At 39.8% G+C, this 72,089-nt stretch overlaps 3 protein-coding genes across 5 annotated transcripts in view; 1 reads left to right on the top strand and 2 right to left on the bottom strand.

Moving 5' to 3' along the window:
• LOC149029358 (uncharacterized) overlaps window positions 1-5,688 on the bottom strand; it is a 5,845-nt gene extending 157 nt beyond the window's left edge. The window contains exons 1-4 of the mRNA XM_089143153.1: window positions 4,818-5,688; window positions 2,433-4,724; window positions 2,257-2,345; window positions 1-74 (exon numbers count right to left, since the gene is read on the bottom strand). The exon at window positions 1-74 is cut by the window's left edge and continues 157 nt beyond it. Of these exons, the coding sequence (XP_088999279.1) occupies window positions 1-74; window positions 2,257-2,345; window positions 2,433-4,724; window positions 4,818-5,688 (3,326 nt within the window). The remainder of the gene's footprint in view (window positions 75-2,256; window positions 2,346-2,432; window positions 4,725-4,817) is intronic.
• Window positions 5,689-20,603: 14,915 nt separating this feature from the next.
• Window positions 20,604-30,847, bottom strand: LOC149029359 (uncharacterized). 3 transcript variants are annotated; one of them, XM_089141592.1, is made up of 9 exons: window positions 30,322-30,847; window positions 30,020-30,066; window positions 26,811-27,181; window positions 26,597-26,689; window positions 25,880-25,978; window positions 25,480-25,786; window positions 25,343-25,406; window positions 21,232-21,330; window positions 20,604-20,909 (listed from the first exon to the last, which is right to left on the bottom strand). In XM_089141592.1, exons 3-7 carry the CDS (start codon window positions 27,150-27,152, stop codon window positions 25,396-25,398), a joined length of 852 nt encoding a protein of 283 aa, XP_088997718.1. In that variant the 5' UTR covers window positions 27,153-27,181; window positions 30,020-30,066; window positions 30,322-30,847; the 3' UTR covers window positions 20,604-20,909; window positions 21,232-21,330; window positions 25,343-25,395. The 3 variants fall into 3 exon arrangements, with proteins under 3 accessions (XP_088997718.1, XP_088997727.1, XP_088997722.1); XM_089141601.1 differs by lacking the exon at window positions 26,597-26,689; XM_089141596.1 differs by lacking the exons at window positions 30,020-30,066; window positions 30,322-30,847 and having other exon boundaries at window positions 26,811-29,519.
• On the top strand, window positions 28,921-29,630 carry LOC149029360 (uncharacterized). Its single transcript, XM_089143163.1, has 2 exons — window positions 28,921-29,100; window positions 29,184-29,630. Exons 1-2 carry the CDS (start codon window positions 28,921-28,923, stop codon window positions 29,628-29,630), a joined length of 627 nt encoding a protein of 208 aa, XP_088999289.1.
• Window positions 30,848-72,089: the final 41,242 nt, after the last annotated feature.

The following is a 72,089-nucleotide window of genomic DNA, read 5'->3' on the forward strand; positions in this document are numbered from 1 at the left end:
CTATTCCCTTTCTTACCCACATATGCAATTGCTAAAGCTGCTGAAATGCTTGAGCTTTGCAACATTGCCATGATCTATAAAAACCCATAAAAGAGCAATCATTAAATCTATCCATTTTTTATATTCGCAAACTCAAACCAAGAACAGATGAGTTTGTTATTCCCAGATTGACACTGAGAGGGGGGGGGGTGAATCAGTGTCTTCAAAAATTCACTTCAATGTGAAGCTTCTTTAATCTCGAAACAAGATTAATTAGAACATTCTCGTAGCTATCAACTGTACAAGGACACGTCCACCACACACCACAATGTGGTTGGGTTTACCAGACAGTGTACCACTCGAAGCTATCAACTGCACAAGGACACGTCCACCACACACCACAATGTGGTTGGGTCTACCAGACAGTGTACCACCACTCTGCAATCAAGGCACTCCAATATGTGCAACAAAGAAAAATAAACAAAAAACGCAATGCACCAGAGTTTACGTGGTTCGGCCAAATTGCCTACATCCACGGAGTAATACCCTACCTAGGGTTTCGTATATTACTCAATACACTCCTAGATATTTTGACTGCTACAACAGTCCAGGAACACCAATCCCTGCTATAATCTAAAATGCAATTCAGACAAGGGCACCAACCCCAACCCCCTAGACAAGCTCCAACTTGCTAGGTCACAATGTAAACCAATAATTCAAGTTCCCTAAATTACATTCATGATCTAGGTTCTTCATCATTAAACATAACCTAGAAAATAATAGACAATAACTTGTGAATACGGATTACCTCAACTTGTGTAAGATGCATGGTAACAATACTTGTTTCTCTTTTTCTCCAACTCTTTTTTTCTCTTTTCTATCTTTTTTAGTTTTCTCTCTTTAAAAAAACCATACAACCATGTTCCCTTCTTTTCTTCTACTGATTCTTCTTCCTTCTCTTTCACTTTCTTTCTTGTTCAGCAAAACAAAAGACTTCCTTCAACAGCAATTATTCCCAAGCTTCAGATCTCCAAAGCCAACCAACGTCTTCTGGTTAGACCTCCACGCTCTTCCCAAGCTCCTCAAAACGTCCTTATCTTCTGCTGGAGTTTGCTCTCCTTTTATAGATTAATTAAACTCAGAGTTTGAATCAAACTCAGAGTTCCTATCTGACTTAAACAAGGAGTGTTTTGACGTACAAATTGGACTAACTTAGAGATCTCCAATGAACAATCCCACCGTTGGATTTGAAGATCAAGAAGTCGTGAAGCTCTCCTCCAAAAATCGGCTCAATCGGACACTAGATGACCATCCGATGAAGAGGTTGATCAAAACTGGAGAGAAACCCTCAAAAACGGGATTCTTGAGTTTTCTTTATTTGAATTGGATTCTTTCTCTCGGAACCTTTTTGTGTGTTGCTGTACCATATCAAAGCCCACTTAAGTTGCCAACAATGACAACACCTTCATTTTAGGCCAATGGAACAACAGAGTTGAATTACCACATCAAGTGCCACAACCAAGCACCAAAGGAGACTCTCTTTGGGAAGGAAAATAACCAGCAACCCATAAACACTAACCATCAGTGACTCTTGTCCTCTGATTCTTCGAAGTGAAGCGTGAGTCTTTGAGATAAGTTTAGGGTTTAAACTTTAAAGGGTTAATGACTTTACAGTATATGGTATAAAATACGGTACGGTAAATGGTAATCGGTAATCGGTTTAAAGGTACGGTAAACGGTATTTACCGACGGTATGACATTGTATACAGTAACCGTACAGTACCGAATTACTAAATTCCGTTACGGTAAAAACCATACCGAATTTGGAAACGGTACGGTATGGTACGGTACGGTTTAACAATTTTTTAACCAAATTGACACCCTTAGTTTTTAGTCTCTAGCATTCGTTATCCTTTTTATTATTTCTAAAATAAAGTTGACTTTTTATTAAAAACACTTGGTGAGTCTTATGTTGGTATGAAAGGTGAGATCTATAATTAGGTAATCTTTTTTTTTTTGGTAATCAAGCCTTCATTAAGAAACAGGGGCAGGATTGGAATCTGAACAAAGACTCAGAATCCAATCAGAGGAACATGACCAATAGCTTGGACCCTGAACCAAGTAGGCCTTCCTAGCTAGGTGATCCGCAACACAGTTGGATCTCCTAGAAACATAACTGGACCTAAAGCCCAAGAACTTACTTATGATGAATTTGATATCTTCTATCACAGGTAAAATAAATGTGGGGGGTAGGGCTGACTCGGATAAATAACTCACAAGTAGTTGGGAATCTGTTTCTACCTCCACGAACTCAAAGCCATTCGCAATAGCCTCTAACATCCCTACACGCATTGCCTCAGCTTCCCCTTCAATCACCGAGGAGAATGACTAGGGAATGGATGATGCCACAAGTGGTTTTCCTTCCCAATTTCTAATGATGATCCCGATACCACCTTTTCTTGTTTTCTGTTGCCATGATGCATCTGTATTCACTTTGATGAAAGGTTGATTTGGTGCCTTCCATTCCAACCTTTCCTCCATTTCGGTTCCAGTTACAGCCCTAGGATTGTGATTTTCCTTTTTGATTGCTAACCAAAAATCAGAATGAGCTTTTAATGCCATATGCATTACCTCAGTTGGTGTCATCAAATTTTCTCCAACTGCCCTTGAATTCCGAGCTTTCCACAAGGACCAAAGGATAAAGGATATCATACTTTTCACTTTTTCCCCATCCTTCTTCTCTCTGGTCTGTATATCTGCCCAAGTCTTCATCCAGTCGGCCATGGTATAAAATTCCTTATGCAAACTTCTCCAAGTTAATGGACTCCCAAACCACACTGCTTTAGCAAATTCACAATGGAAGAGAGCGTGCATGATAGTTTCCTCCTCCTTTCCACAAGCCTCACAAAGCTGATCTACTTTCATGCCTCTCTTATTTAGCTCCATTGAGGTGGCCAAACTATCATTACATGCTCTCCACAAAAAGTTTTTCACTTTGGGAAGTGTTTTACATTGCCATATATCCATCCAATTTGTTGAGTTCATGGCGTCCCAAGTATGCCCTTTAGATGTCGAAGGGTTGCTCTCTTCTTCTTTTTCTTGTCTTCTTTCAAGTAATCTGTAGGCCGATTTGACTGAGAACCTACCATCAATGCTTGCCCCCCAAACTTGAGAATATTGAGTAGGAAAGAGAGCAAGAGGTATTCTTAATATTGCTTCAGCCTCATGTGGTAAGAACAACCTCTTTATCTTCTCTACTAACCATGTTCGGCTTTGGGAGTTGATTATGTCTGCTACCACCTCAACGTCACAGTCCTCCGGTTTAGAAGAAGTAACTCTGAAATTTTCCAATCCCGGAACCCATTGTGCCTTCCATATGTTTATTTGTAATCCGGTGCCCACCTTCCAAAGTAGTCCTTGTTCTAAGACCTTCCTTCCTTCCAATATACTTCTCCATGCCCATGAGGGGTTGTTTCTTGAGTTTGCTTCAAGAAAGGAACAGTGGGGAAAGTAGATGTCCTTAAGAAACTTGGCCCATTCCGCTTCCGGTTGTGAGAATAACCTCCACGCGACTTTGCATAGTAAAGCCCGATTATGTAAAAGAGTATCTTTCAAACCAATACCTCCATTCTCTTTTCTCCTACTCAACCTTTTCCAAGACATCCAAGAAATGGGATTTTTATCTTCATTGCCTCCCCAAAAGAATCTTGATGCTTTTGCTTTCACTTTGTCATGGATGCTTTTTGGTATCTTGAAGTGAGAGGTGACATAGTTGATGGAGGGAAGTGCCACAGCTGTGAGTAGGACTTCCCTGCTAGCTTGATTCATCAATTTCTTAGCCCAACCATTAAATTTCCTTTCCATCTTGTCACTCAATGAATGAAATAACTCCACTTTTGAGACTCCAAAATCCGTAGGCAAACCAAGATATTTTTGCGGGCCATCACCATATTTGACTTTAAGGATTTTTGAAAACCATCTTTTTATCCTTGATGGAGTGTTGGGGCTGAAACAAAGAGAAGATTTTGTGGAATTGATGGCTTGTCCTGATGCTTTGCAAAACAGCTCCATACATTCCTTCAAGGAATGAATGCTTTCCAATTTCACTTCCGAGAACAGGATACAATCATCCGCAAACATTAGATTGGTAAGAGGTGATGTTCTTCCCCTGATTTTAATTCCTGTGACTTCTTTTGTAATCTCCTTCTGATTAATGAGGTTGATAAGACATTGGGAGCATATCACAAAAAGAGCTGGGGATAGTGGATCACCTTGTCTTAAGCCTCTTTCTGGAGTGATTTCAAATCTTTCCCCTCCATTCACCAAGAAAGAATACTTCACCGATGACAATGTATTCAACACCATGTCTCTGAACTTTACTCCAAAATTCAGTTTTGTTAGAATAGCATCCAGAAATTTCCATTCCACTCTGTCATATGCTCTTTTCATATCTAGCTTTAATGCCATCAAAGATTTCTTCCCTTTCTTTCGTCCTTTGATGTAATGGAAGGCCTCATGAGCTTTATAGATATTATCAGAAATCACTCTCCCTTGTACAAAGGTAGCCTGTGATGATGGAATGATTGCTGGAAGCACTTGATGCAGTCTTGTCGCTAACACTTTGGTTGCAACTTTAACTACTACTGAACAAAGATTGATTGGCCGGAAATCTTCCACCCCTTCTGGGATATCTTTCTTTGGAATCAGACACACAAGTGTATCATTGCTTCCTTGTGGAAGAAAACCTGTAGAAAAGAATTTGAATACAAAGTTGCACAATTCCTCATGTGTTAGCTCCCAAAATTTTTGAATAAATAAGGGGGGGAAACCATCCACACCTGGACTTTTAAGAGGTTCCATGCTAAAAAGTGCCTTCTGTATTTCCTCCTCCGATGGTGGTGAAATGAGATGTAGGTTTTGTTCCTCAGTGACTATTGTTGTAATGTCCTTAAGAGCCTCTTGAATGTGATGATCCTCCACCTCCACCGATGTAAAGAGCTCGGAGTAATAATCTTCAAACATTTCATAGACCTCTTCCTCTGTAGAACTCCACTTTCCACTTCCTTGCTTAAGTTTAAGAACTCGATTGAATCTTCTTCTTGTCACAGTCTTGGCATGAAAGAAAGATGTATTAGATTCCCCATCCTTGAGCCATTCTATTCTAGATTTTTGTTTCCAGAATACTTCTTCACACTTCAAGAGCTCTTCAAGTTCTTTTGTCAACCTATTCTCAATAACTTGTGTTTCATTTTCAGCCTTTTGATTTTGAAGTTGTGCCAATTGTTTCTCCAATTTTTTGATTTGAGTTTGTAAATGCCCGAAGCTCTCTTTGTTCCATTTTTGTAGGTCTTCTTGACACCAGCTTAGTTTTTTGAAAATAATTGATGGCTCATTCTCTTTCCCTTCTCTACTCCAAGCTTGTTGGATAACTGTTTCACATGATGGATTTCTAAGCCACATTGCTTCAAATCTGAAAGGTCTCTTACCTCTCGATACTCTTCCCTCTGTATCAATTGTAAGTGGAGCATGGTCAGATGCTATAGCCACTTCCACATACACAGCCGCTTCAGGGAATTTTAATAGCCACTTTGGATTAGCCATAGCTCTATCAAGCTTGATTCTTATATTCTCCTTGCCTAATCTCTTGTTACTCCATGTGAATTGTGCTCCATGAGACCCCAAATCAATCATGTTATAGCCATCTACCATGTCCCTAAATTGTTGGACATCTCTGAATCCTCTACACGTACCCCCACTCTTTTCATGCCAAGCTAGGAAAGAGTTAAAGTCACCTTGTCAGAGCCAACTTTCTGATATGTTTTTACTAAGATCAAGTAGAAGGTTCCATACCTCTTGTCTAAGCTTTTTAGAAGGATCTCCATAAACACAAGTGAGACAGAAGCTTTTACCTTTTGGTATTGATACCCAGCAATCGATCATCCTCATTGATGCTTCCTTAACAGTTAGAGAAATGCTTTTTTTTTCCAAAAAATGGCCAACCCTCCAGCTTTTCCTATTGCTTCTACTACAAAACAGAAGTCCATATCTGACTGTTGCCTTACTTTTTCAATTCTTTTGCTTCTGGCTTTTGTTTCCATCAGAAATAAGATATCTGGACTCCTTTGTTTGGTGAGTTTTAGGAGAACACGAACTGTCGAGGAACCCATCAGACCTCTGCAGTTCCAGCTCTGGATGATCATTGGGAACCGTGGTGATGGTCTCCACCATACACCACGGCTGTTTGAAGGTTCAATTGCTTCTCACCAAGTTCATCTGTATCTGCCTGTATCTCTTCTTCATCTTCTCTTGTTCGTTTCTTTTTTGAGCAGGTTGGGGAGAAGGTGGGTGAGTGGGAGGTAGAAGAATATGGTGAATTGTGTGGGCTAGGTATGTGGGGGTATGTAGAAATAACTAGATCCATATGTGATATGGGTAGTGGATCATTAGAGAATTGGGTGGGAGGTGGGTTAGGTAGTGTATTACATGATGCGGGTGGGCTAGAAATATTTGAAGTTGGGTGTTGGGCTGAAGGGATTTGAAGTTGAGTTATGGGCCTTTGATGTGGGCTGGAGTGAGGGATGTGGGTGGTGGGTTGGTCGGTGATTAGAGAGTGAGTGGTTAATGGGTTATTTGGGTTTATTTGGAAAGCTTCTAGATTACGGAGGAGAGAGAGTAAGAGTTGTTGTAATTCCATGGGATGTGGATTAGGGTTCGGGTGGTGGGAGAGAGAGGCGGTGGAGGGGATATTTTGAAGAAAAGCATAAAGATGTTGTTGCAGAGCTGCTGTGGGAGATTCGGCCAGATCGTGGCTCAGTTGGTGAGAAGGAAGGTTTTGAGGCGTGATCTGAAGCACCGGAGGTGTGTTCGTCCTCTGGCAGACTTTCGACATCTGATCGTGTGGTCCCGAACCGATCGCGTGTTGTAAATTTTCAAAAACCCTAACAGTTGGAACCGACAAGTTGTCGTTTCCTCTCTGCGTTGATTGGGTGTTCGGCGATGAATCCGCATGCTGCCGGTGTTCTTCTTGTACTCTGCGTCGGAAAACTTGCGATTCGCCGTAATGAATTTTCTCGGCGTTTTCAACCAATCGCCGATCCGGTGGAGAGCCTCTGAGGTTCGGTCCAAAGCTTGGTCTGCAACTGCTTCTTCCTCCTTCTCCAAATAACAAAGGGCAACGACGATCCTCATGACCAAGCACTCCGCACAAGTAGCAGAACAATGGGAGTTTTTCCCATTTTATATTCACTATATCCTGCTTTCCATTTCGCCTTCGAAGAGGGATTATTTTTTTCAACGGCTTCCTGCGGTCAACAGTGATTCGGCACCTGAAATAGTTTATCTTGGTCCCAAATTGAATGCCATCGATAAGCATCCCTTGTCCAGGTGAGCCTGCTTTTTCAGCGATTTGAAACCCCAATTCGGTATCGAGTATGTCCACCGGAATATTATGAAATTGACACCATAGGTCTATGTGGTTGAAAGTCCAGTTCTTCTCTTCTTTCCAAAGTTCGAGTATGAGTGGGTTACCTGCAACTGACCATGGCGATTCTTCGATGACATTCAGCATGTCCTGAGTATGTTCAAATTGGAAGGAATACAGGTCAGTATCTAGTTGAACAATATTAACTGGTTTCACTGTATTCCATGCCATAGGCAGTGCTTCATAGACGGCTTGCCTTCTATAATTTTTCCCTGCAATGATCAATCCCACCAGTGTATTTTCCTTCCTCACCCCTGCTCTTTGCTCTCTTACTTCATCTATTTCCAACTCCTCATCATCAGAGAGAATGAGATCAGTATAAGCAGCTTGTCTTTCTTCATGCTGTCTTGCCGTAGTATTTCGCCCTCTTCCTCTGCCTCTGGCAGTTCTTGGTATTTCCATGCTAATACTTCCTTGCTCAGATCTAGAGAATGTAGATAGATGCTTCTGATATTGAAAACTTCTTTGGACTCTGCTAATACAACACTTTTTTAGGAGGAAATCACTCAATATCGGAGGAAAGTATCACTCACTACCGGAGGAAAATATCACTCACTATCGGAGGAAAAGAAAAAAAAAACGGAGGAGGGATGGATTTAGATACCTTTGATACTATCTATAATTAGGTAATCATGACCCATAGATGCGTATTGCTCAGAGTTTATAATATGTTTTTGTTTGGGAATTCATAATAGTTGAATAGGAACAAAATTTTACTGCAACCATGGTTCTATGAGTCCCAATGATATTTTTTGACTTTACATTTAATAGATGTTTAACGTTATTATTGAATTTGACAATATAAGATTTTAATATATATCTTGAATGGTGACTATATTCTTTTTGCAAGTTTGTGTAATTTGTGTCAAAATATCTCACATTTGGCATCATAGATGATATCATGAATCTTTGTTTTTGTTTGCATTGGAGGAAAATAATCTGGTTAAGTCTCTCATTATCTCGGTCTACTTCTCATATTTAATATTTTTTTATAAAATCTTTTCATTTTTCTTTCTTTCTTTCTCTCCCAATCTATTGTGTATGGGAGTCGTATATTTATTTTTTAACCCTGAGGATGAGTCAAGGTAGATAAATGTAAACCCTGTGTTAGGGTTGGGTTAGGTTAGAGTTGAGGCCTTGGTTCAACCTAATTCTAATATAATTAATGGTTTATGGTGAATCTCCAACTTTAGTCCTTAGGACAACTTTAAAATTTATGATTTTTTTAATCTGTAAACATAAGTAGAGTAATTCTCATTGAAATAAATTTATTTTTGCACAATCATTAAAATAAATTGATTTAAATACAAACTCATAACTAGATCAATGGTGTTTATGATTTATGATTACAAATCATTATTTTTTGTTTATATAGGTATTATTAATGAACATGTATAGAATTACTTAGGAGAAAACTAGTAAAATTAATTACCAAAAATTAAAACACGACTTTCTCTTCTTTCTTTTTCTTTCTCTCCAGCCTCCACATTATTCTCATCTGCACTTTAACAATATTTAGAGATATCAGAACTAGCCTAAAACAATAAAAATGAGGCAGTACTAAAACTAAAACCAATATATATTTTACAAAAGAGATTTTTACATGTGAGTCTCTTTAGTGGACCATAAACTAATACTGGGTCCCCTTACTGTAATATATTACGAGTGGGTCCTAAACAGACTAACATCGTTAGTCGTTGTTAAGTATATTCAAATTTCAAACGTGGATCGAGGGACTAAAATGTCCCTCAAGTTATTTAATACATTGTGTTAATATATGGTTTTAAAAAGAGATAATTGGTTATTAAGTGTTAATTGTATGGTTAAAAAAAAAAAAAAAAAAAAAAAAAAAAAAAAAATATATATATATATATATATATATATATATATATATATATATATATATATATATATATATATATATATATATATATATATATATATATATATATATATATAATAACACAATGTATTAAATACTTGAGAGCCATTTTGGTCCCTCCACATTTGAATTTTGAATATACTTAATAGCGACTCTGGTTAGGACCTACACGTAATATATTGCACTAAAGGTACCCAACATTAGTTTGTGGTCCACTAAGGAGACCAACACGTAAAAAAATCTTTACAAAATAAATCAAAATCAACCCAAAATCAAATTAATGACACGTAATATATTATTCCCTCAATTGTACCAAACCTATTTCTTGTTATATAATATATCATGTCCAGTAGTAACCAAAAAAAGATTCATCATCACTCATAGCCTATTATCATAATTGATTCTTCATAAATTGATAGTAAGCATGATAGCAAATTACATATAGACCCCCTAAATTTGTAATCACTTACATCTACTAGCTATGTAGCTACCTGTAAAAAGAATCAATTACAAACACACTCCTACTCTTAGGATTAAAGTTAAATGGTAATGTCAACACTACTCATATATTCGAAATATCAATTTTACCCTTCCTTATATAAGTGTCTTTTATAGTACCAATTTTATTCTCATTCCTTCCAATTCAAGTGTCTTTTATTCTTGTTCTTTGGCCTTCTTCCTCGGCTTCGGTAACATCGATGCAAATTTAGCTGTATATTAGCATTAATGTTAGCAATCATGATAACAAGTTCCATAACCGAAAGTAAAATAAGAAGGTGATTGGGATGAAATGCCCACCAAGGTGACTTTTAGGTAACTAATAGCACCACCAATGACAGGAATATCGATGGAGAACTCGATGTAACAAAAATTAGAAAGGAGGGCATAGAGGCCAGCAATGGCATAGGATAAGATGACCATTGTAACCATAGGAATGATGGTAGTGACAAAGATGCCGGCACCAACCATACCACTGATGCCCATACCAATAAGGTCGAGCCATCTCTGGCTCTTCTACATGTTTGAACCAGACCAGTCCGAATCCAGCTCATCTCCTCAAAAGTTGTCAATGCATCGTGCTGGTGCAGAATTTGCCGGAGCTATGAACCATAAACCACACCAAACTAACCAAATCTAGCTCGATCTAGACTTGAATCCACTCTCACCTGCAAGGTTGACTAAGAACAATTAGAAACAGGGTCAATAAGCTAGATCGGGGCTCTGTTTCCGACGATTAAGTCAATGAATGTAGAAAGATTAGGGTTGCAGAGCTCTAGAGAGCTCAGGAATGTTTGAACGCTTAAAGGCTGGAAAATGCATGTAATTTTTGAGTGAATCAGAGTGTGTTACCTTCTGTTTAAGCTTTAGCCCTATTTATAAATTCCCTTTTTTGACTTAATCTTCTTTGAGTTGTTGATTGAGTGTCGTAGAATCGATGGTTAGGATTAGATCCTTGTGTGGCTTTTGGGTTGACCCCGTATTTGGTTCAAACCATTGGTTAAGAACGGTCGACTCAGCGCGAACCGGGTCTTGGGTAATTTATTCACAACACGAGCCCCCAAGCCTGTTGACTAGGTTGAAACTTTGGTCAAGAGGTTTAAGTCTTTTCTGTAGCCATTTTAGTTGCCTTTGTCTGATCATCTTTAATTTATTTCTTCACCTGATATGGGCTGTGAGAATTCTTCAGTATTTGAGCTCATCTCCAATCAAGAGAATTTATTCAAATGCTGAGTTCATCATTCAATTGGAAAAGTTCATCAGAAATTCCGAGCTCTTTTGTCAATCTATAGAGCTCACCAGAAAATCCGAGCTCATCCTTTGACCAGCTAAGTTCATTAAGAATCCTGAGTTCATCTATTGATTCATAGATCATCAGGAATCCTAAGCTCATCATTTGATCAATGGAGCTCATCGGGTATTGTCAAATCCTTCTCTAAGCTGGAGAGTTCATCAATGAATACTGGATTCATCAGAGCCATCTTCTGCTTTGGAGTTAATCATTCAATCTTGAATACTTATTTTAGAACTTGTTATCCACATGACGAGGTCTAGATTCATCAACTTTTGAGTTTTCGAAACCACCAGAATTAATTTTCAAAACCAGAATTTTGGCTTTTGGCTTATGGCTTGAACTCATCTGGAAATGGATTTCCTTGCCTTAGGAAAATGCTTATAATCATTTCAAAAATAAAGATCAGCCCCCAGAATCATCTTGAATATCTGACGAAGACTTCAGCTTGGCAGCCTTTTACCATCTCCTCATAAATACTAACCTTATTTTCAGCAAATATGGTTGATCTTCTAGCATATGGTTTCAATATCTTTTTCTTGACTTATCCATATTCTCCATGTGTTCAATTATGTTGTTCCAAAACTTAAGTGATTCGGCTCAAACGTCGATTCAGATCAGTTTCAACCATTGATTTGAATCATCATATATTTTCCCTCCAAATTTTAAGAGTTTCCAATCACGTCGTTCTACCTCCTATATTTACTCCTTTTTTGCCTCTTTTCTTCTTCATCTTCTTCTTAGCTTTGCCTTTACCTTTCCTTGTTTGCCTGCAACTTGCTTCATTATTTTGTCAAATACTTTTACGAACCTCCCTTTTCCATCTTCCTTCCTTCCATTCCCTCATGGATCATCTTGATAAACATACTGATTCCAGTCCTGTTCCTGAGGCTGAGACCCCTTCGAAATCTAGTCCAGAAGAAGACTCTATTGACCCTTCCCCTAGTAAAGTCCTCAACTCGAATTGGGACCCCATTCCATATGCTCATGATGAACTAATAGTTCCTTACAAAACTATTGATACTAAGAAAGAGAGAAAGAATCCAAAAACTGCTGGTCCTGAGCGGTACCCTGCCAGGATAGAAAAAAAAAAAAAGCCAAGCTATCCTCCTATTTGCGAGTGTTGGAATTTATTAATTTGATTAATAAATTAAATGCCCAATGGCAATATTGGAAACTCACTATTAGGGCGGTTACAAAATAGGGTTATATATTTTGGTAACCACCGCATTAGTGAGTAAGTAACTGAGTGATTCATTCGCACGAGCGAATCTCTGAGAAACGGCGGCTCCATCTCTCTCTCCCTCTCTCTTAGAATCGCAGGCTTGGAAATTTTTTCCTTTCCTCGTTTTTTATCTTCATTCCATTAATCCATGGCATTTGGGTTGTGGATATTATTCCCTTTCCCTGTAATTGTGGAATCCTGCCGGTAAATCTTTGGTGGTGGAACGAGAATGTGGATCTAGACTTCCGCTGCGAATACTTCAAGTAAGGGAAAGCGAATCCAGGTAAGGAATTTTTTCCCCATCAATTAATTGAATTGAATTACTTTTGATATATTACCAACATTGGCATCAGAGCCATTGGTTCCCACGTTTTTTTGTTCCTCCCCATTGTTTAATTTTATTGTATGGATCCAATGGGAGGATCAAGGGTTTAATACGAAACCCATGGGAGAATTGATAGGGTTTTTGGAAACCCTTATGTTTTGGGTTCGGATCCAAGTGGGAGGATCTTTGTGAATTTTCCTATTACAGATTTGCATGAATTGATAATCCATGATGATAATTATTTTTGTTTAATAATTAATGCTGGATTTTTTCATGTATTTTTTGGATGATTTTTTGGGTGAAAAAACGTGTTTTCCGTTTTTTTGAAAAAAATTTCGCTCAAAAAAAAAATTGAAAAATTGCCGTTTTTTGGTCACTGTGGACCAGACAGTCGTCCGTCTATTATCAGACTGGTCACAGTGACCAAGACGGAATTTCCGTCTGGGAGACGGTCATCCGTCTGGGCCAGACTGTCGTCCGTCTGGGCTAGACGGTCGTCCGTCCGTCCTGTCAAGAATGCAGACGGTCATCCGTGCTGGGCATAAAAAGGCGACGACGGAATTCCGTGCGGGCAGACGGCGATCCGTGCGGGAGATGGATTTTTTTTTGATATTGGTCTGTCCGATTCGAGAATGTGTTTCTAACTCCTTGGACACCAATGGCCTGACAATCTGTGTGGTGTTTGGGCATTGAGGGCCTAATGGGGCCTAGTGGGAGCTAATGAGGTAGAAGTGTTCTGTGTGAACCACCTCATAGCTTTAACATGATTGCATGTTTTTTAATAAAACTATTTTTTATATATGGGTCTATCAATCATGTTTCTTGCACAGAATGAAGCTAGTGTATAAGTCTATGTGGATTTGCATGAGAATTTGATTGAATGTTTTTTAAGCATCTCTTTTGGTTTAAATGCTTATCCCATAGGTTGACTATGCTAGTGCGACTTGCTGTTGCTTGAGTTGTGTTTTATGCTAGAATAGTTGAACTCATCCTAGTATGTAATGTCTCTAGAATAAATGGCTGCTACCAAGAGCATTGTTGCTAACTTCACGAAAGGAAATAAACTAAATGAGAGGTATTATGACCTTTGGCACCGAAAGGTGCAGTATCTCCTAGAAGAATAGAACATGCTGGAAACCGTAAACTAGACCATGTCCCCACCTGAGAAAGGTACCACTGCACAGTATAGCAGGAACCTTGAGCTTTACAATGCCTGGAAGAGGAAAGACCGGGTAGCCAGGATTACAATCCTGAGCTCCATGAGGGATGACCTGATGCTTCGTTATGAGAAGCATATGACTGCAAAGTCTTTGTGGGAGGCTGTGAAGTTCCAGTATGGAGGGACTTCCACCACAAGAGGCCGCCAACTCGGACTCACCTTTGACGGTTATAAGATGCGCCAGGGTCACACAATGAGGCAGCATATAACCATCATGTCTAACATGATTAGTGAGTTGAGCGCATGTGGGCGCCAGAAGACTGATGAGGAGCAAGTCTCGCAGTCATCAGGTCATTGCCAAAGACTTGGGAGCATATGAAGATCTTCTTGACTCATGTTGATGAGGTCAAGACATTTGATCAAGCTGCCAAGCACCTTAAGCTAGAGGAGGATCGGATGTTGGCCGATGTCCCTCACATTGAAGTAGTTCTTCTGTGAAGCAAGCACTAGTAAGGGTGCGGGCTTCAAGCGCAAGAAGGAGAGAGCTCAACCTCAGTGGTCTAGGCAAAGTAACAGAGGTGGGAACAGAAACAAGAGTAGTTTATGAGACATGGTTTTAGAGTTGTATTTGAAAACAATTCTTTGGTTTTGTATATGGGTGATACAGCTTATGGTTATGGTTTTCTTCTGAATGGTTTCATTGTATTGGATACAATTGATTATTCATTTAATTCTAGTAGTGCTTTTGTTTGCCAAGATACTGTGTGTATTGATTATAATTTGTGGCATGCTAGACTAAGACATATTGGCTTAGATAGGATGAACAGGTTGGCAAGAGAAGGTCTCTTAGGCCAAGGTTCACTATCTGATTTGCCAATCTGTGAGTCATGTCTAGCAGGAAAAGCAACTAGAAAACCATTTAAAAAGGCTTTGAGAGCCTCTCTTCCTTTAGAACTTATCCATTCAAATGTGTGTGGACCCATGAATGTGCATACTAGAAAAGGACAGTCATATTTCATCACATTCATAGATGACTATACAATGTATGGTCACATTTATCTAATTTCTCATAAGTCAGAAGCTCTGGAATGTTTTAAGAAATTCATGAGCTTGGTTGAGAATCGATTAGATAAAAGGATTAAAACTCTTAGAACGGATAGAGGTAGAGAGTATCTCTCCGATATGTTCAAAGGGTTATGTGATGAAAAGGGGATATCTAGACAACTTACTATTCCGGGGACTCCATGACAAAATGGGGTTCTTTGAGAGGAGGAATAGAACCTTGCTAGACATGGTGAGATCCATGATGGCGCAGGAAAATCTACCCATCTCTTATTGGGGAGATGCTTTCTTGACTGCGGCCTATATCCTCAACGAGTTCCAACCAAATCGGTTCCTTCCACACCATATGAGTTGTGGACCGGAAGGAAGCAGATTTGAGTTACTTGCGTGCATGGGGATGTGCAGCATATGTTCACTCTACTTCTCACCAATATGGAAAGCTTGGACCCGAGAGGAAGAAAGTGTATCTTTGTGAGATATTCCGAACCCTCAAAGGGCCATGTCTTCATTGGACTAGATGAGAGTGAGAGGAGAACGGAACTTGAGTCTAGGGATGCAACATTCTTGGAGAATGACTTTCCATCTCTTTCAGGAGTTAACAAAAAATCATCGGAATTCTTTGAGATACAAGATAGTGGTCTTGTCACTCCAGGGATTCAGATTCTGGATAATGAACCTAGGGTTCATCCAGAAGATCCTAGTGGGAGTGGGAGTGCAGATGTGATAGCTACCTTAGACGGTGAGCAATCTGACATGCACTTGCGCCGTAGTGGGCGCGGGCTAGTTCCTCGTCGACGTTTCGACATAGAGGATGAAGCCTACATGGTAACTCCTGAAGAGATCGACTGTGAGATGATTTCAGTCGATGAGCATGAACCAAAGAGCGTGCAGGAAGCTCTTGCGGGGTCAAGCTCAAAGGAATGGTTAAAAGCAATAAAGGAAGAGTTGGAGTCGATGAAAGTTAATCATGTGCTGGGACTTGGTTGACTTGCCGCCAGGCCGAAAGGCAATTGGGAACAAGTGGGTTCTCAAGATCAAAAGAAAGGCGGATGGATCTATTGAGAGATTCAAGGCTCGTTTAGTGGCTAAGGGCTACACCCAACGAGAGGGCGTTGATTATGAGGAAACTTTTTCCCCTGTGGTTAGGTTTGCCTCAATTCGCCTCATACTAGCCATTGTTGCTCAGTTGGACTTGGAGCTTTATCAGATGGATGTAAAAACTGCTTTTCTCAATGGAGAACTTGTGGAAGAGATCTATATGGATCAACCTCAAGGCTTTGAAGCACATGGACTTGAGCGCAAAGTGTGCAAGCTTAAGAAGTCCATATATGGCTTAAAGCAAGCATCTAGACAGTGGAATGTGCGCTTCCACCAAGCTATGATGGAAAATGGTTTTTCCATGCTTGAGGAAGACCATTGTGTTTACACCAAGAGATCGATAATAATTATGTCATTTCGACACCTTTGTACGTAGATGACATACTTATGGCTAGTAATAGCAAGGAGCTATTGGAAACCATTAAGAAATGGTTGTCCTCCGTATTTGATATGAAGGACATGGGTGAAGCAAGCTATGTGCTTGGTGTCAAGATTGTCGGAAATAGGCAAAAGAGATTACTTTGGGTTTATCTCAAGAGACCTATATTGACAATGTCTTGACGAGATACCACATGCACTGCTGCAAACCAATTGATACTCCGGTGGAGAAGGGTTTGCATTTGAGCCTTGATATGGGTCCTAAGACTCCAGAGGAGAAAACCAAGATGGAAAGAGTTCCATATTCCGGTGCGGTGGGTAGCCTTATGTATGCTATGATGTGTACTAGGCCGGATATTTGTTATGCGGTGGGTTTGGTTAGTCAATACCAATCAAACCCGGGCATAGAGCACTGGAAACGATCAAGAGGATATTGAGATATCTCGGAGGAACGAGTAACTACATGTTGTGTTACCAAGGATCGGATTTGCGGTTAGTTGGCTATAGTGATGCCGACTAGGCTGGAGACATCGATGAGCGCAAATCAACCTCTGGATATGCTTTCTTGCTGAATGGCGGGGGCCATTTCGTGGTGTAGCAAGAAGCAGGCTTGTATATCCCTCTCGACCATGGAAGCGAGTATGTGGCATGCTCGGCTGCGGTTCAAGAGGCTGTTTGGTTGAGGAGATTCCTTCGACATCTTTGGGATTGTGATGACATCCAAAGAGGCTGCCCTTGTCTCTCTTGTGATAGTACGGCAGCTCTTAGCTATGTCAAGGACCCCAAGTATCATGGGAAGACCAAAGATATACAGTTGAGATATCACTTTGTTAGAGACATTACATCAAGGAAGAAAGTTGTACTTAAGCACATATCTACTAGTCAGATGGTAGCTGACCCTCTTACCAAACCTATAGCCAAGGATGTTTTTATTTCTCATGTAAAATCCTTGGGCTTGCGTAGATTGTGACTTATTTTTGTCTTGAGACTTTCTTATTAATGAGTAATATGAGTTCATTCCAGCATTTATTCTTATTCACTTTTACGTGTGATTGTGTTTCTTCTAGCATAAAACAAGATATGTCAATAGGCAAGAGAATGGCTCACTCACACGAGCATTCGCCTCGGCGCCTTGGAGGCGAGCGAGAGATGAGACGGATTGTGAATGACTTTGTGTAGGTCAATTCATAATCATGATGTCGCCTTGATTTGGAATCAAGATGAGTTTCTCTATTGTGAAGAGAATCGACATGAATGTTCCCACTATTCATGTTGCCTATAGGAGCCAAGTGCGAGTACTTTATGTGGCGCTAGGGTGGCGACAATAAAGAAACTCGGGTTAGGCGCAAGGGGTTGCGACTGGACTAAGACCTGTATGGTGTTGAGATGGACATACGTTCTATTGTATATAGAATGCTCCACCATAGCACATATATCATACTATGTGTGCTTAGCGATCATTGGAAATGAGATGATGGATCCTTGCTCCTCTCATAGTGTGAGTCCTGGACCTTATGGTCCATTAGTGTTCTTAGTGACTTTCGACGACATCATGAAACGAAGGGTTGATGTGGCTACTTTGGGGTGTTACCTATGGTCATGATTGATTCGACCTAAAGGGGCACTACCGGGAAAGGAGTCAATCCTAAGTGTAGTGATGGTGCTGGGGCGAAAGGAAAGGTTTGATTCAACTGCACCCTAAAAAGTGTTCTTTGGCGCCAAGTCGTACGTGTTACAATAGTGAACATTTTAAGGACAAGAAGGTGATCTCTCAGAGGGATCGAGATACCTTTAGTCTGGTGAGTTTGAATAAACCTAGGACACTGTGTTATACTAATGCTTATTTGATTTGTTTCTATGAGTGATGTGTCATTTCTGGCCTTGCGGGAAGGTTTCTAGTTTGGGGCTCACGCGTGCGGGTATATCACCGGTCGCACAACCCATTTTGCCGAGTATGACTTGTGGATATTAGTGTCCGGGACACGGGTGGTCTATGTATCCTGGGATACATAGTGAAGAGATCAATATATATGTATATCGGGATATGCATGTGTGTCCGGGACACAAGAGGTCTATGTATCTGGGATACATAGCAGAGAGATTGAATGTGTATATCTGGGATATACAAGTGTGTCTGGGACACATTGAAAGATTAACACTTGCCCTTGTGCAAGTGGGAGCTGTTGGAATTTATTAATTTGATTAATAAATTAAATGCCCAATGGCAATATTGGAAACTCACTATTAGGGCGGTTACAAAATAGGGTTATATATTTTGGTAACCACCGCATTAGTGAGTAAGTAACTGAGTGATTCATTCGCACGAGCGAATCTCTGAGAAACGGCGGCTCCATCTCTCTCTCCCTCTCTCTTAGAATCGCAGGCTTGGAAATTTTTTCCTTTCCTCGTTTTTGATCTTCATTCCATTAATCCATGGCATTTGGGTTGTGGATATTATTCCCTTTCCCTGTGATTGAGGAATCTCGCCGGTAAATCTTTGGTGGTGGAACGAGAACGTGGATCTAGACTTCCGCTGCGAATACTTCAAGTAAGGGAAAGCGAATCCAGGTAAGGAATTTTTTCCCCATCAATTAATTGAATTGAATTACTTTTAATGTATTACCAACAGCGAGATTATCGTTTTCCTTAAGAAGTCAAGGCTTGGGCTCCTAAACCCTCTGACTGTGAGTGCTCTTAGTGTCATCGCCATTTATATCAAGTGTTTAAAGGCTGGGTTTAGGATTCCTTGGGTTAAATCTCTTCTCGACTACTATCTACCAACTGACCCCAAACAGTTGGAGACTTGTCAACTATCTATAGGCATTTGTTTAGAAAATGGGACGGAGTCTCTCTATCATTCTTTTTAGGAATTATTATACTCTGAAAGTTGGAAGCGAGCGTGGTTTCTACATTTTTCAACGATAACCAACATGAGTGCCGAATTGGGCAATCGTTCTATCTTTGTTGAATCGTCCATTCTGCATGAAAACAAAGGCTGGAGAGAAAAATATTTCTTTTGTGCTATCCCCTTCCCAAATTACCGTTCCCGATGGGGTTTCCATTCCATCAAAACCTTGGTTCCCTTTAACCAGAGGCCTCCTCTTGATGAATACAATCATCAAACATGGGATTTGTTTCCTTCTGGCATTCAAATTGATGTAAATGAATTTATGATTGATGATGGGTTTGCCCGTTATGGTCTCATGCTAGGTACATCTTCTTTCTTTATCTCTCTTTTTATATATCTTTTTGAGTGTTTCATATTAACTCTCACACCTTATCCAGGAGTTGGAACTTGGAAAGCCCCTAACATTGCTTACATTCAGCAGGAGGTACCTGCGGAGAGGGAAGCCAAACTTGCATTTGGGAAGAGAAAAGAAAAAAGAATGCAGGAGATAGAGAGTCCAATGAAGATAAAGATGACTCTGATGAAGAGCATGATCATGTCAAATTGAAGAAAAAGAGAACCAAGAGCAAGAGAAGAAAATTTGTTGGAAAAGAGAAAGAAGTTGAAGAAGAAATCAGTAGAAAGAGAATCTTGAAGTTGTCAAAAAAGCTAGTGATGATGTTGAGGTTGAAATTACAAGAGTAGAGGTTGATGAGAGCCTTGCTATAAGGTCAAAAAAGATGAGGACTTCAAAAAGAAAACTTCGATCCATGGGACCTTCCTCAGGTCAAGAATTAACTTCTTCGAAAAAGAGTATGAAAGTACGAACTTCATCTTCCCTCTTGAGGAAAATAAGAGGAATACATAGTGGGCAGCTGAATCAGTCCAGACCTCTGGACATGAAATCTCCACTCTTCCTTGCTAAATTCACCCTTCTACCAGCGAAACTGAAGTTCCAACCGTCCGTTCATTAGAATTTTTGTTTGAAGTAACACTACAAGAAAACGGACTTATGGCGGCGTTTTCAAAACGCCGCCAAAAGACAAAAAAACGCCGCTGTAAACCTTTCCCGGCGGTTCAAAAACGCCGCAACAAACGCCGGCAAAAGCACCGCCGTATTGTTATAGCGACGTTAAATTGAAGCGCCGGTGATGGGTACCTACGACGGCACTTTTATCGGCGTTTCTATAAAACGCCGTCAAAAGTACTTTTCACGGCGTTTCCATAAAACGCCGTTGAATATGTTTGTTGCGGCGTTTTTAAAAACGCCGTGAAAAGTGTTTTTTGCGGCGTACGCCGGTATATAATACTTATGCCGGTGTTTTACAAATGTCGGGATAGGCTTTTTTAATTAAAAAAAATGTTCCAAAAAGCCAAATTTAATTCCATCAATCTAAATTCAATTTACAAATGATTATCCAATTCCATCAATCCAAATTCAATTTTACAAATGACTTCATTTACAATCTATTTTACAATTTTCATTTTTATACTTGCCCTCCAGTGAGCTTCTTCACCATAGATAATATCAACTCCATATCATCACTTCTCCAACTTACTCCAAGTGAAGACTCTTTCTTTTCCCTTTCAACAAGACTCTGAGCACTCAAAACAAACTTGACACCTCTTCAGCTATGTTGATGATCTGACAAATTAACAAGAACACAAAACAATATTTCAGTGGTTATTCCCTTAAAACATTCCCTTCATTTATATGAACAAAATGACTACGGTACTGGCCATGTACATAAAATAATCAATCCAACAGGCAGTGAAAATATCCCTTCTAACCAATATAAAATTAACGTAAACAACAGAAGAGTGTAATACATCTTTTCCATGTGTGGATCCCTACATGGTAGACAAAAATAAAAGTTCCAGCTTGATAGGGGAAAAAAGAAATAGAAATGCATAGATAATCCTATAAGCAAGTAAAAATTATTTCACGATGGAGAAGTTTCAAGTACCTCAAGTTCAACTTTTTCACTGCAAAAGGCCATTTCAGACATCAGCTCATATACAACTGGATTTTGTTATATTCCTTCCATGCACATGCCAACCCCAACCTATTTGAAGAACATGGACAATAAGATTTCAAAGTAGTTGAAACTATTGGATGAAATTGGGGAAGAAATCAACAAGTATTAAGAAAAGGATACATGTTGTTTACATACTGAAAGAAAGAAGCTCTTCCAAACTTAATTAGATGCGACGCTTTGGTCATAGTTTACCCTATGCTATAGATGAATAATAAAGTAAAAAAGAATCAAAACCATAGGTATGAAAAACAGCACAAGGGAGAGTTCTTCCCAAATTGAGAAACTAGCTAGATCCATAGTGCAACAGTATACTCTGTATGGTTAGTACAACAGAAACTTATGTATGCTAATGGTGAAACATGAAGGAGAAATAAACAATTTCCAGACAAATCTAAATGATTGATGTTTTGAAGTCTGTTTGGGACTTTATGCAGCCGCACAAGAACACTTTCCTTTTATTTTTTGAGTCTCTAGAGGACTCCTATTGTTAGGTTGCCCTTCTATTTATTCCCCAAACATGGTGGAATAGAGTAGCCAACTTTATACTAATTCTGAATTCAGTTTTGACTGAGAGTAACTACCATCATGGAAAGTGTTGGTGTTAGAAATCCAAGACTGTTTGGGGTATTGGTGTTCAAAATCCAGCCAATGCAGCCGAGGTGTTTTAATTCGTAGGTGTAAAGAGAAACTTGGTGCTTAAAATCCATGCCTTCAAACAAAAGGAAGCTCCAAGCTATCCTCTTCAACAGTCCATCCTCCATTGAAGCAAAATTTGGACCTAATTCCCCTGCGCTCTTCCTGATTATGCTTTCTTATTTTGAAGAGACCCATTGACTTCTAGTTGCGCTCCATTGAACCTGCAAGTATTTCTTTCAGATAGCCCTTAACCATCTCCTCTGAATTCTCACCTTTTTATTAGGTTAAAGGGTATGAATATATATAAAAAGTGAAAACGGTGTACTAGCATAGTTTTTCCCTTTCAACATATGAGGAATGGTTTCTTGGATGACCCCACATTGGAATGCCTTCAACATTGCATATTAGATGAGCACATTTAGTAGGCAACTGTCCTGAAGGCCTCGTCTCAGTTTTTCACCTTGAATGCCTTCTAATACCAATTGGACCTCTCCACTTGGCTGAAGCTTTTGGTTTGGAAAGCTTACCATGGTATCACAACCATCTTCAATACCTTGATAATATGTTAGTGTACAGCCAATTATGAGAAGCCGCTAGTGCTCTATGTGTAGCACCAAAGAGGACCAACAAGTGAGGGGGGGTGTCTATGATTGATCTGACATCAACCAAGTTGGGAGTTTGGATGACCTTGTATGCCAGTTGGGCCTTTCCACCTAATAGCTTAAGCTTTTGGTTGGATGACTCAATATTCAAGGTGGAAAAGGCTGATATATTATTGTTTTTTTTTTCTTTCTTTCTCCCCCTTCTTCTTCTAACAGAAAAATAACCATCACTGTAGTTGATAGCTTAAAAAATCTCAAGATGAATCAGATGTCAGAAAACAAATGCAGGTAGTTGATAGCTTAAAAAATGAAAAAGAAATGCTTGAAAATCAGGTTTCAGAAATGGAGGAAGTGATAGAAGCATTACAAACAAAAGATCTCAGCAGAAATCAGATGTCAGGAAAGCAAATTTCGGATATGGAAGGGGTGATAAAAGAATTAAGAAGGGAAAATGAGTTCCTAAGAAATCATCCTTTATCTTCCAATAACTTTATTGATCAACTGGAAAGAATTGTGCTGAGTGAGGACTTAAATGATCAGTAGGACCTGCTCAGAGATGCTAGATAATTTTCATAATGCTATTATTCAAGTACACAGTATCATTCTGTAATGTATGAGTGAATCCCAACCCCAAAATAACCATCACTGTTTAGGTATTTAGCATAAATGGCTATCATTATCAAGTCTTGTTCTGTTTTAGTAATCCTAATGCAACCTTGTCTTTTATGTGAATATATTCTTTCTTTTTCACAGCAAAAGGTTCTTTTCCCAGAAGGTGAAAATTGATGTTTCTAGCATCAATCCAATGAACTCCTATTTTCCCGACAGGTTTCCAGCCTGTTGGGTTCAGGTTGAGCTTACCCCGCTTGATGAGCATTTTGTCTTAGTGAGACCTTCCTCATTTCTTCTATTTTATTTTTCACTATGTGAGACCCCGTATATTTTGGGGGGGGGGGGGGGGGGGTGTTAGGGCTTGAATAGAAGTTCAAACTCAATGACTGGCTGTAGATTTAGCTTACCTTAGGTGAATCATGTAAATCTGTGTTTTGAACACATGCATTTGATCAATCGTAGACTCCAATACTTCCTTCATTGTCAATTACGGATGCATGCTGCATCTCTTTGCTTAATTTTTTTGTTGGAGCCTTGCGTTACTCTGTCAGGTTGCTTCAGCAATTGCTTTACTAGTTAAGGGTGGTTGCATTCACCTACTTATGGTTGTGTTGACAATTAGGTCTCAATAGCTTAGTTCTGTGACATTAAGCCAGTTCATACTGTATTTTTCTCTCTCTGATAAAATGAAGTAATTGTGTAGGAGAGCAACTATATGAGTCATTGCTTGACTAAACCTAAACACTTAATCTAAGCCATACCCTGAAAGCATGCAAGGCATTCAATTAGTCCTGTCAAAGTCCAACTGATATGAGCACCAAAATAATTTTGCTTCAAGGCCCTATACAGTTCCATCTCTGGTATCAATCTTAATTACGCTTCTAAACTCCCTAGCGCTTGTGGTAACAACAACTTCCATTACAAGATCAGCACCTCCACTGACTACTCCAAGTCTTTTCATGGTAAAACTGATTGAATTTAAACCCAAAAAGATTAAGATTAACCCTTAAACAAATATAACCATGGCATTCTTTCACTGCATTTATATCTTAACAGCTATTTAAGATCCTGTTTTATTACAAAACACCATTTACTAGGCCCGTATGTAAGTTGTAAGCTTTGGTATTTCTACAGAATTGCCATTACTTCTCATATTTGGGATGTTTAGTTTTTGGGTGAGCCTATGACCAATCCCAAGGCAGGTTTTCAAACCCAAGATTGCGTTGCGGTGTGATAGGACCCTGGAATTAGGCCGTGTGAGGCCATGTGCTCCTTAGGGGGGGGGGGGAGGCGAGGGCTCAGGGGTTGTAAACAGGGAGAAATCGAGAGTAGAGGAATCGAGCATTTTTTGTAGTATGAGTCAGGGCAGCCTCTGGCTGAGGACGCTGTGAGGTGTAGGGGGTGACTAGTGCCATTAAAGCCAGAATTTCTTGTGTAATTCCTCTGTTTTGTGTTGAATTCCATTGGTGAATTGAAGGTTCTTATCACAGTGCCTAGGGAAGATATACAATGGCATTATATCAATATGCAGAATTTTTCTTTGAGCTGCTGAAGCTAAAGGGTAGTCATAAGGGTAGTCATCAGGTATCTTATGACAGTACCTGGAGATTAAGAAACATACAATTTATTGCTGGAGATTAAGATTAAATGATGTGTTCTCAAATAGATTAGGTTTTAAAAAAACCAGACTTGAGAGATTAGAACTAATTTCAAGAGTCAACTAAAGTGATACACTTCCACTTTTATCTTTTAAGGATTCCTGTTGGTCTTATACAGAACTGGTGAACCCTTACTAAAATGAAGCCCTCTTTTTGTTCTTCCTGGTTGGTTAGCAGAGTGGACTTGTCTCTCTCTCTTTCTGCCTTTTCTAGGTTATGGAATGGGAAAGACAGGATTTATAGCTCTAATGAAAGCACCCATATAAAGATGAAACGGATTCAGGCAAGGAAATCCAGTTGATATGATTCAAAACTAATAGAAAGAGCTAAACAACATTGAGATTGGATCCATGTATGATAAACAAAACACATAGAAAGAAAAATAAAAGTGTCCTCTTAGATTGACAAAAACAAAGTGAATCATATATTTCACATGCTGAAGTGTCTTTAATCTTAAACAAGAGGAAAAAGTTGAAAAACTAAGGTACAGAGAAGAGACAAGAGGAAGAAGTTTAGGAAGATGAAAATAACCTTCAAATTTTTGTGGATTTTGCAGTCCAACTCTAGCAAAGACCTCAACGGCTTCAATTATCAGCTGTACAAATAAAATGTCAATAATTTATAACATAAAGAAACCAATAAAATTCATAAAGACATTTCACACTTACATAAGTGAGTTGAACCTTGTGAACCAAACCTATCCATTACAAGTTGAGTTAATCGGGTGATGTCATGTCTCATGTCTTTGATCTCATTCTCCAACTTTTCAATTTTTTGCTGACTTTTTTCTCTTTCCAATCGTATCTCATTGTCTTTCTGAGTGAGGCGACGACTAGCAAGTGTAACTCCTACACCTGCACCACGAACCCGCCCCGGACATTTCTTCCCAATGACTACCTCAAAAGCATTGTCTTGGGCAGCAGAAGTGTCTCTTACCTCTGCAAGTTGTTTCTCTAATTCGTTATCAAGTTTTTCCTATAAACAAATATAAAATAAGTTAGTTTATACCATGATAGAAAATATTAGTATTCTCTATAAGCTAAATTTAATTGAAACAAAAGATCATACCGCAATCTCTCTGGCAGTCGGATTTATGAAGCTACCATCTTTTCTTTGGCGAGTTCTCTTATAAAATTTAACTCTGGTAACATCCTCGCCTTTAGCCTTCTAAACAACCAAACATGACAAAAGATTAAAATCATGTGAATAAGAAACTCACCATCTCATGTGCAAGTTGTGTACTGGTTTGTGAATTAAATCAGTTACAAAACCAAAATCAGATAATTGGACTAGGACAACAGGTGGCTGACTCAACTTAGAAGACACAGCTACGTCACATGCGTATTAAGTAGAGTGAACCCGAGCACAACTACTTGACTTTATCAAATTAACAAAACAAGGACACAGATATGAAACCAAGTAAAATCACAAACAAAACAGTAGCAAATTAAGCCATGGTTTGGTTTGCTCTCTTGACTTCTTGGGAAATGTAGCTAATGCTTTCTTTTTTTGACATATCTTACTTTAGCTTACTTTTCTTGTAGATTTGTTCAAGAAAAGTAGACATTGATATTAAAGGACAAGGGGTGGGACTGAAAGTGTTCCTAAAAATTAACCCAGCATATGAGACGATGACATATCAACTAAATTTGATTCTTCAATGAACAACCCACATGGTAATTATGGCTGGTTATCAAGTAGATTAATTTCTGATCCTTAATGTCACTAAAATCTCATCGACTTCATAATTTCTCCATTTTCACAAGATGTGAATAACAAACTTACCATCTCATGTTCAAGTTGTGCAAAACTCATCCGACCAGTTGTATGAGATATATTTTGTTTTTCTCTGGTCCTTTTATTCTTTGCAGACATTTCCTACCATATATCAAACACATGTTTGTCATATATTTTATAAGTAAATGGGTAAAGTAAAAATAGAATTATATTATGATAAAAAAAATATTAAAATCACAGGACTGCTTACAAAATTGTATACCTTCCACTCTTCAGATGTCCACTTGACTTTGAGGTTAACAATGCCTTGATCTTCTTCACGAATCACATTATTCTCTGTTGTTGTGGTAAATGAAGATCTAACTTCCCCATGGTAACTCCAAAACATGTAACCAGCCATAATTCCATCAACAATCAAGTGCTCAAACACTTCATCTCGTGTTCCTAGTCGGTGGTTGGTGCAGTTTACACATGGGCATGGAATCTTCTCTCCTAAGGTTACTTTAGAAAATGCAAAATCAAGGAATCCATTTACACCACCTTCATATGTATCGCCTGCACGGAATCCACGATCCCTTGATTTTTGAATCCAACTTCTATCCATTAAATGGTAGATCAACTCAGCTGAATAACCTATCAAAAGATCAATTAAACTTTGTTCTAATTCACCATAACTATAATACAAGTTAGGCCAAAGACCAGATTGAAGAAATTAAATTGTAAGATGGGATTATATTGAACCAGTTCTCCCAACAAATTACCTAAGAGTACCAGAGTCTGGAGTTAAAGAAAAAAAAGGTTGGCTGAATTAGATAGATAAGGAATTTAAACAACTCAAGAAAAAGAAAAAAAATAATAAAGACAACTTAAATATTCCCTAAACCAATAAGGTACTTGATGTAAATCTAATTCTAGGATTAAGGTTTCTTGGAAGGACTCCCTAGAATTTAGGATTCGCCAAGAATCTTCCCGCAAATTATTCTAATAATGTTAAGGAATCCTATGGTGTAGATGGGAACTGGAGAGAAAGATAAGAAAACAAATTTGGGATCCTAAGGGTTGTTAGGGTTTTAACAAAAATCTATATGAATAGGGTAGTAGGGAGGAAAAGGCAAAATTCGAATATTTTCAATCTTCATGGGATGTAACAAAAATAATGGGGAAAGGATAACCAAGATGAAAATCAAAATATGGATTGGATCCTAAAAGAATCTTTTCTATCTCCTTGTTCTTTCCTCTTATTTCTTTCTTTTTATTCTCATTTTTTTCTGTCTTTTCATTTTTAAACATAACATACTATTATTACATTCAACTTTAGGAGATCCAATCAGATAAGGATTCTAATCATTCTATTACATTCAAAGTGGACTCTTAATAAAGAAACAATTCCTGACTAAAAAAGATAGGGAATCCTATCCTACGTCAACTATGACTCTTGACTCTTTCAAACATAGCTTCAACTCACAATAAAAGACTCCAAACAACTTCAAATTGCATTCAGACTGACTTGAATAATTTTTTAAATAAATCCTAATTTAATTTCAGGAGCAAATTGAGGGCTAAAATGCCCAAAATGCCCCTCCTGTTGAGTTTGGCCAGCTTAGGGTTTCGGTCAGGGGATCTTTGTGTTCACATCAAAAGCTTAGTTTGAGAGTTTAATTTCTAAGTCCAAATTCTGTTTTAGCCATAAACAGTAGCTTGATTCAGTCAACTCAAGTTTATTCACTGCTAATCATCTGAAGATCTTGGAAGAACTTGTTCTCATTCACACGAGGCTACATCACTAAGCTTCATCAATTCTGACTGTAGCATCTGGAGATTCTCATGAGCAGCAGTAGCATGATCATAAGAATGTCCTAGTTTATATCCATATTTTGAACAATGCAAGTAGATAGGCTGCATAAGGATTGCTGCAGGGGTATCAACTCTTCGCTCTGAAAATCTTTTAAACCAGCATTGGAACTGTTGGGTTTGTCAATGGCTTCACTGCAGAGGTATAATTTAAAAACTCGAGAAACCCTAGATCTCTTTCAAAGTAATTTTGTAATCTAATTTGTTACTGCATTGGATCAAGATACAAGTGAACCTATGAATTTGTTTCCCAGCAAACCTTGTACTACGAAGATGTGGAAGAGAGGGAAGATGCAGGAACACCACCAATCATCCAGAAGTTAAGAGCAGCAATTGCTTTCTGGGTGAAGGACTTCATTGGCTACAATGTGATAAAAACCAAGAATCATTTCCATATAAGTGCAGCACTTGAAAGACTCCTTCCAAACCCTAACATATCAGTGTTAGGGAACACAAGTGTGCCAAGACAAGCAATCATGTCCTTTGTGATCTTCCCTAGGACTAATTCTTCCTCTATGAATATGATATATGAAAATGGAACTCATGGTAGAGATGGAAGAGGTAAGCCTCTCCATGGGACTTTCATCACAAAGCTCCTCAGTGACCTCTTTGGCATCCAAGCTAGTCCTGCACCTTATGGCCGCCATTTGCTTGGCTTTGATGAGACACAATCACTAGCTCTTCTCTCTGCTATTCAAAAGGTTCTCATTGCTCCATTGCCGTGTTCTTTCTATGTTGCTTGCTCAGTGATATTGTAACTAGTTTGTCTTGGTTACTCTTGCAGGGCTACAATGATGTAAAACCAGGATTAACCAGTTTAAGCTTCCCTTACTACATGTCAAAAGAGGAGCTTGAATTCATTCTAGCTGCAGTGGAGTTCATTGTGACATATGGTCAGAGGTTCCTTCCACTTTACAGCTTTGATTGGAAAATTGGAAATTGGACCTTCAAATCCAGGGCTTTCATTGAGAACATACTAGGAGAGAATTACCCAGTTGATGATTCAAGAAATTTTTCATTCAGGGAAGCTATTCCTGGCTTACGTATCATTAGCAGTGGCTCATCAAGGGATGGTAGAACTGATAATGTTGATGAGGAAGCCCTTGGAAATATGGGTAAATATGCCCAATACTTAGAGACTGCTAAATATGTGGCAAGCTTCCTCCCCAGTTTCCCTCCCCAGAGGAGGCTTCCAAAAGATTTAGATCCCAATCTAGTGCACTTTAATTAGAGTATAAAGAAGATCTCATTTTTTTTTCATCCATCACATTGAAAGGAAAATGTTCATATTAATGGAGGATTGGTAACCAGTTTATTGAATCTCTTGTATCATGTAACAGTAATCGAATAAATAAATTAGCAACATGAGAAGAGAAGAAGAGCATGATGGTAAAAAGAACAATTCTGTAGTTTTGCAAAAAGCAGAGTGACGTCACCTTTAAGGCTTTAACCATACATGTACACCAATGTTACAACTTCGGGGAGTCTAAATCAGACTCAAAATAAGGAAAAACTTTTCTATGAATATGGAAACATGAAACACCTACCAAATAATGCCACAGACCACTAAAAGAAAGTGTTTTGAAAACAACGATGACTGATTCTTAAAACTTCACATACCTGCAGGGTGCAAACAGAATCGGTTGCAGAAAATATTGCTCCAGTTGCTAGAGACAATGAAAAGAATTAGAGTTGATATAACAAGCAGGTTTACAGCATTCATCAAACAAAACCAAAACCAAAAACAAAAAAAAAACCTGCGAGCGTGAGCGAGAGCCCGACAAGAAAACTAATTGAAGCATAAAAGAAATTCATCACCATTGTTGATCTATACCCCCACAAGAAAAACCCAAAATCCCAATGATTAGAAGGTAGAGCACAGATCTACCAAAAAACCCAAAGCTTAGAAAGGAGAAATTTACCAGCAAATGAGAGCAGTGCTTGAAGTCCGACTGCAGTGCTGCAAAGTAGATTATCTACTGATGAGGTCCGAGAGCAAAGCTGCAAATCAGATACTCTTTTCTGATGTCCGACTCTGAAGTCTCATCTTCTAATCGGTTGGTCCAACCTTTGAGCTAAGAGGGCTGGAGAGATAGCGCGACCGAGAGAGACCTGCGAGCGTGAGCAACCAGAGGCAGCAAGAGAAAAGGTGAGCGAGAGAAAGAGCTGGGGATAGTGCGAACCAAAGGTAGAGAACGATAGAGCTGGAGGCAGTGAACCAGAGGGAGAGAACGAGAGAGCTGGAGGCAGTGAACCAGAGGGAGAGAGCTAGAGAGCTGAGGCAAAAAGCGAGAGCGAGAGAGCTGGAGGCAGAGAGAGATGGAGGCAGCGAACCAGAGAAACAGAGTAAGAGAGCGTGAGTGAGGCAGAGATAGAGAGCGATCGGGAAATTAAAAGCGGGAGAATGAGTGGGTTTACTCGACTCCCCATCTTCCAAAAGTGAAAAACAGGCGGGAGTGAATTAGGGCAACACGGCGTTTTCGTCGTGATAAACGGACAAAAACGCCGTTAAAAAGACACATACAACGCACGCCGCTATAAGTTAACATACAACGGCGTTTTTTAAAAACGCCTCTATAGTCTTACCCGAAGTGCCGCCGTAAGTCTGTTTTCTTGTAGTATAAATGTGTCTAGCTTTCCCCTTTTTGATGAGGTTATTGGAGAATATCATACTTCTCCCAAAAGAAATCCTGAGCAGGAAATGAGGGAGCATGAGATAAGAGGTGAGAACCCTTCAGTTAGTCTGATTGATCAAATCAAGAAAATGACTGAAGAAATTGCTGCTTATGTTGCAGGTGAAGTTGTTGAGCAAACAGCTAATCAGCTATTTGATGAGGAAAACCTTGAAGGATCACCTCTTGTTCTTGACAACATTCCAGAAGATGCTCCTACCGATGTTCCAGACATTCCTGTTGACATCCCAGACATTCTTGCTAACGTCCCCGACATTCTTGCTCATGTTCTAGATATCCATGTTAATGTTCTAGATATGCCTAACATTGTTCCCCTTATTCTAGATATGCAAATCCAACCTCAAGTTCAACCCTCCACTGAAGTTGGTAGTCAAGAAGACCTCGCAGCTGAAGTTGTAGACTTTTAGGTCACTTCTAATGATGTTGTCTTAACACCTGATCATCAAGAAGTTGCTGATGTTGCACCTGATCATCAAATTGATCATGCTCTTCCTAAGGATACCCAGAGTGTTGTTGATTCCAGAGATCCTTTCAAGCTTGTATGGGATTTGAAAGAAAATCATAAGGCCAAATGGAATTGGGAAGTTGCCCGTGAGTGGGGATACTAAAGGCAGAATTCTTTGTGAAAAAAGGGAAACGGCCACCGGGGGAAAGAATTTCATGCACTTTTCCTTTCTTTCTGTTGACTTATGATCCATCTTCTATTATGACTCCTCTTGTTAACATTCCCAGCTGATCTTCTTGATCTATTTTCTTTTTCCCTTTTGCAGATGTTTTGGTGCCACTTTCAATGCTTTTTTTGAAGTTTTGGAAAGAGAAAAAGGTTTCTTGCTCCATTGAAAACCAGGAATTGGTCAAGAGGAGCTTTGAACTAATTGATGAGGTGCAAGATCTCAAAAATAGTCTAAGTATCTCCGAGAGAAGTCTGGAAGCCGCCAAAATGAAGGAAAAAGAACTATATTCTGAAATTGATGGTTTGCAAGATGATTTTATGTTGTGTTTTGACCACTGTGATGAATTGCAGGAGGAAAATTCTAGTTTGAAATCTTCTATTTTGAAGCAAAAAGAAAAATTGATCAATTAGAGGCCTTGAAAAATGATGCTATGGAGAGGGTCAAGCTTGCCACTCATGAGAGAGAAGAGAATCGTCAGAGACTAAACAAAGCTATAGCATGGTCAAGAAGTTTTGAAACATAAAAAGATGAGTTGTTAATCAAATTCCACAAGATTGAGAAAGAGAATTCCAACTTGGAGAAAGGAAATAGGCAATTGCAAGAGATCATCGATTCTCTTTCTTAAAGGAAAACTAATCTGGAGATTGAAAGGGATAACCTATATGTTAGTTTGAACAACATAGGTTATCCCTTTGGACGAAGAAAAAAGCAAGTTTGAAGAAGAAAGGGAAAAACTACGTAATGATTACGAAGATTCTCTCAAGGCCATTGCTGATGCTATTCGTCAGGCAAAAGATAACCATGCCTTCATGGGATTCTCCAGAAACATGCTAAAAACTTGTTGGGATGAAGTTTGGGGTGAAGTACTTAAAATTCACCCTGAGTTGGACTTCAAAAAAGTTCCCCCTCGCTTTCTTCCAACCAAGACTTTCTTTTCTTTCTGAAAAATTCATCATCCTGAAGATGATAGCTCTTCAAGAGAATTGAAAGTGAATATACCTGTGAAATCCCTCATAACCCTAAACCAGAAAGTTATGTTGTAGGTCTGAAAACCCGAAGTGAAGGTAGAAGAAAGATGTGGACCTTATATCGGAGTTTGCATGATGGAAGGCAAGAAAAATCATTTGCCTGATGCCACCTTATATTAGAGTTTGGCCGGTGCCCTACAATATGTCACTTTAACACACCCTGAGATATCATTTTCTATGAACAAACTTTGTCAGTTTATGAGTTGTCCTACTGATACTCACTGGATTGCTCTCAGCACCTTCTTCGATATCTAAAGGGAACTATCTTAAATGGTCTTCATCTCACTCCCTTGCCCTCTCATACTATTGAGGCCTTCACTGATGCTGACTGGGCTGGATGCCCTGATGATATAAAGTCTCATGGTGGCTATCTTGTCTTCTTTGGTGGGAATCTTATCTCTTGGCAATCTTGTAAGCAAACTACCGTTGCTCACTCTAGCATTGAGAGTGAATATCGTGCTCTTGCCACGGCCGCTACTGAGATTTCATGGGTTCATTCTCTTCTTTGTAAATTGGATATTCCACGTTCGGTTCCTCCTATCTTATGGTGTGACAATCTTTGTGCTACTTATCTTTCTGCCAAGCCTGTCTTTCATGCTCGAACAAAGCATATCGAAATTGATTTTCATTTTGTTCATGACAAAGTAGCTGAGAAGGAACTTTCTATTTGGTTTATCTCAACCATCAATCAACCGACAGATATATTGACCAAGGGACTCTCCTACTCTCGTTTTTGTTTTCTTCATTCTAAACTCAAGCTCCTTGAAAGACCGTTGACTGTGGGGGGGGGGGGTTTAGAGAATAGTTCTTATAGCATGTAATTTTCTCTTTTGTCTTTTGTATATAAATACACCATGATCTCAATTGAATAGATATGTTTTGATTTGTCAAAATCACACTCTCTTACAAGCCATAATCCTATCTCTGCATTATTAAACACCTCCCCCCCCCCCCCCCAAAAAAAAAAAAACCCCATTTATGCATTTGGAATTTGCACAATGAATTGAGTGATATGGTTACACTAATACATCTGAGCTTCTGGTAGTAGTTTGAACATCGAATGACATCAATTCATGCAGGTGAACCTGCCCACTTTGGATAGGGTGTGATGTTCGCACTTTGCTAGGTCCTTTCTAAGTATAGGGTCAAGGTGATGCACATCCATCTTTTGCACACAACTAGTAATAACACTTGTTGCTATTAATGCAAATAGATTTTTACCTGAATACAAATAAATATGTGTAGTCGTATTCATACCTAGAGTAGTCAATGGGTTGGTTTTGGTCGCGCTACCCAAACCTTAACCTACCATTGGGACCCAAATATAAACACCTGACCCTAGCCCTGCTGCAGCCTAAGAACACTTGAATCTACCTGGTCAAAGTTTTTCCCAGCTTGCCTGTCTTTGATTGACCTTGATTGGGATGGTTGGGTAAGGTCAAATTGGCCCTGATTGACAGTGAAGGTTTTAGTAGTGTGAATTCAATTGTAGATTGTAGATTTCAAAAAGGTGGATGCACAGCAAGCAATTCTAGCAACCACCTAACATGATTTAAAAAATTCATCATATTACATGAACCTATCATTTTTTTTTTTTTTTTTTTTTTTTGGTAATCCTATCATGGTTTACCTTCATATGACAAGAATCTATCATGATATATCTCCTCTTTTATAAGACAAGACTCATGATATATCCTTATTCCTCATGTCACATGAATCTAACACTTATAAGAAAATTTTTTATATTATTATTATTATTATTTTTTAATATTTTTTGGGATGTAAGATCTTAAAATCTTGTACTTGGATGTCATATAATTTAAAATAACATAAGAAAATTTACAAATTTATATTATTTACATCATGTCAGAGAACCACAATCACTTATCTGGCAACGGTAGTTACATCCAACATACCCAAACTTACCGTACCCTTGTAAAGAGCATGCGCGACATTCACAAACGATCAAGCTAACTTTCATCAAAATTATATATATAAAAAAAGGTTCTAACATTAGGCTTTCAAGGTTTATATAACTAGACCAAATTTATATAAAAGTTTGATTTTACTTAATTTACTTAAAATAGCGACGGCAGGGCTGGCTGGACTGGCCCATGGCCTAAATGCAAGCTCAGCCCGTTTTGATCCTTAAGCTAACCTTTATATATAGTTTTTATTTTTTTGGTAATACCTTTATATATAGTTTAAACATACCTTTTTAAGTACAGGAAGAACACATTACCCTTTAAGGTAGCCATGATTCTGTGGGTGTTATTAACTTTCCCCATATATTTGCTGAGATTTTTATACTGAAATTATCTTTCGCTATAAACCTGTTGAAGAACTAATAATGTCGGACACAACAGTGTTGGTTCATGTGGATCGGAAGCCAAACATGGAGTCTTTCTGTGTTTCACCTCTGAGGACATTATGCATCCCTTGTGAGAAGGTGATATAAGGGACCTATGGATGTGTTGGATCTCTGTTCCTAAAAGAACTTGGATGATGTCGATATTCATTGTCATAGGACTTAGAAAAAGATTAGTTCTTGCCTTCAGGACTCATCATCTGATGTTTATTGATAAAGGTGGTCTGTATTTAGTTATCTGTAAAGTGTAAACTCATAATTCTGATCCAAGATGAACAATCTACAACTGTGAATTGTTATACAGCACAGCTACTTCTCCTGAATGGGACCTCCCCACTTCATTTCATCAGGTTAAATACATTATTATGCTTCTGACCAGAAAAAAGGAAAGGGAAGTGGTGTGTCTTAGTATTTGAGTGTGTGTGTCTCTGAGAAAGTGTGAGAGAAGAGAGAGAAACCTGTAACCAGATTGCCATTCCACTTCTGAAAAACATTGATTACACAATCTGCACATAAATCATCTTGACGTAGGTATCGGATCGGTTTGCTGCAGCGGCTGTGACAAAAAACCTAACACATTTAACTCCTCTACAGCAGTCTTCTACTTCACACAATTCAAATGTATGGTTCATGAAATCTCAAATATTATATTCAAGAGATGTGTTTCAAATAGGTTCATGCAGTAGAAAAGGTTCATCTAAGAACCACTCTACAGGAAAGAAACTATTCCACCAAGTCCATTGATGGGAATGGGAGTACATTTTCAGTTAGGTCTCCCAGGTGAGTTTTCTTCAAAACTACTGCTACCTGGTATCTTTTTGGAAACTTGAGCTCGTACCACTAGAAGCAGCGTTTATACTCTATTTTGGCAGATGCAAACCATCCAATTTCTTGTTCCAAGGTTGTTAAGACGAAGTAAATTTTTTTTTCCTTCAAATTTCAGCATTGCTAGTTAATGAAACGGTCTTGCAGCTGGAACACTGTGAACTCAAAAAATAATTGAAGTTCAGCAGCACTTCCATACTTGAATTTTGGGTTCCTATTATTATGCTAGTCCAAATTCAAACTAATTAATTTATTTAATAACTAAAATTTCATTTAAAGAAGAAGAAGTTATTGAATGAAAGCTAATTAACCTAATCTGATGCCATAAATCAACCGTTCACTGCATGAAATAATGAATTATTGGTGACTAGCAAGTATATTGGAGGTTCGCAGATGTTCGTTTATTTTGGTTTGCTTCTGCATACATTCTCCAAAGCTACGTTAGGTTTGGTTAAACTTAAATATCAAACTTCAGTTAGACTCATAATTCTTATTGTATGGTTTGGTGAAACTCGTCTTCTTGAACTGAAACTATAACTTGCTATGTTACTTTGACAAGAGAATTCGGGTCAAATTAACAGAATCAACGGACTCCACAACCAGTAAAGAATAGCCATCGTTATCAGAAACTGGAATAAAGTCTTGTTAAGGGCTAAATGCTGACTTAAGACATTGGAATATATTTCATAGCTAACATTGTGAGTTTGTTTTCTCTCTGAATTACCTGATTCTGGTTCCCAAAGTTGAAAGGTTACTAGAATAAGAAAATTGAAGTGTCTGGTCATATTATGGTTCTTGGTTATAGTGAAACCAAGGAATCTAAAATTCAAAGTGTAGCCGACAATAACAAGGATTTCCTTTGATTTGTTCTTCCTACGATGCGGCTTTTATAAGGCTAAACAGACTACAATTGAAGTTTTAATTGAACAAAATAAAAAAGAAAAAGTAAAACTTAATATAGAGGAGGAAAACTGTGAATAAAGAGAAGTCCTAGTGCATTTTTACCAAAACTTGCAATGAAACCAATTGCAATTGACAGCTGCTTTTCCATTTTTATTCACCTATAAGGCTTCAAAATACAGCGACACACCAAAAGAGAAAACCTCCCATTAAAACGTTGTAAAAATTTAAGGCCAATCCACAATATTTGCATTAATATATTCTATAAGATAAAAGGGAACCATTCCACAATACATAAGCATAAAAATACTAAGAATTTAAGTAGGATTAAAAAACAGATAAGCCTCTACAACAACTGTCCACAAATCCGCTTCCTCCCAACGAAGCAATGGGTGCAAACCAAATGGTTGGTGTTAATGACTAAAATGGTCATTCTATATCTTCTGGTCTGAACCAGCGGTTGCACGATCAGACCAGGTTCGCTATCTAACAAGGTTCGACTAGGCGGTTCATGGTAGGACCGACTGTGAAATCCCCCAGATTTCTACCCCTTTAACCCGTGGTTTTAAGACCGAGAACCTGAGCCTTGATTCGGCGACAATTGTGGACCATTCAATTCGAGCCCGAAGGATTGGAAATTAAACAAATGTTGGTAGATGACCCTTATAATGACTCAAAAACTCTCCTAGAGTTTAAGTGAAGAGAGAAGATTAGTTTCGATAGTGTAAAAAGGGTAATTTTGGAATATCTGTAGATCAGTGATGGAGAATCCGATTGACGTAAATAAGATATCAAATCGAAGATCGTCGAAAGACCTTTCCAACGAGCCAAAGATCATCAAAATCGGAGTTTGTTTGGGGGTCCAACCATGAGCCAGAAGTTTGAGCCGTTTAGGTGAACCAACCCCCACCCTATTTTCTATTTAGGGGCAAAATTGGAAATTCGGATTTTTAAACCCTATTTATGTTTTATCTCATCCGTAAACGCATTTTTGGAGGCCAGAAAGAGGCGGAGGCTTTGGAGAAAAGGAGAAACGAAAGAGAGGAGCGACTTCCATCCTTCCGAAAGTTTTAAGATCCGAATCTTCGCAAAATCATTACGAAATGTTAGTTTTCTTTAATGCTTCTCTTACTCACAATTTTGTGAGTATTTTCTCTCCTTTCTTTTTGAGGAATCTTGAAAGGGAAGGTCGTTAGGTATCTTGGTTGCTTTCCTTTATTGTATTAATGTCCCTTCCTAGTTTGTGGGAGTGATATCTTTTCTCTTCTATTGAGGGATCTGTGAAAGGGAATAATGATAGGTGCCCTAGATGCTTATATTTTCTTATATTAATGTTTCCCTTGAGTTTGGGAGTATTGGTTTATCTCCTTGCAAAAGATTTTAGAATTTTGATTCTCTAGGTCACCCACGGGTGATTTATGAGAGCCAAATTTGGGGCATTTTGATTTTGGTCAAATTTAATAAAATTGAAGGTACCCGTAGGATCCTTTTGTTTCCAATTAGATTTTCCCAAAGTTTTGTTTCATTATAAACTTCGAGTTGGTGGCAAATTAGTGACCATTCACTAGTGAGGTTGAGAACTATCCTTTTTTAACCTAGTTTTCAGATTTGGGTTTTTGTGGGAAGATTTTAAGATATCATTTGAAACCCAAATTGGCTCTAATTTGTGATAATTATTTCTTTTGCATAAATAGGTTAATATATCTTTAATCACTAATTTGTGGGAGTGGATTCTTGGATTTGGAGGAAGAACAAAGTAAAAGGTGAGGAATATACTTAACTTTATATTACATGTGTAATGATGTCGAGTTACTTTTCATTATTGATATCTTGTATTGCTTTAGTATTATCTTGTGGTTATTTTATGTCTTTTGTTAAATATGAATTGCTATGATTTATGTTTATTATTACTTCGATGTTGCTCCTTGCTTTGAAATCAATTATTGTTGTTATGAAATGGAATGTGATTGTATGAGAGGAGAAATATTATTATTTCTTCTACCTTGTATTTTCTACTAGGGTTGTGGGTTCACCCATTGCCCTAGTGATATTATATGATTGCTTACATTGTAGTTGGGAATGGGGAATGCCCTTTGGGCATTTCTGCCATAGGATACCAAAGGAGGCGGTATGGGACGCATTCCTATGGTGCCCTTGGCTCTTTCCCGATTACTAATTTACATATTTAGGGCATGTCTAGAAGTGTTTGGTTAGGTGACCTCATGAGTACTACTACCCTTTCGGCAGGGGTATTGAAGCCGGTTAACCCGTGATGTTAGTGGCTGGGTCCTGTATGTCAAGCAGGCCCACTATCATCATAGAGAGGTAGGGTTGCATATAATAGATAAGGGTTCATGGACGCTCAAGACCGGTGAAATGACCCGTGAGAGGACATGGAGATCATCCTGTCCATTATATGTGGATGACCATTGGGTTAATGAATGGGGTCGAACAGATGCCTCCATTGAGGATTCCATTCATAGGTGGGAAGGTATTGAACCAACAGAGCACTAGGCGTGAGGGGAAATATCCGGACCATATGTAGTACGAGACCATATGACTTTGCATTGGGCTTAAGATTATCCTTGACACGCGCCAGATCTTATACCAATGGTGATGTGAGAGAGTGGTGACCTAATCCCCAACCATGGCTTGACAAGACTTTACACAACAACCGCGGAGAACCCAACAGACGTGCTTGAGTGCCGTGAGGGAAGAGTGATGAGACCGCCCAAAGAAGACTGGTGTATGACTTAATGCGTGTCTACCATAGAGACTTCATGATAGAGTTAGGAGCATAATCATTCACATATCATATCATTGTCATTAATTACATTATTGATATTCATGTTATATGTGTGGTGTGAAATCTTGAGAATGAATGTGTGATATGATGTTGAGTTGACCTCACTGAGTTCTGTTGAACTCATTCCTTTTATATGTCTTTTTCTATTAGATTATGCTGCAGGTTATGAGGACTTCTTCCAAATGGATGATGCGTTACCAATATGTCTTCTTGAAGGAGTGATCGAAGAAGAAGTGGACGCACATGGAGCTTCATGCCAGTATCAAGACTGTTCTTTTGGATTGGATTCCATTAGAGAACAAGTTTAGTTTATTTTTCCGCTGCGAATAAAACTACTCTCTTTTCTTTTCAAAACTCTGATGTTATACCTTTTATTTTGAAGTAATGGATGACTGTAACCATTATTTCGGTTTTGATAACTTAGTATGATAAACTTGATTTATTCTTGTCCATTTAATTATGCTATATCATGTTTTGTATGGATTTGTCACTGAACCTAGATCTTGCGGTGTATCACCCCCACGGGTATTCGGGGGGGGGGGGGGGGGGGGGGGGGGGGGGGGCCCCGAGCAGGGGGGGGGGACGCCCGCGGGGGGGGGGGGGGGAGGAACCCGGAGGGGGGGGGGGGGGGGGGGGGGGGGGAGCACACGGGGAGCGGCCCCCCCCCAACAAAAGAGAAAAAAAAGAAAAAAAAAAAAAAAAAATTTTGGGGGGGGGGGCAACTCATATTAGATTCACATTCCGAATATAACTCTATTATCATACACTATATAAACACCTCAGGTAAACACTATGGGGTAAGTATTCATATTTTGGGTGATCAATTACTTGAATTGACTATTGAGTAGTTGAGATCATATCATTGGTACTGACTTGCTCGTCGGAGACGTACCTCGACCACACAAGGTCGAGCACGTATTTTGTAGATTCGTGACAAGGAAGGGCGAGCGAGATTCCGTATCAACAATTGGCGCCGTCTGTGGGAATTGCATCAAAAAGTCATGGGAAGACCAAGATCAAAGATTGTGAGCGAGAAGGAGGTTGGTGATGATGTTTCTAAGGGAGATTCTCCACCTGAAATTCCGGAAAATCCCGAATAGGTGGAGAAAAATCCCGTACACTCGGAGCAAGGCGCATTAGCAAATCAAGTTGGTGTATTCTAGAAGGAACAAATAGAGCCTCAAAAGGAGATATCATTCTTGAATGAACTAATTAGGATGGCCATGCGTCATGTAATTGCCCCAACTGTAGATTCAAAAGAAACTCAGAAAGTATTTGAGGGAAGCAAGAGTAACCTCCTAGTCATTCCCGACCAAATGCCTCGACCATCTCAAGAAAACGGACAAAGGTTAAAAGAGAAGGTAGGCGAGGAGTCCTGAGCATCTGAGAAAGAAATTCCAAGTAAGGATCCTCTGATCAACGAAGACAACGATCGAGGTAGCAGCAACAATCCGACCAAAGAACCAAAAGACAAAAGAAGCGAGCTCGGACTGAGCAAGCTTGAGGAGCGCATAAGCAAACAAATCGGAGAATTAGACGAGAAGCTAAAAAAGTTGAAGGATCCAAACAAAGACAAGCTATATGCTTTTCTAAAAGAGGATCCTTTCATCCAAGCTATCTCTGAGGCAGAAATGCCAAAAAGCTTCAAATGACCTACTTTTACTTTGTTCGATAGATCGCGATATCCAAAACATCACATCACTCACTACAAGTCGACCACATCAACCTATAAGCATAGCGAGGCTGCCATGTGTCAGAGTTTCCCTGCCTTTCTGATCGGTTCTGCGTTGGATTGGTTCTTGGCACTACCAAGCAGCTCGATTAAGAGTTTCGATCATTTAGGTCGAGTGTTCGTATTACGCTTCCAGAGCGGAGTCGGAATGAAGAAAAAAGAGGATACTTTGTTTGCTATAAAGCAAGGTCGAACGGAGTCCATATGGAATTTCCTCCAAAGATCAACAACCTTACCATGCAAATTGAAAGCCTGGACAAAAAAATTGCTTTCCATGCGTTGTACCAGGATTTACCCATGAAGGATTGCTAGAGCGACTACTTCTGGATATGCCGAAAACATATGCAGAACTGAATGAAAGATGCCATACACAAGCGGAAATTTTGGAAATCCTAGAGTCTCGAAAGAGAGAGCCTAGGGCCGAAAGAAGGAGCAGTTGCAAACGAGCACCTCCGTCTAGGATGCTAGGGATAAGCTCGACCAAGAATGGTCAAGCAGAACCCCCAAAAAATCAAGAGATCGGTAACCTCCCACTAAATGCAAGAATATCAAAAATCTTGATGCAAATCAAAGATCAAGGGCTTCTGAAGTGGCCGGGTGAAATCCGGGCACCACCGGGAAAACGTGATAAGCAAAAATATTGTGAATATCATAAGGATCACGGTCATTGGACGGACGATTGCAAAAATCTAAAGATGGAGATAGAAAATCTAATTTTCCGAGGACACTTGAAGAGGTACATCCAACCTAAGCAAGAAGGCCGACCACAAGACAAGTCTGCCCTGAAGAGAGAAAGGTCGGACTACAGGGAAGAAAGAAGAAGTCCGGCCAAACGCCGACCTGAGGTGGATGAAAGTCAAAGAAAAAGAAGTCCAGTATATATTGTATTTGGTGGCCCGGCGGAAGAATCAAGTCGACAAACAAAGAGAAAAGTACGATATATTGGGAATACTGAAACCAATAAAAATATATCTACTGAGGCATTACTTTTTCTTCCAAGGATCTACGGGACATCACAATCCCTCATGATGATGCCCTAGTAGTCAAAGTTCTCCTAGAAGGAACTAAGGTCCATAGAGTTCTAGTGCATACTAGATCCTCAGCAGACATATTATCATTGGAGGCATTCAAAAAGATGAAGTTGAAGGAGAATATGCTCGTTCCATGTGAAACCCAGCTTTATGGTTCCACAGGATCATCCACTCGAGCAGAAGGTACGATTCGATTAGAGCTATGGATCGGAGAGCACCCAAGAGATAGGATCGTACAAACCAATTTTATGGTTGTAGGAGACTTATCGGCATATAATGCTATTATAGGATGACCAACCCTCTGCGCACTCAAAGCAGTGGTCTCCTCGCTACACATGAAGATGAAATTCCCGACCACAAAGGGAATTGGAGAATGTGTGGCCGACCAAAAAAGTAGCCGGCAAAGCTACAACAACTACATGCGAAAGAAGAGAAGGACAAACTTGACCATGGCTATCGAAGTCAGGGACGATTGCGATGAAGAAACTTTGCAAAGAGCCGAACCAATGGAAAAGCTAGAAAGAATCCACCTCAATCCCGACCAGGAGGAACAAGGCACTATGATCGATTCCGAACAAGAAGCAAATTTCAAATCAGAGCTCACCGAGTTTCTAAAGAAAAATTCTGATGTATTCGCTTGGTCGGCTGAAGACATGCTAGGGATTGACAGGGAGGTTGCTGAGCATAAACTCTGTATCGATCCACAGGCAATTCCGGTGGTTCAAAAAAGAAGAAATTTCGCCATTGAGAAGCATGAAGCCATTCGAACTGAAGTACAAAAGCTAAGACAATCTGGCTTTATAAAGCGCACAGACCACCCGAAATGGCTGGCTAATGTGGTGATGGTCAAAAAAGTGAACGGGAAGTGGCGGATGTGTACTGATTACACAGACCTCAACAAAGCTTGCCCGAAGGATCACTATCTACTTCCAAGGATCAATGCAACAGCTGGGCATGAAATGCTCAGTTTTATGGATGCATATTCAGAATACAATCAGATCCTTATGCACCCTGAAGATGAAAAACATACAACATTCATGACTGACAGGGACAACTATTACTATAAAGTAATGTCTTTCGGTCTAAAAAATGTGAGAGCAACATACCAAAGGGCGGTAAATAAAATCTTCACACATCAAAATTGGCCAAAACATGGAGGTATATGTGGATGACATGCTGGTAAAAAGCATCTCAAAGAAAGATCATTTGACTGACCTGGCGGAAGTATTCAAAGTACTTCGAAAATACAAGATGAAGCTTAATCCTGAAAAGTGTGCTTTCGGGGATGTCTTTTGGAAAATTCCTCGGATTCATGGTGTCTTAAAGAGGAATTGAAGCCAATCCTGAGAAAATCAAAGCAATCTTGGACATGAAAGCACCCAGAACCATCAGAGAAGTCCAATGCCTAACTGGTCGGGTGGCAGCGCTGAATAGATTTATTTCTAGATCAGGGGAAAAATGCCTGCCATTCTTCAAAGTTTTAAAGCAGGTAACAAATCAAAAAGGCAACATCTGGAATGATGAGTGCAGGGAGCATTTGAAGAACTAAATGAGAAACTATCTCGACCACCTTTGCTCGTGATGTCGACCAACAAGGAGCTACAACTATATTTAGCCGCTTCATCGGTGGTGGTTAGTGCGGTTCTCGTACAAGAAGAAGGTAATATACAACAACCTATCTATTATGTCAGTCATGTTCTAAATGATGCAGAGACTCGCTACCCAGAAGTAGACAAACAAGCTCTGTCACTAGTTGTAGCAGCTAGGAATCTCCGTCCATATTTCCAATCTCATCCCATTACAGTGATGACGAATTTACCACTCAAAAAGATCCTTCACTGACCAGACCTGGCCAGAAGAATGGTTACATGGGCGGTGGAATTGAGCGAGCATCAAATAGAATTCAAGCCCCGACCAAATATCAAAGCTCAATCCCTAGCAGACTTCATTGTTGAAATACAAAAAACAGGCCAAGATGAGGACGAGCAAGTGGTAGAATCAATCAAAAGATGGACTTTGTTCGTGGATGGATCGAGCAATTCGCAAGGAAGTGGAGCAGGCCTATTGATGAAGAGTCCAGGGGGATTTGAAATAAAATATGCCCTTCGTTTCAAGTTTAAAGCATCCAACAATGAGGCTGAATATAAAGCCATGTTAGCAGGACTCAGAATGGCCAAAGCTCTAAGCATTCAACATCTAGAAATCAAAAGTGACTCACAGCTGATTGTAAATCAGGTCAAGGGAGTCTATGGAGCCAAAGAAAGAAGAATGGAGAAATACCTAAATCTGGTCAACAATTACAAACAGTACTTTAAAGAGTTGGAGATAACTCAAGTACCAAGGGTTGAAAACGACCAGGCTGATTCATTATCTCGCTTGGCCACGGAAGGAATGGATGTCCAAGCACCAATGATCTACCTTGAAGAGCTTGATAGCCCCAGCATAAATAAGGTCAACCACATGCAAATTTCAACTGAGCATGGTTGGATGGAGCCGATCATACATTATCTTAAGAACGACCAGCTCCCGAAAGACCAAAAAATTGCTCGAGCAATAAGACAAAGAGTAGCCCGGTTCACGATCAGAGACGGATTATTATACAAAAGATCCTTCACCCGACCACTGCTAAGATGCCTGGGACCACTAGAAGCTACAAATGTTTTAAGAGAAGTGCTCGTAGGGATCTGCGGATCTCACGTAGGATCCCGAACACTCTCTAATACGATTTTACGCCAAGGATTCTATTGGCCGACCTTAGAAGAAGATGCCAAAGACTTCGTTAAGAAATGCGACAAGTGCCAGGCACACGCAAAGGTCTCCCACACCCCCGCAGTTCCTTTGACATCAATTCTATCCCCGATAGCTTTTGCAAGATGGGGAATAGACTTGGTAGGGAAGTTACCTAAAACGTCGGGAGGTAGAGAATACTTGGTAGTGGCAGTAAAATATTTTACAAAGTGGGTAGAAGCTGAACCCCTTGCAATTCAACACCGAGCAAATGAAACGCTTTGTCAGGCATAACATATCATACAGATATGGAGTTCCAAAAATATTAGTAGCCGACCATGGAAAACAATTTGAGAATGCAGCATTCTCAACATTCTGCAAAGAACAAGGGATCGAGCATAGATTTTCCTCAGTAGCATATCCCCAAAGTAACGACCAGGTTTAGGTTACTAATAGGACCATGCTCGACAGGCTCAAGAAGAGGCTCGACCAGCTCAAAGGGAGATAGGTAGACGAATTACCTAGTGTACTGTGGTCGTACTGAACAACTCCCAGGACGACCACTGGAGAATCACCATTCGGACTAGCCTATGGAGTAGAGGCTAGAGTCCCAGTAGAAATCCAAATTGGATCACTTTGAGAAATAGAATTCGAAGAAGAGGCAAACATCGAAGGAATGCGAACCAATCTGGATCTGATTGACGAGGTAAGAGACAAAGCCCAATTCTGACTTGAAGAATATCAGCGAAGGAAGCGACATATTATAATGCCAAGGTTAGGAATGAACAGTACTTGCTCGGTGAACGGTGCTTCGGCCGAACGGCTGCTTCAGATCCAACCAATCAAGGGAAATTATCCCCAAATTGGGAGGGACCATACATAGTCATTCGACAAGTCGCCCTTGGAGCATATCATTTACAAGATCCGGAAACAAGCGGCAAGATCCCTCGATCATGGAATCCAAACAATCTCTGGAAATACTATCAATAAGCATAGTCTCCGAGAATGTCGCAAACATGACAAATTTTGTTATTTACTTCAGTCTTGTTATTTATTTCAGTGTGTAGGCAACATGGGAGATTCAAAATCCCAAGGCTTTGGATTTTTTTATATATATAAATAAAGACCTTCATACAAGTTACTACTTGACTTCAACAAGACGTACAGAAAGACCTAAGTCTCTCAAGTAGATAAGACCTAAAACTCTTAGGCAGATAAGACCTGAAACTCTTAGGAAGATAAGACCTGAAACTCTCAGGCAGAAAGACCTAAGTCTCTTAGGCAGATAAGACCTGAAACTCTCAGGCAGAAAGACTTGAGACTCTCAGGCAGAAAAGATTTAATGTAATTAGGTGAAAAAGACCTAGGCAGAAAAGACCTGAGATTCTTAGGAAGCTACGAATCTTAAGGCATAAAAGATCTAAGATACTACTTAGGCAGAAAAGACCTAAAATCAATAGGCAATAAAGACCTAACATTCCTTAGGCACTAAAACTTCATACCAAGTTATCATGCCCGGGAGGTAGGGGTTATGAACGAGCAGTCGTTGATGAACAGCTACTTAGTCCATGACCGAGCAAACCTTACTATACTGAACAACATGGTTTGGAATGAATGCATGCCACGAATGAGCAGACCTTCCCATACCGAACAAGGATACATCACCGAACAAGTATACTTGGTGTAGAACAAGGGAAAATACCAATGACTACACCGAACAAGTATACTTGGTGTAAAAGAGGAAAGAATACCATTGATCACAAAAAATCAAGCAAAGGTAACAAAAAAATAATTTAGTACTAAATATACAAAATATTCAAGTACTAAATATTCAAAGAATTCATGGTTCAAAGACTGCCACAGGCAGTAAAAAGTTAAGAGTACTAAAGGTCGGAAACAGACAACTACTCGGCAAAAACATCATCTGGAGATCCCTGGTCGGTGGCTTCAGTAATCATCGACGGGTCGGCTTGATCTTCCTCCTCAGGGGCTGGCTCCTAGTCGGAGTCAAGAAAATCCTGGACGTCCACTTCTTTGGGCAATCCAAAAGCTTCCTTGCCTACCACCCACAAAGGCTGGGGAATTTTAAGATCGTCATAGATGCTCGGATCAATGTATTTCTCTAATTTCTGAAGATCAAGTCCCCTAAACTCCCCGATGATACTGGAAAAAGCTGCACGCCTGCCATATCTGAAACCAGGAGCAGCAACCTTTGCCACGAATTGTTGACACCCCTTAGTTCCAACCCATGGACCGAATTACTTCATGGCGCAACTCATTGGAAAGATCATCAAATGTGGCCGGCGAAGCTCGAGCAAGTTGATCGGTCAGATCCTTAATGAACTGATCCTTCTCAAACTTCTCTTGTCCGGCGGAGGCAAGACTGGTATCTTTACTTTCTAAGGATTCCTTGAGACTGTCAATATCTTACTTGTAGGCAGACACCTGATGTTTGGCAGACTCAGCCCGAGCATCTGATTTAACCTTCTCACTGGTCAACTTTTCCACCTGAAGGCTCAGTCTTTAACCTTATCCTCCAGCATATGAATGACGGATACATCTCGCCGTGCAACCTCCAAATTTCCAGCCCAGGTTTGTGTCAGAGCACACTCCAACCTAAAGGATAAAGAGTTAATCCAAAAGTCAATAACTAAGGGAAAATGATAAAGTTGTTCGGGAAGCAGCTTACCTCATCATCATGTCTTGCGTATGAGAAGAGCCGACACCCAGCAAAAACTTCTGATCGACAGGAAGGGTCACTCCCGACAACCACTCCTTGGCCACTTCAGTCCCATCTTTTTGATTGCTTAGAACATGCGAAGAAGAATTGAGCGACCACGACGGCATGAGCCCCGAGGAAGGGGTTGTTGCAAATCGGAATTGGGAGTAGAGGGTAACACACTCTCCTCGGAAGAGCCAGCCATGAAGGACATGGGAGCTTTCTTCTTGCTCGCTTGAGGAGGAAGCTCGGGATCACTGTGAGGTCTCTTTTGAGCCGTAGAAACAAAACTCTGCTTACCTTTAGTTCGACTCCGATCAAGTTTAGTCGGTACTCTCCCCTCGGCCTCTGCAACATCTGCCTCGATAGCCTTAACAACATTACGATTGAGCCTCACTGCATAAAAAGTGTATCCACACTGTTAATCCTGGACAAGGTCACATAATCTATAAACCAAGGAATAGAAGTGCCACTCACCGGGAGGGAATCCCCAATGACGCAGAATATTGGGGTATTTTGGACAGTACCCTTGAACGGCAAACATGTTTCTATCCTCGGAAGGAAGATGACAAATCTTCTCCCTAACACGCTCCTCGGTCCCAGTTAGCAAAGGAAAATCATTTGACCCCTGAAGCGGTCCTCGGACCCAATATATAGGAAAGGAAGGTTTGAAAGGAGATCGGACAAAGAAATATTTGGGACACCACCCCCCTGGTATTGGACAGGAGGGTACCAGTCCCGACGAAATTACCTTCCCAACCACATTGGGAAGCTATCCGTTTCGATAAATAAAACCACCCATCTTGTTCTTGCTTTTTTGTCATTAAAAAATGAAGGAAAAGAGCAAGAGATGGTCGGACATTAACCTTTTTTCCTTGGCATAAGCCCCAAAAGCAAATGACATTCCTCCAACTGTTCGGTACAAACATCCCAGGACACATACCAAAATGGATACAAATTTCTCTAAAGAGAGGATGGATGTGAAGGTGAAAGCCACTCCTCAACGCGTCTTCGTAAAGTGCAAACTCCCCGGGTCGAGGAGAGTTTGCCCGTTCATCAGGGCTCGGGACATGGATAGTATGATCAGAAGGTATTTCATATTTCTAACGAAGATACTCTAATCTCTCTTCGGTCATCGACGAAGGAAGGAAATCGGGACCTGAAGAGTAAGGATCATAGTCAATATGGTCGGGAGTGAGATCTTTGTTCTTCTCAATGGTATACTCTTCTAAGGACAGACTATCTTTCCAACATTGTCTATCAGCCTTAAAACGAGCCCGAGCACTTTTGCCAATTACTTGTGGTCGGGATTCTACATCCCCTTCAGCATCGTTACTGGGGGGCTCTCGACCAGATAAAGTCTCATGGGTTTCTTCGGTCCTATCATCATTACTCTGATCGGGACCTGCCGAGAACTCGGGTTCATCAGAAGGTTCCTCTACTAAATCTCTCCTACGTCTCAGGGCCATAGGACCTTTCTTTACTATTACCATGAGTCTCTATTGAACTAAAAAGAAGACTTTAAGCAGAAGTGGGTAGGAAAGCACACAAGACAGAACAAAAAGGAGAGCATACACAGAAGCATAAATAGAACAAAAAAGAAAAAGAAAAAGAAAAATGTATAAGGTTTTTCTAAGATAAACAAAACATCAAAAGGAATTATAAAGGAGATAGCAAAGAAGACTTACTTCTTCAAGAAGATAGTTGGAGGAGACGAAGTGAAAGTCCGGTTTGCAGGGAGGCGAGCTTGACAAAGAGGAACGAAACAACAATGCTTAAAATCACTCACGCACGAAGTTGCAGAAAACAGAGGAAGAATTAAGGAAGGAAACAACAATCATCCTTATATATTGGAAAAGATTCCAATCCAATGGCCTTACAAATCCCGTAAATGAACAGTGGAGATTAAACCATCCAAAAATCGTCATCTAACGAACGACAAGAGTAGAACGTGGACGGTGGGAGATCAATAGTCTCTTCATCATGATGGCAAACATTTAATATGAAGTGACAGCAATGACACGTGTCAATCACACACAAATCTCGAAGAATGTGCTTCGGCATCCACGCAAAAAATGACGGCTACTCATGAATGGGACGTTACAGATTTCGATGAAGAATGTGTTGATCGGTTTGACCATGCACCCCATATATGGGAAATGTATACTCCCTTGAGCCGAGCACGCAGTTCTCGACCACAATGGACTAGGGGGGGCTTATGTTAATGACTAAAATGGTCATTCTATATCTTCCGGTCTGAACCAGCGGTTGCACGATCCAACCAGGTTCGCTATCTAACAAGGTTCGATCAGGCGGTTCATGGTAGGACCGACCATAGTGACAAGCACATCCTCCTAGCAGGATGAAGAAACCTCATAAAGGTAGACTCCTAGCACATCTGCCTAGTAGGATGAGGAAACCTCACAAAGGTAGACTCCTAGCACATCCGCCTAGTAGGATGAGGAAACCTCACAAAGGTAGACTCCAACCATCCAACAACTGGAGAAGAGAGTCAGCTAGGTAAAAGAACTCTTTATTGAGAACAACTCATATTAGATTCACATTCTGAATATAACTCTATTATCATACACTATATAAACACCTCAAGTAAACACTATGGGATAAGTATTCATATTTTGGGTGATCAATTACTTGAATTGGCAATTGAGTAGTTGAGATCATATCATTGGTACTTACTTGCTCGTCGAAGACGTACCTCGACCACACAAGGTCAAGCATGTATTTTTGCAGATTCGTGACAGGGAAGGGCGAGTATGGTGGGAATCGACCACCGATGAATGCGAATGCTAGACTGATGAATGCAAATGCTAGGCCCGTGAATTCTATTCCTAGGCCTTTGGATCAGAAGCCTCCAGTTGCACCTATTCCTGTTGGATTTAATAACCCTGTTTGCTTTTTACGGTAAGCAACTGGTCACTTTGCTTGTGCCTGTCCTAAGAGGCCAGTTCAATAGTCGGCTCCTACAGTAAAGAGTACTCCTGTCCCTCCTTCTGGAAGAGTATTCAATATTTTCGGTACTGAAAAGGATGCGAATCATGAAGTGGTTATAGGTACTTTAGTTGTTGCTTCTATTCTTGCATTTATCTTATTTGATACGGGTGCTTCTCATTCATTCATATCATCTGCATTTATCAAGAAGACTGACTTAGCACCTGAGAGTTTATCTAGTTGTTTATTGATTTGTACCCCTACTGGACTTGTTGTGAAACTAGATAAAGGATTAGTTAAGTGTCCTGTCTTGGTTGGTGGAAAGAATTTGGAAGCCAATTTGGTACTTTTGGATATGAAGGATTTTGATATCATTTTTGGGTATCGATTGGTTGTCTACCCATAATGCTGTAATTCTTTGTTCTTCAAAGAGAATTCAATTTCGGATTGGTGGAAGTTCAATTTTTGAATTCCAAGGCGAGAAAGGAAGAATTGGTAAGAAGACATCGTCTGCACTGATGCAAGTCTGTGCATTAGTTGAAGGGATGCCATCTGAAGGAAAGGTTAAGGAAGGAAAGAAAGTAGCGGAAGTTAGCATTGTATGTGACTTCGTTGATGTCTTTCTGGAGGATCTGTTAGGTGTGCCACCTGATAGAGAAGTGGAATTTTCAATTGATCTAATCCCTGGTGCTGCCCCAGTATCTAAGGCTTCATATAGAATGGCTCCTATTGAGTTGGTAGAGTTGCAAAAGTAGTTGAAAGAACTCTTAGATAGAAGTTTCATTCAACCTAGTGTATCACCTTGGGGAGCCCCAGTCTTGTTTGTCAAGAAGAAAGATGGTAGTATGCGTCTGTGCATTGATTACCGTGAGTTGAACAAGCTGACCATTAAGAATAGATACCCGCTGCCCCGAATTGATGATCTTTTTGATCAGTTGAAGGGTGCAGCAGTGTTCTCAAAGATTGATTTAAGGTCTGGATATCACCAATTGAAAGTGAAGTCAAGTGATATTCTCAAGATGGCTTTTAGAACAAGGTATGGTCATTATGAGTTTCGAGTTATGACTTTTGGTTTATCTAATGCTCCGGCTATGTTCATGGACCTCATGAACCGAGTACTTCATGATGTACTTGATAAATTTGTGATAGTTTTCATCAATGACATTTTGATTTACTCAAATGAAGAAGAGCATGCAAGGCATCTAGAGTTCACTTTGCAAAGACTGCGAGAAAAGAAGCTTTACGCTAAGTTTAGCAAGTGTGATTTCTGGCTCAAGAGAGTAGTATTCCTCGGCCATGTGGTTTCTGCTGAAGGTATTCGTGTTGATCCCAAAAAAGGTACAAGTAGTTGCTGATTGGGAAAGACCGAAGACTGTAACGGAAATAAGAAGTTTCCTTGGTTTGGTAGGCTACTATAGAAGGTTTATCGAGAATTTTTCTAGGTTGGCTGCTCCTATGGCTAAGCTGACTAGAAAGGAAGAGAAGTTTGTTTGGTTTGACGCATGTGAGAAGAATTTCCAAGAATTGAAGGATAGATTGACAATTGCCCCGGTTTTAACTATACCTGATAGTTCTGGCGGTTTGGCAGTCTACACCGATGCGTCAAAGATTGGTTTGGGTTGCGTGTTGATGCAACATGGTAAGGTCGTAGCCTATGCCTCTCGGCAATTAAAAGATTATGAGCGGAATTACCCCACTCATGATCTAGAGCTTGCCGTTGTTGTCTTTGCTTTGAAGATTTGGAGACATTACCTCTATGGTGAGAAAATTGCTATTTTCACGGATCATAAAAGTTTGAAATACTTCTTTACCCAAAAGGAGTTAAATATGAGACAAAGAAGATGGTTGGAATTAGTCTCTGATTATGACTGTGACATTCAATATCACCTTGGTAAGGCGAATGTGGTTGTTGATGCTCTTAGCAGGAAAAGGCAGAAGAAAGTACTGGACTTGAATGCTCTGAGTCAACCTCTGTTGTCTTCGATTTCATATTTTGGTTTGGAAGTTGTCCCTGAAGGTGCGGAAGTTGTTTTGTCTGCTATGACAGCAAGATCCATCTTTAGAGACAGAATTGTTGCTCTGCAAGGTTCTGATCAAGAATTTAAGGAAGAGATTGAGAAGATTTCTTCGAATCCTGATTTAGACCCTGACTTTGGTATATCTATGGATGGTGCCCTATTGTTTAGAGGTAGACTTTGTGTGCCAGCTGATGAAGGAATCAAGAAAGAGATATTGAAGGAAGCACACCAGTCAATCTTTACAATACACCCTGGAAGCACCGAGATGTATAAAGATTTAAGAGAACATTTTTGGTGGATTGGTTTGAAGGCCGATGTTGATGATTTTGTTGCCAAGTGTGAGACTTGCCAGCGTGTGAAAGCCATTCATCAACCCCCATCTGGATTACTTCAGCCTCTTCCTATTCCTAGCTGGAAATGGGAAGATATCTCTATGGACTTCGTGACTAGCTTGCCTCGAACAAGTAAAGGTAATGACACTGTATGGGTAATTGTCGATAGGTTGACCAAATCAGCCCATTTCATTCCTATGAAGATCACTCATACTTTGGATAAGCTAGCTTGGCTATATGTAAATAATGTAGTTCGTCTGCATGGAATGCCAGTGAGTATTGTTTCTAATCGTGATCTTAGGTTCACCTCAAGGTTTTGGAACATTTTGCAAAAAGCCTTAGGAACCCAATTAAACTTGAGTACAGTTCATCATCCACAGTCTGATGGACAATTTGAGTGGACAATTCAAACTTTGGAAGATATGCTTAGATCTTGTGTAGTGGATATGGGTGGAAATTGGGATGAACAGTTAGCTTTGGTTGAGTTTGCCTATAACAACAGTTATCAAGCAACAATAGGCATGGCTCCATCCAAGGCTTTGTATGGTAACACTTGTAGGACACCCTTGTATTGGACTGAGACTAGTGAAAGAAAAGTCTTAGGCCCGGAGATGATTGAAGCTACAAGCGCAATGGTCGACATGATTAGAAAAAGGATTAAGTCTGCTCAGTCAAGACAGAAATCCTATGCTGATAAGAGAAGGACCGATTTGGAATTCCAAATTAGGGAGAAAGTTTTCTTGAAGGTTTCACCTATGAAGGGTGTGATGAGATTCAATGTCAAAGGAAAGCTTAGCCCTCGTTACATTGGACCCTTTGAGATTCTGGAAAAAGTTGGACCGATTGCGTATCGTTTGGCTTTGCCTCCATCTCTTGCTGCAATGCATAATGTGTTTCATGTTTCGATGCTTCGAAAATACATAGAGAATTCGGAACACATACTACAGCAAGTGCCTGAAGGACTTAATGCTGATCTTACCTATGATGAAGAACCAGCTGAAGCTTTGGAAAGGAAGGACAAGCAACTATGGAATCACACCATCCCTTTGGTGAAGATTCGGTGGAAGAACCATACCCCCGAAGAAGCTTCTTGGGAGAAGGAAGAAGATTTGAAGGAGGAGTTTCCTCGCCTTTTTGGAAGTTCAGGTATGCTTTCAATTTCGAGGACGAAATTTCTTGTAAGGGGGGGGGGGAGAATGTGAAACCCAGCCCTAACCTAACCCTAACTCTGACCCGGAAACCCGGTTGTTTTTAGGTCCGAAGACCTGGAGTAAAAGAAGAAGCCAACTATGGGCCATCTCAGTAGAAGACATGGTGTTTGACTCTGAACCCATGGATGTTGATGTTGGTGTTCCATACTTGGAAGTCTGTGCAGATCTAGAAAGAAAGCTGCACCTGTCTAAAGATGAGTTTAGTTGAAGGACTTGGAGTGTTATCTGACTTGGTTCGAAGGCATTTCTACACACTAGGTATGTCACTTGATGTGTGTGCAAAAGCCCTTGAGGTTTAGTGCCCATTTGATCCTTCAATTCCCTGTTTGAACTTTGTTGACCTGATTGGTCGACTGGGCCAGTAGACCAATCAATCGACCAATGGTGTGTTAAATTCGAGAAACTCCAATTTTAGGGATTTTCACTCTCTATTTAAAAACACTTCGTGTTTCTTAGTATCCTCTACCTCCAGAACACTTTGAGAACGTGGGAAGACTCATTTGAAACTCTCTTCGGTGATTTCGAAGATTCCTCTGCCAGATCTGAAGTCTCTCATCTCCAATCTGCCAGTCTAAGGTTAGTATCTCTTCTATAATGAAATTTATTCTTTCTTCGATCTTGTTCTTGATTAAGATTGGGAAGAAGATGCTGCATTCTTGCAACCATCTCTTTCGTAATCTGATTCTTTTCTTTAGGGTTTATGATCAGCATAGAGATCTCAACCCTAATTCTTGTTAGATCCGTTTGAAACCCTAGTTCTTCTCATGGATCTAATTTCGTACCATTTAAATCTAATTTTCATTACGTACTTGAATCAAATTCCGATTACCTTTTTCTTGGATGAGATCTAAATCATCCCTTGCCTTTTTGTGAGTTCCATAGTGTATTTTTCATCGAATTCTAGGGTTTTTCTCCCAATTGGGGAAAACCATGATTTTAATTGAGGGTAATGTTTTGATCATTATTAGTGCCCGATCTTTACTCCCTTAGTGTTAGAATGCTATCATATAGTTTTCCTCCAAGTTTCGTTAAGTTCTGAACCCTGTAGATTGAGTTTTGGATCAGAATTCCTGTACTTGCTTCGTACTGACTCTGTTGGTCGACTGATTGGTCAACTGGGTCAGTAGACCAATCAATTGACCAATGAAGGCAGTAGCTTTATTTTTCGCTTAGTTTGATTCGTTTGCTCTCTAATCTTTTAGGCATCTTTCCTAATGTTGTATCTATGATTGTTAGGGGTTTATTTGCTAAGTTTGGAGTCTCTCTCTTTGATCTTTGGATTATCTTCGACGATAATCAAGGTAAGGACAGTTATTTCATAATAGCATAGATCGCGTTCTCTTAGGTTTCTAATTTAAGAAACTCTGAGTTTAACTACTGTTCTTTTATTTTATATTTCTGATGTACTACTGTAAGTACAGTAGCACTTCACTTGTTTATTCTTTTTCATTATTCAAATTTATATGAATTGCTTATTACTAAATATTGATTAATGATTTGATTATTCTTTTGTATGATGAGTTGTTGATTATGTATGTCATGACTGATCTGAGAATGTGTTTGATTAAGTATGGTTTGGGATTGAGAGGTGTCCTTTTAACACTTTTGTCCTTGGACGTTATTGGAAATAGTATGGAATGTTTCCGGATTTGCCCATTGACGTTTTCCCGAATCATTGGTTGTCATACCTAGGACTGTCTAGCAGTGTTTGGCTAGGATGTCCCCATTATATCAGACCCTAGTCGGAGGGGAATTGAGACTGAACGACCCGTGGCAGCAATGGGGATTCACGGGCGCTCAAGACCGGTAACCAACCCGTGAGAGGACTGGAATCACATTGTGGGGGCCATTTATTGGAGGGTTGCATATGGATAGACTTGGGCTCATGGGCACTTAAGACCGGTAACCAACCCGTGAAGGGACATGAGAGCTTCCCGTTTACCATATGTGGATAACCAATAGGGTTGATGAGTCCGTAGTCCGAGTTGGTTGTAGCCATAGGATACGCTGACTCTAGTGGAAAGGATACCAGAAAGGATCGCCAGGGGCAAGGAATGGACGTATCTGGACCTGAGTTGATATAACTGAGTAGATGACTTGCATTGGGCTAGGCTTAACCCTGACATGCGCTAGTACTTAGACCAATGGTGATTTGAGAGAGCGGTGACTTAACCCCCAGCCATGGAATGTCCCGAGGGATGCCGGACCCATTACCAACCGATGATGAGTGATTTGAGACATTCCCAAAGAAGTATGGTGCTATGACTTAAAGCATGTCTGCCAATAGAGACCAACATACATAGAGTTTAGATGCATACATACATTATTTGTTTCATATTGCATTGCATCTTGTTATGATCTGCTGTATGTTATTTATGTTGTTATGAGTTAACTTGCCTTGCTAAGTTCATTCGAACTCACTCATTTTTGTACAATCTTTTTGTTAGATTATTCTACAGGTACTGGCTACTATGAAGGACAATACGATGAAGCGCAAACCGATGAAGTGTACTACATGCAAAGTACTGGCAACTATGAAGATCACACTGATGATCCCTCGAGCGATCAAGTTGCGTACTACGATTAGACGTAACATAGAGTTGGAACATCTATGTTGGATTGATGAAGTCCACTATTTTGAAGATGTTATCTATAGGATAGAAAACTCGTAGTTCAGTTGACTTTCTTTCTTTGTTTTCCTTTAAAACTCAGTTGTAATTCTTTTTAGACTTACGTGCTACATTTCCGCTGTAATTGTGGAGTGAGTTTCCACCTCACTATACTTCTTTTTGATGTGCTTACATTTGGTATCATTTCCGCACCCTGATTATACTGATATTCATTTCCTGATTTGATCTTTTGTTTATAATATTATACTTGATTTTATCTGTTCATAATTATGTTATTGCATATGTGGGAGGATGATTTCCTCGATACTTGATCTTTGGGGCTGTGGATTACACACCCGGGTATATCAGTTTGGGTACCGACTGGGGGGATGTGATCAGAGTGGTATCAGAGCCCAAAGTTCAAGGAAATCCTAACCACAAAAAACAATAATGGAACATTCCTGATTCATAGATCCAGAAGTGACTCATCTACTCTTAGAAGTGAATAATAGAACACTTGGATTAGAAACTTGATTAATGAAGCATAATTGATTATCTGAATAATGCACAATAAGTATGATTGAACAAATGTCATATAATGCAATAAAAGAAAAGTGCATAATACACAATAATAAAGAGAAACAAAATGAACTTCATTAACTTTAAGAAAAGTTTACATTTGAAGAAGCATAAATGAAAATCCTAAGTACAATCTATCTAGGTGATCTCCTCTGATCTCTAAATGCTCTGTAGTCCTCGGCCATCTATGCAATCTGTGACTCTATCCGATCCTGCCGTGACTCCATGGCACTATACATCTGTTCCTGTCTGACCTCCATCCTCTCTGGCATGGAAGTCATCAATCTCATCTGAGCACCTAAATTAGAAGTCTCTGGGACTGAATGTGAAGGTCCTCCAGTCTCGAAGTGTGGTGATCTGGGAATCTCAGGATACTCAAGATTAGCCTCATGCATCTCTATGTCCTCCGCCGCCTGATCATCAGAATCTGGACCAGCGTCACCCTCATCTGTTGGAACTTGAGCCTCATCCTCATCCTCATCTGTCTCCTCCTCACCCTCTGGACCTGGAGATCTCACAGTTTGTGTAAGCCTCATCTGCTTGATAGTCCTCGTCCCAATAGTGTACCCCAATGCTCCAGTGACTACATCTGCTCCTACTAGATCCACTCCGAAGTGCTGGAAGACTAATGTCACTAATCTCCCGAAGCAAAGGTTCCTCATACTCGGACATGCCACCAGGTCTATCATGACGTTCTGGATGATGTAGGACAAGTCGATCTGGAATCCCATGTAGATCTGGTAGATGACTACGACCTCCATCACTGTAACTCTGTGGTGATGTCCGGCCTTTGGCATGATGTTTCGGCCCACAATGCGATCAATGATCTAAGTCGAGTCTGTTATCTGTCCACTGTTCTGCGGAAGGTAGCACTCTGAGTTGTCCCAAAGCATAGCACAGATCTCATGAAGCTCGTAGGGTAGTAAGTATCGGTCTACCTCTGCCCCTGATGGTATCCATAGGCATTGATGTGAGTAGTATGGCACCTGGAGAATCTGTGCCAGTGTCCTAGTAGAGAAGCGGATCTGTGTGTCCATGACCCTGCTCTCGAGAATGAGTCTGAAAGGGCGACCATGTCCTCTGGCCTCCTCGACAGATGTGAGGTTACTGAAGAACAACCTCACTAGATCCGGGTAGACGGGCAAGTCCGCCGTAAAGAGATGAGTCCACCCTAGGGTATCGAACCTCTGTCGAATCCTGAATACCCTCAGCTCCTGTAAGTGAAGAAGCCGCATGTACTCTATGTGGCAGTACTCGAAGTATGCCTCGTACAGGAACTCTGCCTGCGGCATATCAAATCTGTCAAGTCGTAGTACCTCTAGTCTAAGCTGAGCTGGAACTCGACCTCTACCTCGCTTAGCACCCACTATCCTGCCTCGACCTCGTCCACCTCTCTGCATGGTGTGATGTCTGTGGAAAAGACAAAAAAACATTGCTTGTTAGTGTTGTTTCGAAAATTCAGCCAAAAGGGCATTCTCGTAATTTTCATCAAAATTGAAAATTTGGGGAAAATGCGAATTGAACATACTAGCAATACTTGAAATTTCATGTCTATGAAGTTTATTTGAAGAAAATCGATCGAAATCTCAGTCTAAAGTTGAAAATTCAGCAAGAAGGAATTTGGGGATTTTGAATCCTAGGTCAAAATTGGATTTTTGAAAATTTTGAAACTGGTAAAATCAAATTACATGAACACATTCACAATATCATTTTGAGCATGTAGCACTTGATTTCATGCGAAAACTCCAAGCAGTTTGTGAGAAATTGAAATTTTTCTAAAGTTAACGATTTCGGTTACGAAAGCGATGTGAAAGTGCAAGATTGTGTTAGAACTTGTTGTTTAAGCATGGCATTGTGCTAAAAACCTAGGGAACATGTTTCTAAGTGTTCCTAAGTATGATTTCTAGCAATAGACACAAGTAAAACATGGATTTTGTTGAAATGCAAGCATGAGAAGATGAAAATGAGAATGAGAATGAAGATTTACTTGTGTGAAGATGAATGAGTGTTGTAGTGTTTTTGTTGAAGCACCAAACTACTTGGAAATCACTTAGAAGGACCTTAGCAATTCTTCCCCAGAGCTCCCTCTCAAGTTGGCAAAGTTTGGGATGAGTTTGAATGGGATTTAGGCACTTAAAACCCTGAAATTCGCGTGCTGTAAGCATTGGTTGACTGATTTGTCGACTCGACCAATGGACCCATAGCTCCATTTGCTGTTGAATTTTGGAAAAATGTGATTTTTGTCCCATGATTGGTTGTTTGATGACTAAATGGATGTATTTAAGCATGATTTAAGATTCATTTTTACAATCCAGCCTATTCTTCCTTCTGGTTCTCCTGCAGAAATGACAGGATGAAAATTGAATACCAGTAGTCACATAAAGGTAGTACGAAAAAGAAAAAGCCCTAACTCAAACGAATTTAGAATGAGAAACTGATACACAAGAATTAACCAAAAAAATAAAATAAAAGGGAAAGAGAAACGGGGTTATAGAGAAACTTATATTGGAAGCAATTGTGTAGAACATGGTATAAAGAACAAAGAGACAAAGAACAGAACAAGACTAAAATGAAGATCTTACGTGAAATAATTCTCCATTGAACCTAATGAAATTTGATCTCGAATCTAGAAAGGGTAAATATATAGTGGAATTCGTTGATATTTCCTATGTAACGGTCGTAACGCATTATGCATTTAATAATTTTTATGTGATGAGTTGTATCCTGTTAAGGATGCCATAAATGTTTCTTCTAGATTTTCCCTATTAAGTGGTGCAAGTTAGCAAAATACATATAGGTAGGATGCAAGTGTGGCACTGGTGGTCTTGACATGTTTGGGATTGGGATCAAGATCTTCGCCTCAGGTTTGGGATTTCCATTTATCCCATATTACTCTTCTTAACAAATCCCTGATTTATAATTGTGCATTTACTTGAGATATTATAGTAATAATTTAATATATGGACAATAATAATAGATTTTAAGTTTTCATTTTTTTAATAATTACTCTTCTTCAGAGTGAGTAACACAAGAGGCCTTGGGGAGGGCTCTTGCACGAGGGCTCTTGCATGTGCTGACAGGGTTGTTCCAGGAGAGATCAATGAAGCTTTGGAGGCCATCCCAATCAAGGAAGAGGTGGCTGCAGCACTTAAAGAGATGGGCCCACTTAAGGCACCAGGTCCAGATGGCTTCATGCCAACATTTTTTTCAGAATTTTTGGCAAATAACTAAACATGAAATTATGGAAGTATTGGTTGGTCCAGAGCTTAACCGTACTTTCATTTTCTTAATCCCAAAGAAACCAAATCCGGAGCAAGTTGAGCATTTCAAGCCTATTAGTTTGTATGGTGTTGTCATTAAATTGATTTCTAAGGTCATGGCCAATAGACTAAAGGACACGCTAAAAGGTATTATTTCTCCCTCTTAGTCTGCTTTTGTACATGATAGATTAATCTCTGATAATATAATTGCGGCACATGAGCTTTTTCATTACATTAAGTGTTGTAAGAAAGGGGAAAAAAATCCAAGCACTTAAGATTGATATGAAAAAAACATATGATCAATTAGAATGGCCTTTCATTAATGCTACACTGCTTAAATTGGGGTTCTCTCATTAGTGGACTAGTTTGGTTATGGGGTGCATAACTTCAGTATCGTACTCCATGTTGGTGAATGGATTTGATTGAGGATTATTTATGCCCACCAAGGGCATCAGACAAGGGGACCCCCTCTCTCCATATTAATTTATCCTTTGTTGCCAGGTTTTTTCAGTCATCATCTAGAAAGCTGAAGCGGAACATTTAACAAGAGGAATCAGCATCAATAATCAGACCCAAGCAATCTCACATCTTATTTTTTCCGATGATTGCATCCTATTTTTAGAGGCTAATTTGAACAAAATTTTCATGCTCAACCAGTGCTTAGAGTACTACTATCAAGCTAGTGGTCAAGCTTTAAATCTCAAAAAGTCTAACTTGACTTTCGTCCTTAATACTCCAAGGAAATTCAAAGCTTGGTTCTCCAGAGTGTTGAAGGTGAAGTATGGTGAGGGACTGGGAAAATACTTGGGTCTTCCCACAGAATTCGGAATGTAAAAAGAGGTCTTCAAAGAGGTAACTTAGAAAACCTATAATAGAAATAAAGGGAGGAAAAACACTCTTATTTCTACAAAAGTTAGGTCACTTTGGTCAAATCTGTAGCAAGTGCTTTGTCTACATATAGCGCTTCACACTTTTTTCTCCTTGCTTCTCATCATGATGAAGTGCGGAAAGCTATGACAAATTGTATTTGGGGGCAAAAGGATGAAGAACATAGAATTCATTGGGTGTCGTGGACTAGACTGTGTAGATCCAAAGAGGATGGTGGCCTAGGTCTACGTGGCCCTCAACTACACAATAGAACTCTTCTATGTAAGATGGCATGGGAGTTGTGGGCCAATCCATAATCATTGTGGGCACAATTTATGAAAGCTATATACTTTCCTAAATGTTCATTCATGGAAGGTAAACCAAGGAATTGTCCATCATGAGCTTGGAGGAGTATCCTTATTGATCTAGTGACTAAAACCTGGAGAATACCACTACTGCAAGAGCTATTCAGTTCAAATGAAGTAGCAGCCATCAAGAAGATTATCCTGCCCTTGAATGCTTCTGAGGACAAGATGGTTGGGGTGTAGCTAAGAATGGAGTTTTCTCCACTCGATCAGCGTATCATCCCGTCCAGAATTGTAGAGATGCTAAAAGGGAAAATAGACCTTCATCTTCAGGGCAACACAGGTGGGAGGGTATCAAGAAGGGGGAATGGAAGAGGCTTTGGAAATGAAACACGTTGCCTAAAATTCACAATTTTATGTGGAGAGTCTGTGTAGAGGATATAACTTCAGCAGAAAACCTTTTGAGAAGGTAGATCAAGGTGGAGCCATTATGCAAATGGTGCGGACAAAAAGATGAAACAAGTAGCCATGTACTTTTTCAATGTCATTTCTCTAGAGCAGTCTAGGTGGGTAGTGGTCTGGAGTTTCTGCTACAAACAACTAAACCATCATTACCAGGAATTTTGGAGGCATGTAACACTCTCCACTTCACGTCTAACCAGCGCAATAAAGAAATGCTCTGCCAATTCTCTTATGCTGGCACCTTTGATTACATAGAAATGAAGTACAGATCAATGGAGAAAGAAGACACCGTTGGAGATTGTAGTAAAATCGGAGAAGGCATTTCGTGAATTCTAGGCTTGTAATGGAGGAGCTGAAAAGGGCAGCTCTAATGCTAACCAGGAAGCTGTAGCACCGACACAAGATATGGAGATGTGTTCTATTTATTGTGATGCTGCAAGATATTTAGAATCGGGGGAAGGAGGAGCTGGATTTACAGCATGGAATGTGGGTGAACTAAAGGCAGAGTGTTCGATACCCATTTCACTGGCATTGATCTGTATTTGCTGGTGAAGCATTAGCGATCAGGGAGGCTCTATGCTAGGCCAAGGAAAACCATAGGACTAAGGTTAACATCTTTACAGACTATTTAGGCCTTCAGAAATACCTGGTGGGCATTAGCTATGACCCACCCCCTTTGACTGCTGCTGCAATCCTTGAAGATGTAATGTCTTTGAAAGACAGCTTTACCTCTTTTGAGTTTTATTTTACTTCTAGAGATGGGAATGAATGTGCCCATTCTCTAGCTCGGAGGTCCTTGGCCGGTTCAAGACAGACCTATTGGCCTATTTCCTCTCCAGAAGCTGGGGTCGTTCGTGCCCAGCCTTCTGAGTCTTTTTCTAGTTTGTTTGAATGAAATGATTTTCTCCCAAAAAAATTAAAAAAGTCACAATTGGTGAATGCAATATAATATGTTTGAAGCATTTTCATTTAAATAATATTTGCACTTACTATCAAATAAAGATAAAAATTAAATACACAATCAAAGTAATATATTACCAACAAGGGTTGAATTGGTTGAGACATTCAACATTATGGATCTGGCTGAGGCACCTGTCTCCACAACCTGATCAGCTGCAATCTGGAGGAGGTGTACAATGGCATCTCTCGCAGTTGCTGCAATTTGGAACAATAGGAAACAGTGAGGAAGAAGATGAAGAGAATGAAGAAGACAGGAGAGAGGTTGAATATATTAAAACCTCCCCCACACCTAGCACCGTATTAATAGCAATGTAACTAATCCTAGTCTAGGCTTTATTTTCTAGACCAAGTTACGTAGAAAATAGACTAGATATTTCTTGACAAAAAATGAAACCTAAGGGTAAGATAGAAAATGAGACTAGACTAGATTTGTTTGTCAACCATACCACAAAAAATATAGATTTATAAGGCCAAATAGAAAATATCTCCCAACCTGATAAGTAGAAGCTAATGAAATAAAATTAAGTTTTGACAGAATAAAATCAGATCTTATCCAATCTAGGGTAGACCTCACATAGTGTAGTTACCACTGAAGGATTAAAGCACACGTATCTTAACAGTATCACTACCTAAAACTGAAGAATACTTCTGAATCAGTAAAGTAGATATGATTGATAATTTACCTCCAAAGCTGTTCAGGTTCTTTTGTTGTATGTCATCTTCCATGTCTTCAACAACACTAACAAAAGAGTTAAATAACTAAATCAAAATGGGGAAACAATCTAGACAATATGATTGTCGATACAAAACGTGGTCAAGCAATTATATGTTCATGTTCAAACCAGTAGACTCCAAATCTTGATTGCTATAAAGAAAGAATTTCGTAATCCGGACTCACATCAATATGCACTTTGAAGACACTTATATTGAGGCAGGGGCAATGGCTGTGGATACTGTAATCCTCACATTGGAAGAGCTTCAGATGTGGATTATTCTTGTGTGAAAAGATTCAGATAATTATTGTAAAAATTTTCAAAGAAATAATGAAAGAAGAAAAATGGAAGTGATGGATAGCTGAATTGTGGAGCATGAGAACTTTCTTAATTCCCCCCCCCCACCCCCCACCCTAAAAACAAATATTGGAAAATACAAAATTTTCGTCTTATATTTAAACTAATCCTAGATCAAATCAATATTGTATTGACATCGGATAAAACGGGTCGTATTTTAGACTCTTTATTGCTACTTGAAGTTTCCAGTAGTGGAAAGAAAGAAATATGACTGAGAATAATATTACCACTGGTAAATCATTGATCCGATTGGAAGGTTTTTTTCATTTTTACAATCCAGCCTATTCTTCCTTCTGGTTCTCCTGCAGAAATGACAGGATGCAAATTGAATACCAGTAGTCACATAAAGGTTGTACGAAAAAGAAAAGGCCCTAACTCAAATGAATTTAGAATGAGAAACTGATACACAGCAATTAACCAAAAAAATTAAATAAAAGGGGAAGAGAAACTGGGTTATAGAGAAACTTGTATTGGAAGCAGATCTGTAGAACATGGTGTAAAGAACAAAGAGAAGAAGAACAGAACAAGACTAAAACGAAGATCTTACCTGAAAGAATTCTCCATTGAACCTCATGAAATTTGATCTCGAATCTGGAGAGGGTAAATATATAGTGGAATTCGTTGATATTTCCTATGTAACGGTCGTAACGCATTATGCATTTAATTATTTTTATGTGATGAGTTGTATCCTGTTAAGGATGCCATAAATGTTTCTTCTTGGATGCATCTTAGATTTTCCCTATTAAGTGGTGCAAGTTAGCAAAATACATATAGGTAGGATGCAAGTGTGGCACTGGTGGTCTTGACGTGTTTGGGACTGGGATCAAGATCTTTGCCTCGAGGGCAAGATTTTTTCCCACATTACTCTTCTTGATCAAGATCTTTGCCTCGGGTTTGGGATTTCCATTTATCCCACATTACGGTTCTTAACTTATCCCTGATTTATAATTGTGCATTTACTCGAGATATTATAATAATAAATTTAATATATGGACAATAATAATGGTATCTTTAAAGATTATTTGACCAGTTTTTAGCTTTGAGGAGAGAGAGGCTCTGGCGATTTAGGGTTTTTGATGTTCTTCCCGTTCATGATGCCTGTGGATCTCCTGATTCCATGCATCTGTTCTGTGGACTGATAAACCCTTCTTCCCTTCTCTGTTTTTAGTGATCTATTTGCCTAATCTCACTATTTCGAGCTCGAATTCATCACGTTTCGATGCCCGATTGATACGTTTGAGGTCGCTGATACTTTTCTGGGCTATCTTGTACTCTGCTCACTTTGCGGGGATCCTTCACCTTCGATCTTACTTCGGGGTATGTACTGAGACCCTTCGGCTCCTCCTTTCACCTTTCGCGACGTGGATCTGTCACATTTGGTTCGATCCTGCTCCTAGGTTCTCACCTGACAACATCGGGCTCGAGAGATCTGGTTTGCCCTACCATTTTATTTCCCTTCGGTCTCATCTTTGTTCTCCCACTACCACTGTTTCCCAGATCAAGGTATGTCCTGAGACCTTCCGACTTCCCGGTTGCGACATTTATTACATTTATGCTGTATTTCATGCTGATAACTTATGAGGTGAGTTTCACTCTTTTTACTTTTTCTTGCCTTTGCTTTTATATGCCTTTGTGTTTGCATGCATGTTCTGGAAATATGTTCCTTTACACCTGCAACTCTGCATCTCCTTTTCTCGGAGCTCGATACGATCTTTGGCGTATGAATCTCTAATTTCCTGCCCTATCTTCTCACCATGAGACCGCCTCCCTCTCCTACCCCCTACAACCTTCTTAATCATGACAGCGATAAGCTTTTCTTCACCTTCTCCGGCAGCAATCATCAACTTATCTCCCCTGGCCTTACTCCCTGTCCACATTCGGATATCTTTACCACATACTTCAGTTTATTTATCGATGGAGATGGATCTGCTATTCTTACCCCTCTGTTTACCTACACCCAGCTCCCTACACTATTTGTGTACTTAAAGCCGTGATCAGGTCCTCTGTGGATAAGTACCTCATGGCAAACCCATCCTCATCGTCCTCTATCTCTAACCTTCACTTTGATTTCCTTCACTTCTTGCCACATGACCCATCGGCCGAGAGACTTGCTGCTGATTTCGCTGCAAAAATTGAGCTTTCTGTTCGTCCTATTAGCAAGGTCACTCTTTCTTCCCAGAAACTTGAAGAAGTCACCCAAGATCTTAAGTACACCATCATTGGCTGGGTCCCTGATGGTATTCACATCACTTACTCTGAGCTTCAGAAGATGGTTAGTGGAGGCTTGAAAGCTAAGTCTGTTAAGGTTGAGGGTTTCCATCTTATTGAAGGTGCTCAGGATAGATTCATTATCAAATTCGGTAGAGCCAGAGATATGAATGTTGTCCTCTTCTCTCAACCCTGGTACTACAGAAATCATGTTGTCTTTATGCAACCTTGGAACCAATCAGTTCAGGCAAATCTCTCCCCCTTCAACTTTGGTATTCTGTGGGTTCAGATCACAAACCTTCATTGGAGTTTGCATAAATCTGATATTCTATTAGATCTCTTCTCCACTGTTGGCCATGTGCTCGATTTAGAGAATCCTGAAGGCCCAGTTGCCTCAAATAACCTCCCAGCAGCTCGCATTGCCATCCCCCTCAACCTAGACCTCGTCACATCTGTCATCTTTGAGATCACCCCCAAAAAACACCAAGTCATTTATTTCAGCTTTGAGTACCTTCCCACAAATGTCTGCCCAAATTGTATCAGAATTGGCCACAAGAGCTTAGACTGTCCTTTTAAAACCACAAAGCATCTCACACAATCCATATCCTCATCTAAGGCTGCTGAAAACCTCAAGTTGCTCCTTCCTAAACCTGCCATTCCAGCTAGAAGAGCTAGCCCTATAACTGAAATCTGCAAAATATATGATGATCTCTTTCTTGGCACCACCCCTTTCAACCCCACTGATCTGAATGACATCCCAAACCCACCCATTGAGGCTAACTACACTAAAGAAAGACAGATTTGCACTTTGAAAGCGTTCCTTTGGATGTCTCACACTTTCAACCTTGAAATCCCTAGGTACCATGCCATGAATGACCCAATTCCTGTCAACATCATCAGACCTTTGAAAGATAATGATCAATCCAAAGATACTTACCCTATTGATTTCGATTCCATGGAATTTTCCATCACTCAACCCCCCAACTACAGCCCTCAACCAGCCACACACCTTACTCTTGCAACACAACCCATGCCTCATTCTATCTTCACACCCAGCCCCCCCCCCCCCATCCTCCATATCCCCACTCTTTCAACATTTCAATCGATTGGTTCAACAGGCCCAAAATGTTGGATCCACCCCTGTCCCTAAAAGTGAGCATAACACATTGTCAGTCAGCAACACCTGTAACATGCTCAACCGAAAGGATACTCTCACTCAAGCACACTCCCACTCTGATATCCTACAAAAGAAAATGCACCATCCATGAAGTAGGGGAATCATCTGATAATCCTGAAGCTGACTTGAAGAAGCAGAAACTCCTTCAACTTGATTCTGAGGTCTTGATGGCAAACCTGAAATTGCCATCCATGGAGCCATGATTGCCTATTGCTTGAACTGTCGAGGTCTTGGCCAAACCTCGATTCAAAGGGAGATCACTAGAAACATCAAGAAATTCAGGCCATCTTTTGTTTTCTTATCTGAAATTAAGAGTAGTTCTATATGTCTTGAATCTTTCTCTAGGAAATTAGGTTTTGATTCCTTTGTCTCCTCTCCCCCTCTCCACAATAGTGGAGGCCTTTTATTATGTTGGTCATCTTCGGTCAGTATTACTATTTTGTGGTCATCTGATTGGTGCATTCATGCTATTGTATTTTATAACTCTAATCAATGTACTATGACCATTTTTTATTTGAGTTCCTACTACAGCACTAGGAAATACCAATGGCACACATTACATAATCTTTCTCAATTTGTTGAAGGTGCTTGGATTTTAGGAGGGGACTGGAACTCCTATTTATCCTTCAATGATAAACTTGGGGGTCTCCCACTTCGGCAGCATAGAACTTCTAATTTCCAAGACTTCACCTATGCTACCAATCTTTGCCCCATACAAGCTCATGGCATGAAATACACTTGGTGTAATAAACAAAGGGGTAAAAGAAGGGTTGAAGGAATACTTGACAGATTCATGGCTAATCCCACTTGGCTTAACACTTTCCCTGAAGCCTATGTTCAACATTTTACAGTCACTAAATCTGACCACTGTGCACTTATCCTTCATATAGACCCCCCAACCATCAAATTCAAAAAACCATTTAGATTCGAAAAATTCTGGATTCTTGAACCATCTTATCTTGACATCACATCTGCTGGTTGGAAAATTGGTACTAAAGGATCCCCCTCGCACATCCTCTCTACCAAACTTAAACACCTCCAACAACACCTCAAACATTGGAATTGGTCTCATATTGGTGACCTACATAAAAAAGAATCTCAGATTCGTTTGGACATTGACAATCTCATGAAATGTCAAACAAATCATCGAGATTTAAATTGGGAGATTACAGAAAATAAACTTCTTGCTACTCTCCGATTGACCCTCAATCAGATTGATCAAAAATGGCACCAGAAATCCAGAATGCAATGGTACCTTCATGGTGATAGAAACACAAAATTCTTTCACTTGACCACTATGAAAAGGAGAGCTCGAAATAGGATCAGATTGATCAACTACAATGGTACTACATGTGATGATCCCTTACTCATTTAATCAGCTTTTCTTTCACACTTTAAAGCTGTTTTCTCATCTACAAACCCCTATTTTGATGAAACATTTCTTGATTCCATTAGAAACAGAATATCAGCTGATCATCTCAACACTCTCAACTCCCCTGTATCTGATGAAGAAATACACTCCACCATTCTCAGCATTCCTAGTCATAAAGCTCCTGGACCTGATGGCTTTTCAAGTGGATTCTACCACTCCTCTTGGGATATCTGCAAAAAAGAAGTCATCGATCATGTCAAATGTTTCTTCAAAACTTCTACTTTCACTCAAGCCATCAACCATACATTCATTTCACTCATTCCCAAAGTCGACATCCCTTCTTTTGTGAATGATTTTAGACCCATAAGCTTATGTAATGTTACATATAAAATCATTACTAAGATTATGGTCAATAGAATCAAACAAATTCTGCCTAGCATTATATCTTTCAACTAGAATGGATTCATCAAAGGAAGGCATATTCAAGACAACATCCTCATTGGACATGAGGTTATGCACAAGATCAATCAAAGGAAAAAGGGTAAGAGAGGTATCATGGCAATTAAACTTGATATGAGTAAAGCCTATGACCGACTTGAATGGTCTTTTGTTAAGAGAGTGCTTCTTGCTTATAGCTTTCCATCATCTTGGATTGATTGGATCATGTTTTGCATTACTACTCCACAACTATCCATCCTCATCAATGGTAAACCCTCCAATTATTTCAAACCTGAAAGCAGTCTTAGGCAAGGAGACCCCCTCTCCTCCTACATCTTCATTCTTTGTGCTGAAGTCCTCTCCAGCCACATCGAACTTGCCAGATCAAAGAAAAAAATCAAGGGCATAAAGCTGTCCAAGGGTGGTGAGAGTCTATCACATCTTGCATTTGCGGATGACCTCATTCTTTTTGGTCAAGCAAATCACAAAGAGGCATCCAGGTTTCATAAGATCATTGATCTTTACTGTCTGGCATCTGGCCAAGCCCTCAACACTCAAAAAACCAGAGTTCATTACAACAAAAGCACCCCGAACCGAATCAAAAAGCAACTCTCTGAACTATATAATATGATTCCCACATCTGATCTGGACATTTACCTGGGAATACCTCTCTTCAGTGGCAAAATCAAACATAAACATTGTGAGGGTCTTATAGATAGAGTAAACAACAGGCTTCAAGGCTGAAAAGCTAAATTACTTAGCTATGCAGGTAAATCAGTACTCATCCAAGCTGTCTCTCAAGCAATGCCGAGCCATTATATGTCATGTTTCTTGATGCCAAAAAAAACCATCCTTTCTTTGGAGCAATCTAACAGGAAATTTTTCTGGTCAAATGGAGAAAAGGATCACATTCACACTATCAGATGGAGTACTATTTGCCAACCTAAGAGAGTTGGTGGTTTGAATATTAAGAACCTTGAGGCTTTCAACTTTGCACTTGTTGCAAAAAAAGTTTGGGAGCTTATAACCGAGAAGGACTCCATGTGGTTTCGGGTTCTCAAAAATAAATACTTCAAGAACTGCTCCTTTCTTCAAGCAACCATCCCCCACAATGCATCTTGGGGGTGGAAATCACTCATCAAAGTTCGTGAGATGTTGCTCAATAACATCTTCTATCAAGTTGGAAATGGTGACAGCATTAATCCATGGTATTCTAGATGGATCAACCCTCAGATGAATCAGCCATACATGAATCCCCTCCCACATGATGCACCGACCTGAGTCTCTTATTTTATTGATCATACTACTTCTACTTGGCGTAGTGACCTTATCTTCAAATGGTGGGATACTGATATTGCAAATGCCATTTTATCCATACCTTTGACACAAACATGTATGCAGAACAGGATCATATGGGACCAAACTAATAATGGTCAGTTCACAGTTGCCTCAGCCTACAGATTACTCTGCACTAGAGACCACAAGCCAGATCCAACCCCATGGTTAAAGCTATGGCACCTCCCACTGACTCCTAGAGTTACTCATTTCACCTGGAAGCTGCTTCATCAGAGCCTCCCCACCCCAAATCTTTTATCCAACAGAGGATGTAAAATTCTGGATAAATGCTGTTTATGTTCATCTGATACTGCAGATCTTAATCACATCTTCCTTAATTGTGACTTTGCCAAACAGGTTTGGGGTTGTTTCAGAATCTGCTGGTGGAAACACAATGTCAATATTGATAAGCAGGTCTCATATTGGATCAGTTCTGCTTCCAAGCTACCTCAAGAAGAAACTGCTTTAACTCTTCACCTCACTACCTTATGGATCATCTGGTCAAATTTCAACAAGGCAGCTCATCAGAATCCACATAAATCACCACGACAGATATGGAGGCTTGCTCATCACCTGAATGCAGAGTCTCATAAGATGCTCAACCATAGAAGGAGGAAAGTGAAGTTGATACCAAACATTTGCTGGTCCCCTCCTCCGCATGACTATATTAAGTTCAATATTGATGGATCCTCTAGACTGGATCCAAATGGTTTGTTATCAGCTGGCGTTGGAGGTATTGCCCGAGATTACCTCGGCCACACTTTGTTATGCTTTGCAATATCTAAACACAACTTATCAGCTCTCCAAGCAGAAGCCGAAGCTCTCAGATTCGCACTTCATCTTGCTATCAAGAACAAATATAGAAGGGTTATTTTTGAAGGTGACAATGAAGCTATCATCAAGCTCATAAATCACAAACATGACGATGATCCCTGGAAGATCAAGCCCTTGCTGGAGGAGATCAGATTTCTTAAACTCAAATTTGATGCCATCATCTTCATCCATACATTAAGAGAAGGAAACCATGCAACTGAC

Source organism: Hakea prostrata, chromosome 1, assembly GCF_041222555.1.
Source record: "Hakea prostrata isolate BN-2017 chromosome 1, UWA_Hpros_2, whole genome shotgun sequence".
Lineage (NCBI taxonomy): Eukaryota > Viridiplantae > Streptophyta > Magnoliopsida > Proteales > Proteaceae > Hakea > Hakea prostrata.

Bases quoted from the DNA above. Each gene is read 5' to 3' on its own strand.
- LOC149029360 (XM_089143163.1), top strand. From the start codon at position 28,921: ATGATATATGAAAATGGAACTCATGGTAGAGATGGAAGAGGTAAGCCT. The intron at 29,101-29,183 runs GTTCTCATTGCT...TTACTCTTGCAG, and splicing joins TTCTCTCTGCTATTCAAAAG to GGCTACAATGATGTAAAACC.
- LOC149029359 (XM_089141592.1), bottom strand. From the start codon at position 27,152: ATGGATAGAAGTTGGATTCAAAAATCAAGGGATCGTGGATTCCGTGCA. The intron at 26,690-26,810 runs GTATACAATTTT...GATATATGGTAG, and splicing joins GGACATCTGAAGAGTGGAAG to GAAATGTCTGCAAAGAATAA. The intron at 25,979-26,596 runs GTAAGTTTGTTA...TTGGTTGTTTAG, and splicing joins CACAACTTGAACATGAGATG to AAGGCTAAAGGCGAGGATGT.